General features: G+C 53.2%; 1 protein-coding gene and 3 long non-coding RNA genes across 16 annotated transcripts in view; 2 read left to right on the top strand and 2 right to left on the bottom strand.

The window, feature by feature from the left end:
- The window catches only part of LOC127487854 (uncharacterized), a 10,415-nt gene extending 9,907 nt beyond the window's left edge, over window positions 1-508 (bottom strand). Inside the window, exon 1 of the long non-coding RNA XR_007915107.3 lies at window positions 1-508. This exon is cut by the window's left edge and continues 899 nt beyond it. This is a non-coding gene — a long non-coding RNA (uncharacterized LOC127487854).
- A 12,923-nt stretch (window positions 509-13,431) lies between these two features.
- Window positions 13,432-32,439, top strand: LOC127487853 (uncharacterized). Of its 6 annotated transcripts, none has more exons than XR_016228273.1 (3): window positions 13,448-18,747; window positions 31,302-31,480; window positions 31,655-32,439. It is a non-coding gene; the product is annotated as an uncharacterized LOC127487853 (long non-coding RNA). The 6 variants fall into 6 exon arrangements; XR_016228274.1 differs by lacking the exons at window positions 31,302-31,480; window positions 31,655-32,439 and adding an exon at window positions 26,509-29,828 and having other exon boundaries at window positions 14,542-18,063; window positions 18,505-18,747; XR_016228275.1 differs by lacking the exons at window positions 31,302-31,480; window positions 31,655-32,439 and adding an exon at window positions 29,061-29,828 and having other exon boundaries at window positions 14,548-18,063; window positions 18,505-18,747.
- Window positions 31,465-51,961, bottom strand: LOC100338355 (protein FAM156A/FAM156B). Of its 8 annotated transcripts, XM_051834722.3 has the most exons (4): window positions 51,289-51,503; window positions 46,785-47,380; window positions 40,576-40,875; window positions 38,926-40,373 (listed from the first exon to the last, which is right to left on the bottom strand). In XM_051834722.3, exon 4 carries the CDS (start codon window positions 40,252-40,254, stop codon window positions 39,598-39,600), a length of 657 nt encoding a protein of 218 aa, XP_051690682.2. In that variant the 5' UTR covers window positions 40,255-40,373; window positions 40,576-40,875; window positions 46,785-47,380; window positions 51,289-51,503; the 3' UTR covers window positions 38,926-39,597. The 8 variants fall into 8 exon arrangements, 6 of the variants coding, with proteins under 6 accessions (XP_051690682.2, XP_089180859.1, XP_089180858.1 ...); XR_016228271.1 differs by lacking the exons at window positions 38,926-40,373; window positions 40,576-40,875; window positions 46,785-47,380 and adding exons at window positions 31,465-35,086; window positions 38,332-38,483; XM_089324733.1 differs by lacking the exons at window positions 40,576-40,875; window positions 46,785-47,380 and adding an exon at window positions 47,866-47,964.
- LOC149119606 (uncharacterized) lies at window positions 51,635-57,690 on the top strand. The gene is made up of 2 exons (XR_016228276.1): window positions 51,635-51,772; window positions 51,954-57,690. It is a non-coding gene; the product is annotated as an uncharacterized LOC149119606 (long non-coding RNA).
- Window positions 57,691-69,530: the final 11,840 nt, after the last annotated feature.

The raw sequence follows: 69,530 nt of genomic DNA, 5'->3' as shown, positions 1-69,530 counted from the left end.
CGGACCCAAAGCCGTCTTTGCTAATGCAAATCCGAGAACCTCTCCTGCCGCCCAACGCCCAGTCTCGAGTGCAAGATCACAGAAAACGCTTGAGACCCCTCTTTAAGTCCCGGAGATCCTGCCCACCAAAGAAGCCGTTAGTCCCGCCCTGGAATCCTAGCAACCGCCGCGGGAAGTCCCGGTGCCGCGGACGGAGGCTTCCAGGGGGCGGGGCCTCACCACGCGCGCATGCGTGGGGGTGGCTGCGCGTGGGCGCCCGGTGCATTCTGGGCCAGGTGACCCGGGGCCCGGCGTGCGTGTCCGCCCGAGTGGGCGGTGGGTGAGGCGCGAGCAGGGCCGATGGGGCAGCTGATGTCCAGGGTGTCCTGCCGGCGGCCCCCGACTTGTGGGAGGCCTACACGTTAATGGTTCAGTCTTGTCCGTGACCATTGGAGGATCGCTTCCCGCTTTTCGGTCCTCTCCTCTTTCTGTGCTGTGATACCGGGTGGTTCTCTGCGGGCGCGAAATCGTCCGACGTCTAAAGAGCGGCAAGGACTCCCGTTTCTCTTGCTGACCTAGAATGATAAGGTCGGCAGAGGCCGCAGATTCACTGTGGCCCGTCAGCCCCGCAGCGTGCTGGTTCATTACTCTGCCGCATGAGGTCTTAGCGAGGGTCCATCCTCTGCACCGGACAGTCGGGGGGAAACCCTGGGTGCGTGTCTAATCGGGAGTCACGGGTGAATGGTGCCTTTGAGTAACTGAGCCATGGGTGTTGTCTCTGGGGTCAGGGAAGGGCGAGCATGCCTGACACGTCTCCAAGTGATGGAGGCAGGCGTCCGCACCCCTGGGTGATGGCACTGTCCTGAGTGCTCTCTACTGGACCGGCAGTCTTGTCCCCCGCGTCCTGCTGGAGACACCTGCCACCTTGCGCAGTCTGCGGCTGCTTTGTGTCTCCCTCACCCTGGTCAGTTCTGCTGGCCCCTGGCTGACTCAGCCTCAGCCCAGCTGCGCTGACAGCAGCAGAGCCCCCTGGATGCGGGTCTCACCCTCATCCTCCCCCTGTGCAGGGCTTGCCCCTCTGCAGCCCAGCTGCGGGTCACCTACCCCTAAGCAGTATGGCTCCCTTCAGGTGAGCACTTGGGCACCTTTTAAGAAAAAGAGACTTGATTATTTGAAGGCAGAAGGACAGAGAAAGAGGGACAGACAGAGGGAGTGGGCCACCTTCCAGTCACTGTTCACTTCCCAAATGGCCACAGATGCCTGGGCTGGGCCAAGCCAAATCAGGAGTCTGCAACTCCATCCGGGTCTCCATGTAGGTTGCAGGGGCCCAGCACTCAGACCCTCATCAGCTCCTTTCCAAGGTGCATGACCTGATGAGCTGCGCCAGAAGTGGGGCAGGTAGGACTCCAACCAGCCCTCACATGGGAAGCAGGTATCCCAGGCAGCAGCTTAACCCACCGTGCCACAGTGCCAGCCCTGCACCCTGGTCTTGAATCAGCCACTGTCCAGACTCTCCTTCAGGGAATCGTGCCCCTGGCGTGTCCCCTGCCACACAGCAGCAGCCTCCATCAGCTCCTGAAAAGTGCCAGGGGCTTCCGAAGGTTCACGGGCAAGTGGAGGTGAATGCTAGGTTTACTATGGAGCATGCAATGCTGCAGTCACTGTGATGTTTGTTCAGTGTGCTCGGATCTTGTGCACTTTTTGAAGACCCACCATACAGTCGTGCGAAATGAACGTTCTTATTCCCAAACATGTGTTGGGTAAAATCCTACTTGAAGCCTCTGCACTTCCTTTCTTCTTCTGTTTTTTTTTTTTCTTTTTCTTTTTCTTTTTTGGACATCATATTTAGTGATAAAGACAGACAGAAAGGTCTTCCTTCCCTTGGTTCACCCTCCCAAATGGCTGCCACGGCCGGCGTGCAGCGCTGATTAGAAGCCAGGAGCCAGGTGCCTCCCCCTGGTCTCCCACGCGGGCGCAGACCTCAAGGACCTGGGTCATCCTCCACTGCCCTCCCGGGGCACAGCAGAGAGCTGTACCGGAGGAGGAGCAACCAGGACAGAACCCGGGGTGCACAGGCGGAGGACCAGCCCAGTGAGCCAAGGCGCCGGCCCAGCCTCTGCACTTCTCTGAAGAACCTTTCTTCGCTGAGAGTTTCCTCTGGGCTTGTCACTGCTCCGTGCACTGCTAACCCTGTGACTGCAACAGATCCCATTCCGGCCTTGTCTTTCAGGTCGACCAAAGAGTTTTTATATTATGTCCAACTCCAGAATGTTGCCAGACTACCTCACTTCCGCGCGCGTGTGTTAACTGCCAAATATGCCCAAGGCGCCTCCGCGGTAGACCCAGCCGTGCACATGGAGCTTCTGCACTGTGAGGCCACAAGGCGAGGCCTGGTGCCCTGTGACAGCACATTCCCTGCAGTGCTGGGCACGAGGCTCTGTTATGGGCTGGGGAGCAGGGCGTTGTCTCACAGGCTGAAGCACTTTGCGTTCCTGAAACACATCATGAGCCCTGAGCTGCCGCAGGACGTGCGTGAAGAGCGTGGGATTGCCCGCTCCCTTTGCGGGATGCCCCAGTACAGGGTGCTCATGGGGTTTGGGGACGCTGAGTATCCCACCGGTCTGACTCCTCCTTCTCCATGAACCCTCAGGGGAGGCGGCTGGAGGGGAGCAGGGGAGCTGGCAGGTGTGCACTCTGACAGCCAGGGAGTGGAGAGTGTGCTGGCCGCAGTTGGGGTGCAGGAGACGGAAAGAAACGAGCCACCTTCTGCTGGTCAGGGACGGACACCGAATAAATCAGGCTTGCAGGGACAGGGCTGCGATTCTCTGTGGCCGGTGCGGTCTAAGGGCAGGTGCAGACAGCACTGGTCCCACCCCCTAGCCCACAAGAGACAGAAGGAAACAGCCAGGGGCTTTTCTGGAGGAAGATGGGCACTGACCTCATTCCGCTCCGATGCGCATGCTCCGTCCCCGCCAATCCTCGCGTAGTTGGAGTCCGTAGCCAGGCTTCGTTTTCCCTTCTGTTTGGACTGCCTGCTGCTGTTGCTATGGTTCCGGAGGCGGGACTACGGTGGGCGTCCTTGCCTGGGACGGCTTTCGGGGGTCGTTTCGGAAGGTCCCAGTGCATTGTGTTCTTGTTCTTTATTCCACAAGGCTACTCCCGGCCAGGCCTGCCCTTGGAGTATTGGAGAAAAAAAAAAGAAAGAAAAAAAAAAGGTCAGCGTGAATTTTCGCCTGGTTTGGGCGTCCCTCCGTTTCTCTGGCCACAAGATGGCAGTGTTGCGCCGCAGCGCGAGGCTGCGCGTGCCTTCCCCCTCCTTTCGTGCTGACAAAAAACGCGCCACGTGTTTTCCCGCTGGAAAGCTGGTTCGTCTTGCAGTTCCAGATTTGGGGACCTCAAATGCCACTGTTCCTGGGGTCCCACGCAGAAACTCACTCTCGGCGCACAATGCGTTTTGCTGTTTTCGGTGTGTTGGCTTTCAACTTTAGTTTGTTTCTTGAACGTGTTTCGTTAATATATAGACCGTTTGCACTTCGAGCGGACCCGGGAACTCTTTCTTCCCACCCTGTGTGTGCCTCCAGGTTCCCCTTGAACCTGGGCCCTGCTTCTCTGAAACGTGCTGTTGCTGCATCCTTGGGGTTGTGTGCGTGGGTGTAGGTGTGCGTGGCCCTCAGGGGACTGCCCTTGGTGCAGCCGCAGTCTCGGGCTGTGCATTCCTTTTGTGGGTCTTCCCTTAGGGGTGTTCTCATCCATGCAGGTGCTTTTGACACATCTGAGGCCCAGGCTGTCAGGACCGCTTGCTTCTCTCTATAAAGCTCAGTTGGACACTTGTGCATTGCGTTCTTTTGTCTCATCTCCTGGAAGCTGCTTTCGAAAATGTTGAAATGTGTCAGGCAAATTCAAACACACTTCCTCCTGATCGCACATGGCCACCACCGTGCTCTCTGAGGAGCCTGGAGCTGTGACCCTTGTCATTTCCTTATTGATCCCGGGCCCCTGGAAGAGGACCTCGCACTGCCTGGGTGCCTGGTGAACACCGCGAAGTAAAGGGACGCTCGTGGTTCCACGCATGCTGCCTCGTGTACTACGTAAAATCAGTCTTTCCATGGCCTGGATCTAAGACAGTTATGGCAGGTAATGGGCAATGGCTCCTTGGTTGAGTCCCTGCCTCCCTCATGGCAGACCCAGATGGAATTCTGGGCTTCTGGTTTGGAACCGTACCATCCCTGACTGTTGTGGGCATTTGCAGAGTGAACCAGTGGATGGAAATAAACCATTAAAAAAATAAAATGTTGGAGCTGGTGCAGTGGTGTAATGGTTTTGCCATTTCTGATCTAGCTCTGTGGTATGTCCTGAGAAGGCAGTGGAGTATGGCCCAAGTGTTTGGGCTCTTGTACCCTTATGGGAGACCCTGCAGAAGCTGCTGGCTCCTGGCTTCAGATTGGGCCAGCTGTGGCTGTTGGGGCCATCTAGGGAGTGAACCAGTGGATGGAAGACCTCTGTCTTTCAATTTTCTTTCTCTCCCTCTCTAATTCTACCTCTCAAATAAATAAATAAATATCTTTAAAAATGAAATCAGAAAATCATTAGAGGATTGCTTCTTGCTTTTTGCTCCTCTTCTCTTTCTGTCTGTGCTGTGATATGAGGGTACATTCATGTGGGAATAAAATAGTCCTGATTTATAAAAAGAGCCATTGGCCGCCATTTCTCTTGCTGACCTACAATGATAAGAAGGTGGAGCTTGGCCAATCCACAGCCAGGGTCCAGGAGCTTCTTCCGGGTCTGCCACGTGTGTGCAGGAGCCCAACAATTTGGGCCATCTCCCACTGCTTTCCCAAGCCATAGCAGAGACCTGGATCAGAAGTGGAGCAGTCAGGACTTAAACTGGTGCCTATATGGGATGCTGGCACTGCAGGCAGTGGCTTTTTCCACTGCGTCACTGCACCGGCCCTAGCCAAGTAGTTTTAAGTAGCTTTAAGCATTAATGAATGATGGTAAAATTTATAATACCTTTAAAAAGCCATCAAAAATTAAGCATTGGCTCTCATCAATAGCCATACTATTGAGTGGAGATGTTCACAAGCATTTACTATTTAAAAATATTGATGTGTGCAATGGCAACCAATAGGGGAGCGATGGAAAATGAGTACAAGGTTTCTTTGGGAGCTGGTGGAAATATTCAAACATTAGGTTGGGCCTCGGCGTTGTGATGCAACAGGTTAAGTGACAGCTTGAGATATCCATAAGGTACCTGATTGAGTCCCAACTCTGCTTCCAATCCAGTTTTCTGCTAATGTATGTGGAAGGCAGTGGATGGTGACTTAAGTGCTTGGGCTCCTGCCATTCATGTGGCAGACCCAGATGGAGTTCCTGACTGTTGGCTTTAGTCTGGCCCAGCCCTGGCTGTTGCAGGCCTTTGGGGAAAATGAATCCTTTCTCTGTGTTAGTCTCCCTTTCAAATAAATTAAGTAATTTATTTAGATTTGGTTGAGCTTAAATAATAGTGTTCTATATACACAACATGTAATTGATTTGTATACTTAAAACAGGTACATGGGGGTGGTGCTGTGGTGTAGCAGGTGAAGCCGCAGCCTGCAGTGCCTACATCCCATATGGATGCCAGTTCGAGTCCCGGCCGCTGCACTTCCGATCCAGCTCTGTACTGTGGCCTGGTATAGCAGTAGAAGATGGCCCAAGTCCTTGGGTCCCTGCAACCGCGTGGGAGACCCAGAGGAAGCTCCTGGCTCCTGGCTTCAGCCAATTTGGCTGATGAAGCCATTTGGAGAGTGAACCAGCAGATAGATGTTTCTCTCTGTCTCTGCCTCTCTGTAATCCTGCCTTTCAAATAAATAGGTAGATCTTTTCTTAAAAAAGAAAAAGGTAAATATATTACATCCCCAATAACCCTGTTAAGAAAATTTAAAAAACAAAAAAAGTGGGCAGAAGGGGAGCCAGTGTTGATGGACGGCAGAGACCACGAATTCACTCAAGACTTTCCGCCCTGCAGGCTCGCTAGTTTATTTATTCTCTTTCACTCATCAGGTCTTCAAGAACCTCTATCTTCTGGACTCAATAGGAGTCTTTGTGAAGAAAATGGCGGTAGATCACTTTTTGTGGTTCTTGATGCCGCTCAGTTTCTCTATCCGCTAGATGGCAGTGTTGTATCATGTACTTTTCCTGCGTCTGTCTGTCCCCCGCCCTTCCTCCCTCAAAAAAATTTCTATGGAGGAGCGGCGGCGTATTGCAGCCTGCAAACTACAGTGTGCACTGGTTCGAGTCCTTTATTAGTCGCAAGAGTCAGCAGAAGACAACTCTAGGATTCGGGAGCCTCCCGCACACCTAGGAAGCCAGGTTAGCGTTCTTTGCTCCTGGCTTGGACCTGGACAGACCCCGGCTTTTGATGCCATTTGGAGAGTGATCCAGCAGATGAAAGATCTCCTTCACTCTCTGCCACTGTGTCGTTTCACTAAATCAAAGAAATCTTTCTAGGGAGGAAAGGAAAGGCATAGCGACCCAGTAGATACATAGCCAGCCAGAAAACCCCCACGTTGTCTTTTGCCTCAGCAAATTTGCCATTGGCTGGTGTCAGGCCTGGCTGAAGTCAGCACCAGGAGATTTCTGCAGGTATCTGAGGTCTTAGGCAGGATCCCACGTGCTTGGACCATCACCTGCCACCTCCCTCAGTGTGGATCGGCAGGAAGCTGCAGTGGGGAAGGGAGCCTGCACTGGATTCCAGGCTTACCAACCTGGTTTGTGGGCATCCCAACAAATATCTTCCCCTAGCTGCAGCAGGTGCACATCCCACAGCTTTATCCTTTTGAAAGAACTTTTAAAATTATATTTTAAAGGCAGAGATCAAGGGGCAGGTGCTGTGGCTTAGCAGATAAAGCCGCTGCCTGCAGTGCTGGCATCACATATGGGTGATGGTTCCAGTCCCAGCTGCTCCACTTCCAATGCAGCTCTCTGCTATGGCCTGGGAAAGCAGTAGAAGATGGCCCAAGTCCTTGGGCTCCTGCACCCATGTGGGAGACCTTGGAAGAAGCTCCTGGCTCCTGACTTTGGATTAGTGCAGCTCTGGCCGTTGCAGCCAATTGGGAGTGAACCATTGGATGGAAGATCTCTCTCTCCCTCTCCCTTTCTCTCTCTCTCTGTGCCTCTGTCTCTTTGCAACTCTGCGTTTCAAATAATTTTTTTTTTCAAAAAAGGCAGAGAGCGAGAGAGAAACTGACATATATAAATCCCCCACAAGCTAGTTCAGTCCCCAAATGCCTGCAGTATCCTCAGTTGCTTTTATCCTTTTAAAGCTTAACTTTAAAACATTGTTAGTTAATTAATTAATTGAAAGAAGGGGCTAGGATTGTAGCTGCAGCTTGCTACTTCAGCATCCCATATCAGTGCTAGGGTTTGATTCCTGATGCTCAAGTTCTGATTCAGCTTCCTGCTCAGGTGCCTGGCAAGGCAGTGGAAGATAGCCCAAATACCTGGGCTTCTCCCAAGGTATTAGGAGATCTAGATGGGATTCCAGGCCCCTGACTTCTGCCTGCCCAAGCTCTGGTTGGCCATTGTAGCCATCTGGGGAGTAAACCAGTAGATGGAAGATCTCTTTCTCACTGTCTCTCTCTCTCTCCCTGTGTCACTCTGCTTTTCAAATAAATCATTTTTTAAAAGATTTACTTTATTTTATTTGGTTTGAAAGTCATAGTGATGTAGGGAAGCAGATAGGATAAAATTCATTTAGGTTTGTGAGCTGGAAGACCACGCCTTCACCACAGCCCCTGTGTGATCTCATGCCCCTACCTTACCACACCTGTATGCCCACCTGCCCATCAGGCTACATAACCACTCCCCTTTGGAAGTGGATTAAAGGCCTGGAGCATGGTGGGCCCGGTCCTTTTGACATGTTTTGCTGTTATGGACCTTTGTTGCCTTTGTTGCCTGGCGCCTTCGGGGCACTTGGCCTTCGGGCCATCCCTGCTCTCTGTCTTGGCTTCGCTGCCCACTGGTTCACTCTCCAGTTGGCCGCAATGGGCAGAGCTGCGCTGATCTGAAGCCAGGAGCCTGGAGCTTCCTCCGGCTCTCTCACATGGGTGCAGGGGCCCAAGGACTTGGGCCATCTTCTATTGTTTTCCCAGGCCACAGCAGAGAGCTGGATCAGAAGTGGAGCATCTGGGACTAGAACCGGTGCCCATATGGGATGCCGGCACTTCAGGCCAGGGCTTTAACCTGCTGCGACACAGTGCCGGCTCCTGGCCTGCTTTCTACTTGGTATGGATTCCAACTTAATTTCTGGGCTTTCCTTTCTCCCTTAGATTAACGCCCTCACTCTCCTATGCATTTGTCTCACTAAATAAAAAGCTTAAAACTTATCAATCTGCCTGGTTTATTCATGCCAGTATTCAGAATTCTCTGAATTCATGGCAAGAACATTAATAGGCAAATAGGTATCAATAGTTACAGATAGAGTTGGACATACAGGCAGCTGGATTGGAAATGGAGGCGCTGAGATTCAAACCAGTGCCCATATAGGAGGAGGGCAGTGCAGGAGGTGACTTTACCTGCTACGCTACAACATGAGCCCTAAAAATAAATTTATAAAACCAATAAATAAATGGCAGAGAGACAGTGAGACAAACACACAGATACTGCCCATCTACTGCTTCCCTCCCCCAATTTTTTTAAAAAAGATTTATTTTATTTATTTATTTGAGAGGCAGAGTAACAGACAGCTATCTTCTGTGTTCTCGTTCACTCCCCAAATGGCTGCTATGGCCAGGGCTGGGTCAATCCGAAGCCAGGAGCCAGGAGTTTCTTCTGGGTCTCTCATGTGGATACAGGCGCCCAAGGACTTGGGCCATCTTCCACTGCTTTCCTAGGCCATAAGCAGGGCACTGGCTCAGACGTGGAGCAGCCGGGATTTGAACTGGCACCCAGAGAGGAAAATTCTCAGTCTGATAGAAAAGGAAAGGACACAGATTACTGACAGGGATGCAGGAAAGTGCCTCACACTGTTTATGGTGTTTGCAGTATTCTGAGTGGTCTCTATGGAACCATCACTCTCTCCCAGGGTCTGAGGACAAAGGTACTCATGTCTGTGGCCGGGTAACCTTGCAGTTTTTAATCTCTCATCGTCGTCGTGATGTTCTGATTCTGGTACCCCCAGGCTGACTGGGCCTCAGCCCACCTGTGCTGACATCTGCAGGACCCTGTGGATCCGGGTCTCATCCTCCATGCTTCCCTTCCGGGGCTGTCCACTGCGCAGGCTCAACTGCTGCTCACCTACCCCTCCCCAGTTAGGCGGCTTTCCTGAGAGCGCCCTGCCTCCCAGAGTCTGCCCCCTCCACTGTCTGTATCCCTCCCGCAGGGAAGGCAGCCCCCTGAGTCTAGGAACTCAGGTCACCTGCAGGAAGCTAGGATCCCTCTTCCCCAGTTGCCTACTGGTGTGTTTTGCAAAATGAACGCTGAGCCCATCACGCCAAAGGATAAAGTATTCTGTTCCAATCACAGGGATTTTTTTTTTCTTTTTCTGAAGATATGCCATACTATGTTCAAGTGAAAAAGAACATACTCTTAAACATGTACTTTGTCAGAAAGAATAGAATATGTTGTCAGTGCGTGTGTGTATGCAAAATGAGAATGGCTTGAAGGGGCAGATGCACAAGGCGCCTATGAGGTAGAGCAAGCCGTGCACACGTGTCATATGGCGAGGCCTGGTGGCCCTGTGACAGCGGTTTTCCTGCAGTGCTGGGCACTGAAGCTCTGTTACTGGGAGGGGAGCAGCGAGCAGTCTCCCAGGCTGAAGCACCTTTGCGTTCTTGACAACACAGCATGGGCCAGACGTTGCCGAGTTGCCGAAGGACGCGCGGCAAGAGGGTGGGATTTCCCACTCCGTTTGCGGGATCTCCAGGACAGTGGGAGCAGTTGATGGTTCCGAAGAAAGGAGTGAACATGGCAGGAGCAAAGTTCCTGAGAAGGTGGATGTCTGGGGCTCCTGAGCAGAAGTGAGGGCCAGGCTGCAGTTAGGAGCGTTGGAGAAAAAGCACGCCAGGGCAAACAGAGGAAGGTTGAGTTTGGGATCGTGTGACCATTCCCGTCGCCTTGGGGCCATCTTCTCCAAGAATCATCAGGGGATGTCACTGGATGGAGCAGGGTTGCTAGCCAGTGTGCACTGTTAGCAGTGCAAGTTGGAAAGCAAGAAGCAATCTTCTAATAGTCACGGATACGGACTAAATAATTCAGTTAGGCTTTCAGGTACCGAGTGCAACAGTTTTCTGGGAGCGAAACTTGCACATCCTCGGTCGCGGTCGCGGCCCCTAGCCTACAGCTGCCCACACAGTTGAAAGGAAAAATCAGAAGCACTTCGGGATCAAGACTGGCGCCGACCTCTTATGGCTCCTGTGCGCAGGTCCGGAAGCCGCCAATCCTCCAATAGCTTGGCTCCTCCACGGGTCACGTTCTTCCGGGGGTGCAGGTCTGTGCTGTTGGTGTTGCAGTTGCTGCTGCTGCTGCTGCTGCTGCTGCGGTTAGGAGGGCGGGGATGGGAAAGGCGTCCTCGCCGGGGTGGGTCCGGTGCAGCGCTTTGGCCATTACCAGTGAATTTTGTTTTTCTCCTTTATACGGATCGGCTTTCTCCGGCAAGATCTCTAGCGGTTTAGTTGGAAGAACAGGGTTTAACGTAGGTTTTGCTGCGATGTGGGTGACTGTCAGTTTCTCTGGACGCTAGATGACAGTGTTGATCCGGAAAGCTGCCCAGCTCGCCTCTATCCGCCCCCGCCCGTCGGCTTTTAAAAAAATGCAGTAGACTTTCGATTTAAGAAAAAAAAGAATTTTCTTTTCTTCCGAAGCTTCTGAGAACCCGCCGCCTGGAATCTGAAGAAGCTTTCTCTCCCGTCCCTGACAAAAACTCAGCGAGGGGCAAAAAGACCTTTGCTTTTCTAATCCCAATTTCTCCCCCGTGAATGCCTAGGTAGTTAGAATTTTCTGCCATCAGAAACATTGTGAGGTCCCCCCCCCCCCCCCCCCCACTGTGGCGCAGCATCGGCATCCCATAGGGACGCCGGTTCTAGCCCGGCTGCTCCACTTCCGATCCAGCACTCTGCTATGGCCTGGGAAAGCAGTGGAAGATGGCCCAAGTCCTTGGGCCCCTGCACCCATGTGGGAGACCTAGAAGAAGCTCCTGGCTCCTGGCTTTGGATCAGTGCAGCTCCAGCTGTTGCGGCCATCTGGGAAGTGAACCAGCAGATGGAAGACCTTTCTGTGTAACTCTTTCAAGTAAATAAAATAAATCTTAAAAAAAAAAAAAAAGAAACATTGTGACATTTCCTTTCCCAGAGCTATCCTTCGTTTTAGGGACCTTCACCAATATATGCATCCTTTATGCTAATAACTGAATCTGCTCGAAAACATTTGGAGAGAGAACGTTTAATAAAGAAAGCCAATCTTATCCATAACCCTTTCAGACAATGGTGAACTGTTAATTATATTTGAGGATTGTTTCCGGAGAGGTTTTTCAGCTATAACGCTGCATTTTGCAGGTACAGAGATTTCCTGTTTGCATCACTGCTTAAGCATCTGTTTAAAAACGTAGCTATTTTGCGTGAGTTATTGTGTTCTAAAAATTATTTGAATAAGGCTTGAAGTTTAAAAATTCATCTTCTGGAAGCAGTATGTATTCTCCAAGAGTTAAGTATGATTAAAAACTGAGGTGAATGGAGAGAAACAACCTCTAACCCCCATCTCAAAGGTCAACATCATAAAAAGCCATTTCTCTCCCTAAGGGCTCCTGTTGTGACACTTTTCACTGAACACCACCTAGCAGGGTGTGGTCAGTGGGGCTGTCTGTGGAAGAAATGAACAAGGCCTTGTTCACTTCCAGGGATTTTCTTTGTAAACATCATAGCTGGGATCTTGAAGCAGGAGAGCTTTCAGCAAACCAGGGTGTGACCCAGAGAGTGACAGACCAGGGACAGTGGACAATACTGTTGTCTCCTCTGAGAAGCCCGGAGAATCTTGAGTGCCTGTTTCCACAGGTGTAAATGAAGATCGGTGACAATATGCACCCTAGGGGGTGAGGGCAGTGCAGGTAGCTCAACAGGTGCTGAGCCTGTGTCCTGGCAGCCTGGTAAATCACATTACTGATGTCAGTATATAGCAGGTACAATTTTTTTTTTTTTTACAGGCAGAATTAGAAAGTGAGAAAGAGACAGACAGAGAAAGGTCTTCCTTCTGTTGGTTCACCCCCCAAGTCGCCGCTACAGCCGGTGCTGCGCCAATCCGAAGCCAGGAGCCAGGTGCCTCCTCCTGGTCTCCCATGTGGGTGCAGAGCCCAAGGACTTGGGCTATCCTCCACTGCCTTCCCGGGCCACAGCAGAGAGCTGGACTGGAAGAGGAGCAACTGGGACAGAATCCGGCGCCCCTACCAGGACTAGAACCGGTGTGCCGGCGCCACAGGCGGAGGATTAGCCAAGTGAGCCATGGCACCAGCCCAGTTTGTTTGTTTGTTTATTTATTTTATTTGAAAGAGAGACAGAGGTAGAGACAGAGAGAGAGAGGTCTTCCATCCACTGGTTCACTCCCCAGATGGCCTGCAATGACCAGAGCTGCGCTGATCTGAAGCCAGGAGCTAGGAGCTTCCTCTGGGTCTCCCATGCAGGTGCAGGGACCTAAGAACTTGGGCCATCTTCTACTGCTTTCCCAGGTCATAGCAGAGAGCAGGATAGGAAGTATAGCAGCCAGGACTCGAACCAGCGTCCATATGGGATGCCGGCACTGCAGGCCAGAGCTTTAACCCGCTGTGCCACAGTGTCGGGCCCAGCTTTTATTTTTTTTAAGGCAGGTTTTTTGAGACTGTGATAAAAAGTATCCTTTACATTTTGATGCAGTTAATACATATTCTTCTATTTCCTATTTCTATCTAGGGATTTCTAGGGAAATGCGGGGAGAGAAAGGTGTAGGAGGAAAGCATATTGATATAGGGTTTGTCCCTTTAAAACAGGGGTGACAAACAGTTTTTTTCTGCCAAGGTCCATTCAACTTGAAAAGTAGCCTGGTACAGATTTATTGAATTTCCAGTTCCATTTGTGCTTGCCTTGGCAGGGCCAGACCAAATGATTTCATGGGCCTTAGAGAGCTCCTGGGCCGGGCATGCCCCAGCCCTGCACAGGAAGATGAAAGAATGTTTTGCCCATACGTATTTTTCACCCTCTGCTTATTCGTGCTGGATTTCCAATGTTGAAACCTAGCTACAAAGGCCCCAATGCTTCACAGGCAAAGCACAGGGAGCAAACTCCACACTGGGTTGCAAACCCCTGTAGCCCCTGGGATCTCTTGCATTTTCAGACTCTCTCCTCTAATTTTGAAAAATAATATTATGTTAAGAGTTGTATGCGTAGAAATTAACCCCCAAGTGTCATATACTCTGCAAGTCCTTCCGTGTCTTTTGTATTTAATTATCTTTCTGCTTTTCTGATTTGATTTTTAAAATAAGACTTATTTATTTGAAAGGCAGAGTGACAGACAGAAAGGAAGAGACGGGGGGAGAGAGCAAGGGAGCACTTCCAACCACTGGTTCACTCTCCAAATGCTCACAACAGCCAGGGAAGCAGGGGTTCCACACAGCATCATAACCCTCGTCCAAATACCCCGCAGCCTCAGTTCTAGACGTTGATTGATCTAGGGCGGTGTCCTACGACAACTCAGCCAGCACTACACCCGCAGCTGATCAAACACGGAGCAACAAGAAAGGTTTCCCACAGCTACCTCGGCAGTCCGTGCTGCATGGCACCAGTGGAAGCACAGTGAGGTCTTTCTGGATGAGAACAAAGCAATGCTGAGCCTGCAAAGATCTGCGCAGTGTCTGAGTCTGTGACTGAGACAGCTGATGCAAGAAACTGGCTGCTAAGAAACGGCCATGACACAGGCAAAGGCTGAACACCTCACAGCAAAGGATAACCGACCCTGTAACACCATTGAGGTCAAGATCCAGGCCATGGAAAGACTGATTTTACGTAGTACATGAGGAGGCATGGGTGAAATCATGAGCGTCCCACGATGAGAGAAAAGGATGCAATGTAAAAGTGTCCAACTGAGCTTTATAGAGAGAAGCAAGCGGCCCTGACAGCCTGGGCCTCAGATGTGTCAAAAGCACCTGCATGGATGAGAACACCCCTAAGGGAAGGCCCACAAAAGGAATCCACAGTGCAGGCCAGGGCATGGGTCAGGAACCCCCACGCACACCTACACCCACGCACACAACCCCGAGGATGCAGCAACAGCACGTTTCAGAGAAGCAGGGCCCAGGTTCAAGGGGAACCTGGAGGCACACACAGGGTGGGAAGAAAGAGTTCCCGGGTCCGCTCGAAGTGCAAACGGTCTATATATTAACGAAACACGTTCAAGAAACAAACTAAAGTTGAAAGCCAACACACCGAAAACAGCAAAACGCGTTGTGCCCCGAGAGTGAGTTTCTGCGTGGGACCCCAGGAACAGTGACATTTGAGGTCCCCAAATCTGGAACTGCAAGACGAACCAGCTTTCCAGCGGGAAAATACGTGGCGCGTTTTTTGTCAGCACGAAAGGAGGGGGAAGGCACGCGCAGCGTCGCGCTGCGGCGCAACACTGCCATCTTGTGGCCAGAGAAACGGAGGGACGCCCAAACCAGGCGAAAATTCACGCTGCCCTTTTTTTTTTTTTTTTTTTTCCTAATACTCCAAGGGCAGGCCTGGCCGGGAGTAGCCTTGTGGAATAAAGAACAAGAACACAATGCACTGGGACCTTCCGAAACGACCCCCGAAAGCCGTCCCAGGCAAGGACGCCCACCGCAGTCCCGCCTCCGGAACCATAGCAACAGCAGCAGGCAGTCCAAACAGAAGGGAAAACGAAGCCTGGCTACGGACTCCAACTACGCGAGGATTGGCGGGGACGGAGCATGCGCATCGGAGCGGAATGAGGTCAGTGCCCATCTTCCTCCAAAAAAGCCCTTGGCTGTTTCCTTCTGTCTGTTGTGGGCTAGGGGGTGGGACCAGTGCTGTCTGCACCTGCCCTTAGGCCGCCCGGGCCACAGAGAATCGCAGCCCTGTCCCTGCAAGCCCGATTTATTGGGTGTCCGTCCCTGACCAGCAGAAGGTGGCTCGTTTCTTTCCGTCTCCTGCACCCCACACTGCGTCCAGCACACTCTCCACTCCGCGGCTGTCATAGTGCACACCTGCCAGCTCCCCTGCTCCCCTCCAGCCGCCTCCCCTGAGGGTTCATGGAGAAGGAGGAGTCAGACCGGTGGGATACTCAGCGTCCCAAACCCCATGGGCACCCTGTACTGGGGCATCCCGCAAATGGAGCGGGCAATCCCACGCTCTTCACGCACGCCCTGCGGCAGCTCAGGGCTCATGATGTGTTTCAGGAACGCAAAGTGCTTCAGCCTGTGAGACAACGCCCTGCTCCCCAGCCCATAACAGAGCCTCGTGCCCAGCACTGCAGGGAATGTGCTGTCACAGGGCACCAGGCCTCGCCTTGTGGCCTCACAGTACAGAAGCTCCATGTGCACGGCTGGGTCTACCGCGGAGGCGCCTTGGGCATATTTGGCAGTTCCAGCCTTTTACACACACGCGCGCGGAAGTGAGGTAGTCTGGCAGCATTCTGGAGTTGGACATAATATAAAAACTCTTTGGTCGACCTGAAAGACAAGGCCGGAATGGGATCTGTTGCAGTCACAGGGTTAGCAGTGCACGGAGCAGTGACAAGCCCAGAGGAAACTCTCAGCGAAGAAAGGTTCTTCAGAGAAGTGCAGAGGCTGGGCCGGCGCCTTGGCTCACTGGGCTGGTCCTCCGCCTGTGGCGCCGGCACCCCGGGTTCTGTCCTGGTTGCTCCTCTTCCGGTACAGCTCTCTGCTGTGCCCCGGGAGGGCAGTGGAGGATGACTCAGGTCCTTGAGGTCTGCGCCCGCATGGGAGACCAGGGGGAGGCACCTGGCTCCTGGCTTCTGATCAGCGCTGCACGCCGGCCGTGGCAACCATTTGGGAGGGTGAAGCAACGGAAGGAAGACCTTACTGTCTGTCTTTATCACTAACTCTGATGTCCAAAAAAAAAAAAAAAGAAGAAAAAGAAAGGAAGTGCAGAGGCTCCAAGTAGGATTTTACCCAACACATGTTTGGGAATAAGAACGTTCATTTCGCGCGACTGTATGGTGGGTCTTCAAAAAGTGCACAAGATCCGAGCACACTGAACAAACATCACAGTGACTGCAGGATTGCATGCTCCATAGTAAACCTAGCATTCACCTCCACTTGCCCGTGAACCTTCGGAAGCCCCTGGCACTTTTCAGGAGCTGATGGAGGCTGCTGCTGTGTGGCAGGGGACACGCCAGGGGCACGATTCCCTGAAGGAGAATCTGGACAGTGGCTGATTCAAGACCAGGGTGCAGGGCTGGCATTGTGGCACGGTGGGTTAAGCTGCTGCCTGGGATACCTGCTTCCCATGTGAGGGCTGGTTGGAGTCCTACCTGCCCCACTTCTGGCGCAGCTCATCAGGTCATGCACCTTGGAAAGGAGCTGATGAGGGTCTGAGTGCTGGGCCCCTGCAACCTACATGGAGACCCGGATGGAGTTGCAGACTCCTGATTTGGCTTGGCCCAGCCCAGGCATCTGTGGCCATTTGGGAAGTGAACAGTGACTGGAAGGTGGCCCACTCCCTCTGTCTGTCCCTCTTTCTCTGTCCTTCTGCCTTCATATAATCAAGTAAGTCTCTTTTTCTTAAAAGGTGCCCAAGTGCTCACCTGAAGGGAGCCATATTGCTTAGGGGTAGGTGACCCGCAGCTGGGCTGCAGAGGGGCAAGCCCTGCACAGGGGGAGGATGAGGGTGAGACCCGCATCCAGGGGGCTTTGCTGCTGTCAGCGCAGCTGGGCTGAGGCTGAGTCAGCCAGGGGTCAGCAGAACTGACCAGGGTGAGGGAGACACAAAGCAGCCGCAGACTGCGCAGGGTGGCAGGTGTCTCCAGCAGGACGCGGGGGACAAGACTGCCGGTCCTGTAGAAAGCACTCAGGACAGGGCCATCACCCAGGGGTGCGGACGCCTGCCTCCATCACTTGGAGACGTGTCAGGCATGCTCGCCCTTCCCTGACCCCAGAGACAACACCCATGGCTCAGTTACTCAAAGGCACCATTCACCCGTGACTCCCGATTAGACACGCACCCAGGGTTTCCCCCCGACTGTCCGGTGCAGAGGATGGACCCTCGCTAAGACCTCATGCGGCAGAGTAATGAAGCAGCGCGCTGCGGGGCTGACAGGCCACAGTGAATCTGCGGCCTCTGCCGACCTTATCATTCTAGGTCAGCAAGAGAAACGGGAGTCCTTGCCGCTCTTTAGACGTCGGACGATTTCGCGCCCGCAGAGAACCACCCGGTATCACAGCACAGAAAGAGGAGAGGACCGAAAAGCGGGAAGCGATCCTCCAATGGTCACGGACAAGACTGAACCATTAACGTGTAGGCCTCCCACATGTCGGGGGCCGCCGGCAGGACACCCTGGACATCAGCTGCCCCATCGGCCCTGCTCGCGCCTCACCCACCGCCCACTCGGGCGGACACGCACGCCGGGCCCCGGGTCACCTGGCCCAGAATGCACCGGGCGCCCACGCGCAGCCACCCCCACGCATGCGCGCGTGGTGAGGCCCCGCCCCCTGGCGGCGTCCGTCCGCGGCACCGGGACTTCCCGCGGCGGTTGCTAGGATTCCAGGGCGGGACTAACGGCTTCTTTGGTGGGCAGGATCTCCGGGACTTAAAGAGGGGTCTCAAGCGTTTTCTGTGATCTTGCACTCGAGACTGGGCGTTGGGGGGCAGGAGAGGTTCTCGGATTTGCATTAGCAAAGACGGCTTTGGGTCCGTCGCGGTGGTACCGGGTACAACTACCTTCCATGGTGCCGACAAGCCCTCGGCTCCGGTCGTCCTGGCTGCCACAGTTCCGATCCAGATTCCGATCCGAATGCGCCGGAGAAGTAGCGGAGGATGGTTCAGTGCTTGGGGCCCTGCACATACGTCAAAGACCTGGACAAAGGCCCTGGTTCCTGGCTTCGGATCGGCGCAGCTCCGGCCACTGCAGGTGGGAGGGAACCGGCGGATGGAAGACGGACCTCTCTCTCTCTCTCTCTCTATGTAGCTCTCTTAGGCCCTGTGCCTTCAAACAGATAAGTAAACCTTAGAAAAGGTTTCTCTGTGCAGTGCGCGTCCTGTTTCTGGCGCCGCTAGATGGCAGCAACGGATCACGGCGAACTGCGCCCCTCATCTCCCCCGCCCTTCCCGCTTGAAAAAAATAAGCTGAGCAGTTTCAACCCAGAAAAGAGGCTGCTTAGGTTACACTGGGTCTGGGCGGGGGAGCAGGCCAGCCTGGAGGAGAGGCAGCCTCCCACAGGATTCCAGATGCAAACTCACCTGCAGACGAAGCCCTCTGCTTTCCTGCTGGGCCCGCTCAGAGGGTGGTGCCTGGGCACCGCTGCAGCTGGCACTTCTCCCCTCAGTAGGCTCCTGTCATTTGCCTTCCCAGTTTATCTGGAGTTTCAAGGACCTGCACCGCCGGAGTACTCCTTGAAGCTACCCGCATTCCACTGTCAAGCAAGGGGCCAGATGTGGCTGAACCCAGGAAGCCAGTCTTCGCTGCACTGCTTTCTCCCAGCGGTAACTACGAACTAGATCGTGTGATTATTTCGTGAGGTTTTGCTGGGTCAAGGTGCATTGGAAAGATACTGCTCCATTTGGCCTAGGTGCTTGAACATCTGTTTAAACTCAGGTATGTCGCATGGGGGTTTGTTCTGGAAGTCATTTCCAAGCACTGGAAGTAAGCCTTGGGTCTCTTACTGAATCAGATAGCATGTCCTCCACCAGAGACAAACTTGGCAACTGAGATGGGAAACGGATAAAGCATGAGCCAGGACTCAGAGGTCCACCTCATTTACAAAAATCGGTGGGGGCCTGGTTTGTGGCATGGCAGGTTAAGCTGTTGCCTGGGACACCAGCAGCCCAGATGGCTGCCCACTGCAGTCCTGACTGCTGTATTGCTGACCAATTCCATGCTGCTGAGCCCGGTAGATCAGCAGCAGATGCCCCAAGTGCTGGGGCCCCTGCTACCCACAAGGGGAGCTCCTGGGTCTTGGCTTTGGCCTGGCCTAGGCCTGGCTATTGAGGCCACTGGGGCTGTGAAACAGAGGATGGAAAGTATCTCTCTCTGCCTTTCATTTAATAAATATTTAAACACACACACGCACATCCTTGGGCCAGGAGCTGTGTTCCTTCACTTCTTGCTCCCTGCCCTGTGGTCACCCCAGCCACAGAACAGGGCCAGGCGGGGTGTGGGCAGTGAGCTCTGTGTGGAAGAAGTGAACGAGGACCTGATTGCTTCCAGGGATTTTCTTTGTGAAAATTTCACAGCTGGCATCGGGGGGGCAGGAAAGCTCTCTGCAAACCAGGGTGTGACCCAGAGAGTGACAGAGCGGGGGCAGTGGGCAGTCCTGGTGTCTCTTCCGATGACTCTTGGTAGCCAAGTGCACCTCTGTGTACCTCACTTGCACAAGTGGCAATGAAGGGGGTGACAGCACGTGTTTCAGGGGTGACCACAGTCCAGGAAGTAGCTCAGGCCGAGCTTAGCTTGTGTCCTGGCAGCCGGGGCCATCACACGGTAGTTACTTCCAGTAGCTCCTAGAACGTTTGTAGAGGCACCGGATACTGGGCGGCTTTTCTGAGACTGAGTGTGATCAGAGGGCTCCTGCAGTGCAGGTGCAGCTGCTCTTTGCCACTTCCCCTTTCTGCCCCTGGGAGAAAAGGCCCCTACTGATTGCTCAGGAGATGCAGCCCAGGAAACGCAGGGGAAGGGGGCAAGAGGCCAGAGTCGCCCACAGTGTCCCTGTGGAAGACGAAAGCATGGTTTGCTCTTCTGTCCTTTTGCCCTCTCTGCTTGCTCCCTGTGGATGGATTTCCAGAGGGCCCTGTTCTGGTGGCAAAGCCCCCGGCTTCTCGGGCTCCCTGCAAAGCCCAGGGAACACCGCAGGGGGCGGCACATCCTCTGCTGCTCACCTGGGAGTTGTTGCTTTTCTGACCCTCTCTGTGGTCTAATTTGTTGTCAGAATGACATTAAATTATGCTAACAGCTGTATGGGTAGAAAGAACCGCCTTCTGTCCTGTCTGTTGCAAATACTTCCCTGTTCTTTGCCTTTTAATTATGTTTGTGTGTGTGTGTGTGTATGTGTGTGTGTGTTTTCAGATTTATTTCTATGGTAGCAAATCTGTCTTGTGAGGGAGGCCTCCCTCAACTCCCTGGTACAGAGCTGAAAGGTGCCTGCTCACCCACCTGTCCTGTCACCTGTTTCCCTGCCCCCTCCTTCTTGGGGTCCCAGTGTCCTGACCAAACTCCCCCCTTAAATGCCTGCAAGATCAAGCCAGCAAACCTAAGAGGAAACTTTCCCAGTGGCCACAGGGTTCAGATTGCACCCTGCTGCTCAGCCAGATGGGAGTCAGAGCCTCCCCTTGCCCCACGCACTACCCTTCACCCCTCCATGCCACATTGCCCAGGAGGCTGACCCAGCAAGGCTGCCAGGGCCACCAGTGTTTGGGGGCTGGGCGTGTGATCCCATATGGGAGCACTGGCTGCCCTGCTTCCAATCCAGCTCCATGTGAACAGGCCTGCACAGGCAGCTGAGAAGGCCCAGTGCTCAGGCTACCACCACCCCTGTGGGAGACAAGTCTGGACTCTCTAGCTTCTGGCTGTGGCCGGGCCACATCTGAGTGCTGAAGCCATTTGAGTGTAAAACAGTGGATGAAGATGGATCTCTCTCCCCCACACGCACCCCCCCCAACACTGTGCTCTTCAAAGAAATGAAGCTTAAAAATAGAAAGAAGAGGAGTACTTGAGGACAATCCTAAGGAGGAGAAATGAGGATCAAAGAGAAAATGAAGCTGGGTGAAGGGTCAGTGTACTCAATCCAGGCCTTCTTTCTCTTCTCTTCTCTCCTGTCTCCGTTTTTCGCCAGTTGGAATCCCGGCTGCTCCACTGCAAACCGGCTCACTAATAATGTGCCTGGGAAAGCAGCCCAAGTGCTTGGGCCCCTGCACCCACATGGGAGACAGGGAAAAAGCTCTGGGTCCTGGTTTCAGCCTGGCCCAGCGCCAGCCATTGTGGCCATGTTGGGGAGTGAGCCATTGGAGAGAAGGTCTTTGTCTGTAGCTCTGCCTTTCAAATAAATAAATCTTTTTAAACAAATATACCACAAAACCAAAAAGCACATGCTTGGGATGCGTGTACCCCAAATAGCATGCCTGGGTCGATTCTTTTCTGAGCTCTGGATCCGAGCTGCCTCCTAGTGCACATACCCCAGGAAGGCCGCAGGTGATGGCTGGAGAGTTTGGGTCCCTGCCAGCCACCTGGGAGTCCTGGACTGAATGCTTGGTTGCCAGCTGTCACCTTGCCAAGTCTTGCCTGTTGGTGGCACGTGGGCATTGAAACACTGCCTGGGTGGGTTCTCCCCCCCCCCCCCTCTGACTTAAGTGAAGAATCTTTTTCTAAGGATCTGTCATTGAACACTCACTCACCTGGCGATGAAGCCACTGAGATGTCTGCAGGTTTGTGTTCACGGGGACAGCAGTGCATACTCTACCAAGCCCCTGTTTAGCCCGGACAACGCCAGTCCTCTTTAGGGAGGCAGCCATACACAGGCCCTTCCTGCTCAGTCCTTGAGCCGCCTCCGTTCCTCTTCTGACTCAGGGCTGGGCTGCTGATGGAGCCTGCTAGGGCAGGTGCCTATGCTCAGAGATGCTGGTGTGGCCTGCGCTACCCGCAGAGGGGCCGCGTGCCCACATTTTCATCTTTCCATTTCTCTCCCATCGTCCTTCCATGCCGTGGCCTCTGGTCAAACAGGAGAGCTGCCAGATCACTCATCCAGGAGCTTCAAACTCCTCAGGAAGGGAAAGAACTTCTGGGAAAGATCCTGAGTGTTCAGAATGGGTCGGAGGCTGGGCCTAGGGGCCCAGGTCGTCACAGCTCCCACCCTGGATGGCTCCTATCTTGGCCCAGGGACCAACAGCAGGCACACGGGGCCCAGAGACTGGGGACGAGCGGCCAGGCTGCCAGAGCTGCAACAGGGAGGGACTTTCTCTGGAGCCCTGGTCCCGGGCCCTCCAGGAGAGCCTGCAGGCAGGACAGCCCCCTGGACACCTGCTCCCCACCCAAACATCTTTCCAGTAGGGAAGCTATGGAAGCAGCTCCTCAGGTCAGGAGGCAGGGGGATGGTGATGTCATAGAACTCCTCAGGGCAGGGGCATGGTGATGTCACAGCTCCTCAGGGCAGGGGAATGGTGATGTCCCAGCTCCTCAGGGCAGGGGGATGGTGATGTCCCAGCTCCTCAGGGCAGGGGAATGGTGATGTCCCAGCTCCTCAGGGCAGGGCAGGGGGATGGTGATGTCACAGCTCCTCAGGGCAGGGGGATGGTGATGTCACAGCAGCTCCTCAGGGCAGGGGTGTCCCAGCAGCTCTTCAGGGCAGGGGGATGGTGATGTCACAGCTCCTCAGGGCAGGGGGCAGGGGTGTCTCAGCAGCTGCTCAGGGCAGGGGGATGGTGATGTCACAGCAGCTCCTCAGGGCAGGGGGATGGGGATGTCCCAGCTCCTCAGGGCAGGGGGATGGTGATGTCACAGCAGTTCCTCAGGGCAGGGGGATGGTGATGTCACAGCAGCTCCTCATGGCAGCGGGATGGTGATGTCACAGCTCCTCAGGCAGGGGGATGGTGATGTCACAGCTCCTCAGGGCAGGGGGATGGTGATGTCCCAGCTCCTCAGGGCAGGGGGATGGTGATGTCACAGCAGCTCCTCATGGCAGCGGGATGGTGATGTCACAGCTCCTCAGGCAGGGGGATGGTGATGTCACAGCTCCTCAGGGCAGGGGAATGGTGATGTCCCAGTTCCTCAGGGCAGGGGATGGTGATGTCACAGCTCCTCAGGGCAGGGGTGTCCCAGCAGCTCCTCAGGGCAGGGGGATGGTGATGTCACAGCTCCTCAGGGCGGGGGCAGGGGTGTCCCAGCAGCTCCTCAGGGCAGGGGGATTGTGATGTCCCAGCAGCTCGTCAGGGCAGGGGGATGTTGATGTCACAGCTCCTCAGGGCAGGGGGATGGTGATGTCACAGCTCCTCAGGGCAGGGGTGTCCCAGCAGCTCCTCAGGGCAGGGGGATGGTGATGTCCCAGCTCCTCAGGGCAGGGGGATGGTGATGTCACAGCTCCTCAGGGCAGGGGTGTCCCAGCGGCTCCTCAGGGCAGGGGGATGGTGATGTCCCAGCTCCTCAGGGCAGGGGGATGGTGATGTCCCAGCTCCTCAGGGCAGGGGGATGGTGATGTCCCAGCTCCTCAGGGCAGGGGGATGGTGATGTCCCAGCTCCTCAGGGCAGGGGGATGGTGATGTCACAGCAGCTCCTCAGGGCAGGGGTGTCCCAGCAGCTCCTCAGGGCAGGGGGATGGTGATGTCACAGCTCCTCAGGGCAGGGGGATGGTGATGTCACAGCTCCTCAGGGCAGGGGGATGGTGATGTCACAGCTCCTCAGGGCAGGGGGATGGTGATGTCACAGCTCCTCAGGGCAGGGGGATGGTAGATGTCACAGCTCCTCAGGGCAGGGGGATGGTGATGTCACAGCTCCTCAGGGCAGGGGGATGGTGATGTCACAGCTCCTCAGGGCAGGGGATGGTGATGTCACAGCTCCTCAGGGCAGGGGATGGTGATGTCACAGCTCCTCAGGGCAGGGGGCAGGGGTGTCCCAGCAGCTCCTCAGGGCAGGGGCGGCGCTGCTGGAATAAAGCCCTGTGGTCTGAGGAGCCCTGTGAGCCCCTCAGTAGCTGGGGTTTGCCCAGCGCAGATGCAGACGTGGTAGCAGACCTGGGCGGAGAAGAGCATTGCAGCCCCGTGGCTCTCTGCAGAGACCCTCAGCACTGTACAAGGATGCCGTCCCTAATTCTGCTGCCTTGCATAAGGGTCTGTAACGTGGCATCCAGTGTGATGCTTTTCTTGCCGCTCTGCACATCTCAACACCGGCTCCAGTCAAGGCAGGAGCCAGGCAAAAGATAGCTTTTTGGCGCTGGACCAGAAAATCCCCGAATGCCTTGCAAAATCTTATCTTCCTTAGAAGATGTCTGCATTCTGCTTGTTTGCATGGCAGAGACAGACAGACAGAGTGCGCCATCTGCGGCTTCACTCTCCACCCCAGGAGAAATGTGTCCGCGTTGGCAGTGTGAGGGGAAGCAGATGGGGCATCAGGCGGGGACTGAAACAGGCAGTGTGTACACAGCACAAGGGGTCCCTGTGGCTTGAGCCAAGAGGAATTTGTACAAAGGCAGAATGCATGTGAGTGAATGGTGGGTAACTGCAATGGGAACCGGCAGGTGCACAGAACAGGCCGGGCACACGTAGGTACGTGCAGCAGGCTGCGCTGCTTAAGGTTGCAGGGACTTGGGGGACCGCTGAACTGACCCCACGTGGGGTCACTCACTGCCACAGACATCTCACCTGGCAGTCAGTTCCAAGGCGGGGCGCCAGGGTGCCCTGCGGGACATAGCTCAGCAGTGCTGAAGGGCCGGGCAAGCGCTGAGGGCACCCCGGGGCAGGAACGTGGCTGGTGGCTCGAATGATCTCTGTGGTCTCGCGTGCTGGAACATGATGGCAGGGGCCGTGGGAAATGCATTGCTGCCATTCCCTTGTGTAGCCATCTGCCTATAGGGGATGCTTACAGTCCCAAGCATATGAGGGGCGAGGGCCTTTTCAGTCATCTTCAGTGGGTGGGCTCTTCAGTTCCGGAGAATTCCAGAGAGACACCTGGGCAGGTGGCCTTGTGAGCTTAGCGTGAGCCAGGGGCCTGTGGTTGCTGCCCTTGGGCTGCCCAACCCATTTGGAGGGAACCACAGGGAGATCACCCTGATTAGGGTGGGCTCGGGCCAGGCCACAGGTCTTCTGGGTCAAGACTTCATAGAGGACCTAGGTATCCAGCCAGGGCCCCCGGCTGAGCCAAGGCCCTGGAACGTTAACAGCAGACACAGCTGCCAGGTTGTAACCCCACCCACTAGTTTTCTTTCCCTTTCCCGTTCTCAAGTGGATGGAGCCTCTGAGCCTCTAGGCTGGCTGTTCAAACAGCCCAGCCCCTTTGCTGGGTTCCAGAAACTGGCCTTGGCAAAGCAGGCACAGCTGCCTTGCCAACTGGCCCTGCTGGGTAGCACACACGAGGTGTAACTCTACTGTGATGGAACACCAAGGGGTATGAATGACGGATTAAACTAGTCTTACTGATGATACATAAACCTTGGTGCTAGGCTGAGTGCACCTCATTCTGATTAAGAAACACTGCAGGGGGCTGGCACTGTGTTGTAGTGGGTTAAGCTTCTGCTTGTGGCGCCAGCATCCCGCATGGGCGCTGGTTCGAGTCCCAGCTGCTCCATTTCTGATCCAGCTCTCTGCTATGGCTTGGGAAAGCAGTAGAAGATGGCCTAAGTGCTTGAGCTCCTGCACCCGCATGGGAGTCCTGGAGGAAGCTCCTGGCTCCTGGCTGTGGATCAGGTCAGCTGGGGCTGTTGCAGCCATTGTGGAGTGAATGGGCAGATGGAAGGTCTCTCTCCTCTCTTTTTCCCTCTAATTCTGTGGCAAATGATAAGAGCTAAATAAAGGAAAAGAGAAGAAAAGCTCAGCGTGTCCTCACTGAGCAGGACAGTGGTTCTGCAGGCCCAAGTCTGCCCTTGTCCTTACCCCGGTAGAGGAAACTGTCTTTGCTGCACCCCAGCCTTGTCCTGCTTTTGTGATGGCCACTGCTCACAAGGACTGCACTTTCAGTCCAGTCTGAGAACCTGTGGCCACAGGAAGGATCCTCTTAGCAAAGAAGGGCCCTCCCTGCTGGATGTTACAGGAAAGTGCTGACTAAAATCCCCTGCTTTCTGCCTGGCCTGTAGCCCTGCTCCTCACCTGTGTCCCTCTGTCTCGCCTGAACTTGCAACCCTCCAATGTCAGCTCCCTACCCTTCCCTGGCTTCAAGTGTATGGCTGTATTCTTCCCTGTCTGCTGTTTGGGGTTGCATAGAGGACTCACAAAAATTCCACAAAGATTCAGTGGGTGGGGCTGACACTGTGGCATAGTGGGTAAAGCTGCCAACTGCAGTGCCAACATCCCACATAGACAGTGGTTCTAGTCCTGGCTGCTCCACTTCTGATCCTGCTCTGTGCTATGGCCTGCGAATGCAGAAGATGGCACAAGTCCTTGGGCCCCTGCACCCACGTGGGAGACCTGGAAGAAGCTCCTGGCTCCTGCTTCGGATCAGTGCAGCTCCAGCCCTTGGGGCCAATTGGGGAGTGAACCAGGGGATGAAAGATTCTCTCTCTCTGCCTCTCCTCTCTCTGTGTAACTCTGACTTTCAAATATATCAATAAATATTTAAAAATTGAAAAAAATAAAAAGATTTAGTTGGTTCCAAGGAGAAAGAAAATGAAAAAAAAATGATGTTTTAAACAAAGGGAAAAAACGTTTTTTTTTTTTTTTACAGGTAATGAAGTTATTTCCCCCAGATGATGCGGCTTTTCAATTGTGGATTGAGAATTTCACTTTCTTCAGAAAGTACAAAATTCCCCACTTCCTGAATGTGTGCTAAAATGGAGCTTACTGCATTTTTTTCAAGCACGAAGGGCGGGGGATATGAGTGCCAAGGACCTGCCTGAAGCCACACTGCCATCTAGCGGTCAGAGAAACGGAGAGCCTCCACCTTCAGAACAAAACTACCAGTGAGACCAGGGGTTTCCCTTCCCTGTAATAGAGTCAGCCCAGCAGGGCAGGGAACCCGCGATCACAGGGCCACTAGGCCTGGCCCACGGCCTGTCACGACGGGTAGTTCCCTTGCACGGCTGAGTCTACGTCGTGGGCACCTTGTGCATCTGCGCATTCCAGCTTTTCTCATTTCTCTTTCACACATTCACACACAGAATACTCTGCACGTCCCGACAAACTGCACATTCCAGCGTGTGTCTTTGCAGGGGACCTAGTATGGCTCATCTTCGTCCATATGAAAGACCAGGCCAAGAGGCTCTGCTGCAGCCTCACAGCAGAGGGGAGGAGCGCAGGCCAGGCAGGGATGGACGCGCTCCGTGGGACAGCTCAGGGAAGGAAGCTGTGGCAGGGAAGCAGAGAGGGGCTCCCAGGAGGGCTGGAGCAGCCTCTAAGGGCCAGGGACAGAGAGCAAAGGCTCCCGGAAGACTTCCGGGTACGGGGCTGCAGCGTGGTGCGGCTGGGGCGGTGCAGCAGCCGGTCCCGGGCATCCTCCTCCCTTCCCCGGGCGCCCAGCTCGCAGTAGCCGGCCCAGGGAGCCTGCAGGGCCCCTTGGGGAGGAAGACGGACCCTGGGCGCCCTGGCTGGCCACGCACAGACGCGGAACCCCACAGTGTGGTGGTGGTCTGCTCCCAGGGGCCGGGACCTCCCGCGAGGCAGCCCCTTTCAACTGCCTTTTGCTACGGAGGCAGGCTCGGGTCTACTTCCGCGTCGGGGACGGGTTTTCGGGGCCTTTTGTTGTCCTTCGTCCCTGCTCAGCGTCCCTGTCCAGAACCCCTTAGCCTCGGTTAGAAAATGGCGGCGAAGGTGGCTGTGGCCGTGCATCCGCAGGCCGCAGTTTCTCTGGCCGCTAGATGGCAGTGTGGCGCCGCAGCAGCGATCCAGCCCCCTCCTACCCCGCCCTTCGTGGTTCAAAAAAGTGCGCAGCAGCCGTGCCGCGCAGCAGTTCAGGGCGTCCTCCTTCCAGTCCGCCAGTGACTGGGTGAGGGTAGACAGCCTCCTGGGGCATCCCAGCAAGACTGCACCAGTGCGAGCACACGTGCGGGTTCTCCGCTCTGTAACCCGCGTTTTCCTGTGGCGAGGCCCGGGCACCTGAGCAGCGCGCACTCTCGGCTCCCCCACAGCTCCGGTCTTTCCGTGCTGCAGGTCATCCTGGGGTTCAGGGACCCATTTGCATCTATTCAGCCTTGGTGCTGCTCCCTGACCCGCCCCGTCAGACAGCCAGAGAGCCAGGTTCTGTGCAGAAAGCCATTTCTGCCTGGCCCGTGCCCCCAGCGGCACTGTTACATTTTGCGTTTATTTCCTGCGAGGTTTCTCCAGCCTAAAGCAGCGGGTACTGAGTCACCTGTGCGGTGTCTGCTTTAACTCCTTTTAAAAACACCCAGGGGTATTCAGCCTTTCCTACAAACCATTTGAAAAAGATGCAAACCGTTCGTTTTCACTTCTCTTCCTAAAGCAGTGCGGAGTGTATTCGGGTCGAAAATGATTCAGCAAGCTGCTGGAATCTTTGCCTAGTGTAGAGTTGGTCTTCTGTGTACAAAGTTAATAGAGAATGAATCTTAATGGAGAATGGGCCTGGGAAGGGGAGAGGGAAGAGGAGCAGGGGTGGGAGGGCAGGTCTGGTGGGAATAATAACTGTTCCTAAAGCCCTACTTAGGAAATTGGTAGTCCCTAAAAAGTAAATTTTTTTTTTTTTGACAGGCAGAGTGGACAGTGAGAGAGAGAGACAGAGAGAAAGGTCTTCCTTTGCCATTGGTTCACCCTCCAATGGCCGCCGCGGCCGGCGCGCTGCGGCCGGCGCACCGCGCTGATCCGATGGCAGGAGCCAGGAGCCAGGTGCTTTTCCTGGTCTCCCATGGGGTGCAGGGCCCAAGCACCTGGGCCTTCCTCCACTGCACTCCCTGGCCACAGCAGAGAGCTGGCCTGGAAGAGGGGCAACCGGGACAGAATCCGGCGCCCCGACTGGGACTAGAACCCGGTGTGCCGGCGCCGCTAGGCGGAGGATTAGCCTAGTGAGCCGCGGCGCCGGCCCTAAATTTTTACAAAAGTGATTCAGTAGGGAACTTGGGGAACAGAGATAACCCGTGGCCCGCATCTCAAAGAGAACTTCTTTAAAAAGAAAACGCTCCTGTGGCCAAGAGCTCTGTCCCTTTCACTTTCCTGATGTTCCCTGCTGTGGTGTAACTGCTTAGGGATGGGCCTGCAGATGCAAAGTCTCTCAGTACATCAGCTTTCAAATACCAATAAACACACTTTTGTTTTTTAATTTCTGCACAGCTCTTCTTCCTGCTAAGGCACCTGGGAAGCAGGTGCAACATCTCACCAAGACTTGGACCCTGCCACCCAGCTGGGACACCTGGTGGGAGCTGCAGGCTCCTGGCATTGTCCTGGCTCAACCTGGGCTGTTGCAGCGTTTAAAATGAAAATAAATAAATAAATAAATAAAAGGAAAATCTCAGTTTCTCAGAAAAGGAGGCTGCATCTGCAGCCTGGTTCCCAGGGCTGTCACAGCCCACTGCCCTGCATGCTGCTATCCTGCCCCAGGACCAATGGCAGGTGCGCGGGCCCACAGCAACTGGGGACCAGGAGCAAGGCTGGCAGAGCTGCAACTGGGAGGGACTGTCTCTGGAGCCCTGGTCCCAGTGAGGTAGCAGGCATACAGGATAAAATTGATCAGGTTTGTGAGCTGGAAGACTATGCCTTACCACGCCCTGTGTGACCTCATGCCTCTACCTGACCACACCTGGGCACCCACCGGCCAATCAGGTTAATTAACCACTCTGCTTTGAAAGTGGATTAAAGGCCTGGGACATGGTGGGCTCCTCATTTTCTGGCACTTTCCTTTTCAGCATTTTGCCCGTGGGGCCCGTGCTCCCTGGGCCTCCAGGACGCATGGCCTTGGGGCCACCTGCCCCATGCTTCCTGGCCTAGATGCTCCTCCACGTGGTTGGCCCTTGGTGCTTGGTATGAACCCAGACTTCTCTTTTACATAGGGCCCTCGCTCTCCTCTGCATCTTTCTCACTGAATAAAAGCTTAAAAACGTATCATGCTGCCTCGTTCATTTGTGCCAGTATTCAGAATTCTTCTCTGATTATTAGGCAAGAACCCACACAGACGTACTAATACTGGGAATTTGTTAATAAGCACAGGGTGCTATGGTATGGCACCCCATATTCTGATATCACCAGGCCTCCAGGAGAGCCTGCGGCAGGAGCCCCCTGAACACCTGCTCCCCCACCCAGACGCCTTTCCAGTAAGGAAGCTGTTTCAGCAGCTCCTCAGGTCATTTTTCCTCACACTCCCCACACATCATTACATGACCTGAATCACCTCAGGGAACTAAGGTTCACTGCAGCTTTCACCCCTGCACCCAATAACCATCACATGCCTTGCACAGTCTCTGTTTGTTAACTGAGTTACCGGGGAGGCAGAAGGACAGCTCCCATCCTCGGCAGCACTCCCCAGATGCCCACAATAGACAGCATAGGACCAGGCCGATGCCATGCGCCCCACACTCCATACGGGTTTCCCACAGGGATGGCAGGGAACCGACCACTTGAGCCTTCACCTGCCTCTTCGGGAGGACGTGGCAGGAAGCTGGAATCAGGAGCAGAGCCAGGGTCCAAGCCAGGCGCTCTGACATGGGACACACGGGTACTCAGCTGAGTGTAACCACTAATCCCAAAGCCCCGCCCAGCATCTCAGCTCCGTGCACTGAGTTCAGTGAGGGCAGTGTCCTATCAGCCAATGATACGCTGACGGTCCTTTGGGACACAAAGGAGATCCACACCAGCTACCAAGGAAATGTTCGCTTCATTTCATCCCCTAAACCTCGGTGAGGTTTTATGGATGAAAACCAAAAGGTGTTGAACCTGCAGACTCTGGGCTCTGGCCTGAGTCTGGAAGCCACGGCCCAAGGAGCTTCAGTGAGTGAGCTGATCTGCTGCCCGCAATGGATTTCACAGAACACTTAGTGACACAGGCAAAGGCTGAGCCCCTCACGCCCAAGGATAAAGGACCCTCTGAACACCCTGGCTACCCTGTAATCCAGGGCCGTGGAAAGACTGACCTTACATATTTTAGGCAGCACAGGCGGAAATGGGAGCTCAACCTTGTTTCAGGGCGTCTACCCGGCCCCCACTGCGTCCTAGGTCCCCTGGGCGCTGGGTGCTCGGGATTAGGCTGGGAAAGGAACACGGGTCACAGCTCCCGCGCTCCAAAGACAGCACAGTGGTCTCAGATAAGGAGGAAGTGTATTTCGGATTCGTTACAGAAACTCTCGACGTCGTGGAAATCATTTTCGACGAAAAGGACTGAATAGAAGGAGCATTTTTCTGGCAGGGAAGCCCAGCTTTAAACAGAGGGGTCAAGAGGAGAACAGGAGCCTACTAGGTTTCAAATGCTCCCTCAGGGATGAAAGACCTGTGAGGGAAGTGCCACAAATGCAGAATCAAAGGCGATGGCAGCGTGGGTGGGACGGGCTTTCCTAACTCTCAGTGGTCTCTGCGTTGCTACAGGGAGCCCAGGGACTGCACGAAGGACAGACGCGCTCGCCGAGGCGCCGCCCCCAATCAATCTGAGAAGGAGGAAGACGACTTTGCAGGAAAGCCAAGTTCAAAGGGAACCCAGGCCCACTCACCCGCTGGAAGTTGGAAACAAAGGAGAAGTTAATCAACACCATTTTAAGGAAGAGAGCGTAAGTAATTTTTCAAAGTCCAGAAACAAAGCGAGTGGCTTTGTTGCCAGAGAGGGAGTCTGCGGTGCGGACGTGGCACACCGGGGCGCGTGAATTCTGCACCCCGTCTCCCGCGGAGAAAACCCACAGAAAATCCCGCGGCCTAAAAACCACCTCGGCCGCGTTTTTTTCCAGCACGAAGGGCGGGGAGACCGGGACCGAGGCGCTGCGCGAGCCCACACTGCCATCTGCCGTCCACGGAGACTGAGAGCCGCCAACAGCACAGAAACCCGTCTCTTCCACAGCCGCTCTCCTAGAGGCCTGGAGGTCCTGCACGGTGCAGCCGATCGCGACGAAATCGAAAAGAAGACGAGGCACTGGCACGGACCAAAAGGCATCGGCCCCAAAGCCCTGGGTCTCCGCGGAGACCTCCGGGCTACCGCCCTGGGAACCATGGCAACGGCCGCCGGAAGCCGCAGCGCCACAGCGAAGCCCCGCCCCGGGGCGACCGGACTACACGCGGATTGGCGGGTTCCGGGCCTGCGCGTAGGCAGCCGCTGAGGTCCATTCCATTCCATCTCCCTGAAGGGGGATTTGCAGCGGGGTTGCGAGTTGCTAACCGAAGGGCCTGAGGGGGCAAGTTCCGCACCCGCTGCCAGCCCGCCCGAACCTCCCAGACCGATACCTGAGAGCCTGACTGAATAGTCTAGTCTCTGTCCGTGACCATGAGCGGTTGGCTTGTGGCTTCCCGCACCACGGCCACAGTGCACAGCCAGTCGCCCTGCACCCCTCCACCACCTCCCTGATGATTCCTGGAGAGGGAGGCATCTGGCGGGAATTCCCTGAGCTGCTCACACCCAGAGGCCCCAGTGCATCTGTGGTCTCTGCGCTCCCTCAACAGCGGCTCCTCCTCTGCCCCCCTTTTCTCAGTCTCTGCCCCCGGGGAGGAATGAAGCCTCCTTGCCTCTTGTTCTCTTTAACCAGGCGCTGTTTCATTCCCTCGGGATGGGGCTTTGAAGACACAGCACAGACTGGCAGACAGGCCGAGGGGAGGCAGGGATGAGGGTTTCCACTGAGGTGGACACAGCCTGCTGGGGCCAGTCACCGCCTCCCCAGGCGATGCTTAACCACACAGACCGCACTGCCAGGGTCTCAGCCGCCAGGCCACCGCAGGCGGTGTTTCCAGAGCAGAAGAGGGCACCTGGAGAAAACGCAGAAAGCCCAAGTTTCCTTGGACCTCCAGATGTGCCTAGGTCTCTGGCCTCCCTAGGCCCACCTGCGCCTGCGGTCCTGGTCCCCTTCTGGCCCGCTGAGGGTCTGATATAGGAGCTCAGCAGAGTCCACATTCACAAGGGAGTTCTGATCGCTGGTTTATGGCTCAGCCTCTCCGTGCCTGCCCTGAGGGCTTAATAGCTGGGCCTCCTTGCCACCAGGCAGGACACGTGCAGGCCCAGCTCATGGCCCAGGCTTCCTTTTCCTGAGACTTGCAACTCGGACTGGCCAGGGCCACAGAAGAGGAAACCGACTTCCAGCTTCTGATCCCTCCCTCTGCTCTATCCTCCTGGACAGAGAATCCTCAGGGCCAGACATTCCATCTGGAGAGGAGCCCAGAGCAGCAGGCGTCAGGACCCAGCCTCACGCTGGAGCACCAGCCCCCACATGCACTGTGCTCATCACGAGCTTGTGCGTGCTCCCCAACAGGATGCTACACCCCACTACCACACCTTCCCACCTCTCCTGCAGCTTTGCACTCTGTTCTGAGGTAGGTGGGCCCTGGGATCTCCTGACACTGCTCATGTAGCTCTTTTCTGTGGGAGATGTGGCGTCCCCAAACCCACACCACTGCGTGTCAGAGACAGGAATGAGGACCCCAGAGATGCCACAAGCCTTCCTGCCACTCCATCGCGGCCTAAAGTCTCCACTATGCCTACCTCCCCTTGGGAGAAACACAGTGAGGGTCCTCCCAGCTCCCCGTCTGCTCTGCATCAATTCGGAATGCTGGCACGTGCATCCGTTACTTAGCAGAACAGGAGATGGCACAGCGTGGAGAGTCCACGCCCTCTGCTTCTACCACACTGTCTGTGTGACACCTGTCCAGCCAGGGTTCCTGCCAGTGCAGCGTGCGAGACCAAACTGCTGTGCTACCCTCCCCTGCCTGCTCAAAGTCGCCAGCCCATCCCGCCTGCATGGAGCATTCCCCAGCTCAAATGTCCAAGCAGATTCACGTTGCCGAAGCCACGTGCCCTTTGCTGCCCGGGACGTGGACAACACCCCGTTCCAAGGCCTTTACCTTTCTCGGAGTCTGTGGCAGCCAGTCCCTGGCCCCACTTCTACCCCTCTGAGCGATGCCTCTGCAGTCTCCACGTTGGTCACTTTCCTTTGCTCCCGTCTACAATCTCGGTTCCTTCTTGCTTCCAACCTTGCCCTGGGCTAACCTCACCCTGTTCCCGATCCTGGGTGGTCACTGCACCACGCAGGCCTTTTACCAAGAGGACCTGATTTCACCCTTCTGCCTTGTATGCCGATGGGTTCTCTGACCACCCACTCTCCGGGGGTAATCTCAGCTGAGCCCCACGCCCCAACGGGCTAGGTATCTTATGTGCATCTGCACACACATATTCCACAGGCCTTCAAGTAACCAGGTGACCCTAAAGCGGAGTCCCTTCTGACATGGGTGGTGCTGACACCCACACAATTCCTAAAACTCCTACGGTTGCCCTTAGCACTCCATGAATGCCCTGGAATTCTCTGGAAGAGGCCAGCGCGCTATGTTTCATCAGCAAGTACGAGCTTCTACCATCAACACTTTATCTGCAGGATCTAAAGCACACCAGCACAATGACAAAGCCCTGCTTTTATGTTCCAGGAGCAGCGTCCTAACAGGGCAGGTCCATGTCCACAGCCGAGGCCTAGGCATGGCCTGGCGGAGTTGCCAAGTCCTGGCCCCCAATCTGTGGGGAGGGCACCCCTGTATCTGTCCTTTAGAATCACCCCAGGGCAGATGTGCACACAGGCTGGTTCAGACACATACGCACAGGAGCACGGTACCTGTGTTGCTTTAAAATATCATCTTGCAGTTTTAGCTGTCTGCTGTTTAGCATTTTGGAAGTTTTGTATGAGGTACCTCTCTTTCGCGAGCTGCCTTTGCCTTGCTTATCTCCTGCAGTCGTATTTGAATCATTTCCAGGACTCGGCAGTGTTCAGGCCACGACTGCCCCTTTCCTACTGGATACCCAGGTAGGCCCCATGGGAGAGAGAAGGCCTCCTGGGGTGGAAGGATCTGGAACCCCGTTGTCTTGGTAACCACTCTGCTGTTCCTTGCTGCTAGCTGGCTGAGCTCAGGCCAGGGTCCTCTGGGGTGAGAAGACAGCCCTCCCCATTCTGATGAAGCTCAGGGCTGAGGCTGGTTTCCAGGGAAACTGAAACCTGGCCCCTGAGACTCATGAACAGCCAAGCATGCACTGGGATAGAGCATGCAGGATGGAGTCCCGGAGCCTGCCCGTGGAGCAGATTGGTGAGCCAATACTGATGGGTGGAGACTCACGACTGGGCATGCATACAGACACACATGGAGACTGCACTCACCAGCACGCCTTCTGCCCAGAGGTGCACAGTGGCCGTGTCTGGCTGGAGTTTCAAACACATGGACGATGCAGGACCCAGAACCCGCAAAGAGAGGGGGAGATTCCTTACTGTCGTACAAAACTATCCCGTAGCCTCCAACCCTGACTTATGTGCACATAGGCATTACATTATAAAAAGAGCTCTATGGAAGTACAATCACCACACGATAGTATTCATGCAACTAAGGATACAGCGCAGTGACTGAGACAATCTGCAGTGATGCAGCCACCAGCACAGAGCAGTGTAACACCAGTTCCATCACCCGCCTGAGGACCCCTTGCTCCTGCCAGTGCTCCCTCCCCACGACACCTGGAAGCCCAGGCAACTACTGAGGTCTTCCCCGTCTCTGTAGATTTGCCCTCCTGTACTTTTCCTCCAAAGTGCCTCCTGCAATATGTGCCTCCTGTGTCTGGTTCTGTCCCTTCTGTGGCAGGTATGAGTAGGAAGGCTCTGTTTAGCGTTCTGGAATATTCTGCCTATGGAGATAACACCTTTAGTTCACTCCTGTGCTGACTGGCAGACGTGTAGTTTCTAGTCTGCGCCCGCCATGAACATGGCAAGGAACATCTGAGCATGTGACTAGTGTGGACATACGCCTTCCTTCAATTTCTCCACGTTTCCATTAGTTTCTGTTACAGGACTGCACTGGCTAGAGACGGCAGTGGGACATAGGGTAGATGTGGTACGAGGAGATGCCGTTCCCCTGCTCAGGATCTGAAGTGGAAAGCTTTCATTCTTTCACTAGCAAATAGGATATGATCTGGGGGTTTCTCATAAATGCCTGTTACAGAGAGGGAGTGGGAGTGGGAGAGAGAGAGAGAGAGATGGAATTTTCCAAGTGGTTCAGTCCTCAAATAGCCTGACAGCTGGCCTGGGTAAGCCCAAGGCCAGAAACCAGAAACTTCATCATCCTGGTCTCCCACATGGGAGGCAGGGACCCACACACTTGGGCCATTATGCGCTGCATTCCCAGGCATCTTAGCAGGAGGCTGTGTTGCAAATGGTGTAGCCAGAACTTGATCCGGTGTTCAATATGGGATGGCTACATTGCAAGCAGCCTCTTAGCCTACTGCAGCACAAACTTAAGAAACTAGGTTCTGTTTCATCATGAATGGGTCTTGCATTTGTGTAATGCTTTTTCTTTGCCTATTAATATGGTGCTGTGATTCCACTCTCTGTTTTATTAACATGTTGAATTACTGCCATTGAATTTTGAAGGTGAAATTAACCTTGCAGTCCTAGGATCAGTCTCACTTGGTCACATTGGATGGTCATATGTGTACGATGCTGGATCTGGTTTGCCAATACATTGTGGATGGTGTTGGCATCGGTATTCATCATCTGCTTTGGCTTACACTATTACTGTGACGTGTCTATCTGGCTTTAGTGGTCGTGTAGCACTGTTATCACCCTACACGTTGGCACGTGTTCCCTTTCTTGCACATCCCAAAATAGTTGGGGAAGGTCTAGTATTATTTCTTCTACGAACGTGGACTGACTTTACCCACAAAGGAAACTGGGTCTGGGCTGTCACCCGAGGGAAGATTTTAAAATAGATGTTCTCAATTTCCTTCCTTGCTCTAGGTCTGCTCAAATGACCCCACACTGTCCCAACACTTCCTTGTCTGCTGCTGCATTTGGTTTGAGGTCATGACTAGAAAGGACCTGCTGGGCATCTGTGGACATGATGGGATTACAGCTCCGCGTCTGAAACTCAGGACACTATGATGTTTCAGGCATCACTGCCAGGTTCCCTGCAGCCCTTCACACACACACACACACACACACCCCATGCATGGGCACGGTAGTAGAAACTTGGAGGTGGGGATACAGAGGGGATTCTGTCCCCATCCACGACTCCTGTCCAGACTTTCTCCATGCATTTGCTGGCAGACCTCGGTTCTAAGTGCAGCTCTGGCCTCTCTGGGCAAGACCCCTCTCCCCAGGTATACTTCCTCTAACCCTGCTACTTTTCACTCCTGGGCAATACATGCCATGCCGGGGATCCCTTGTAGGTTTTCTAACCAAAGCATGAGTGTCTGCTATGGTCTCAGCATCTTGCTCCCATCCAACTCAAACAGAAACTTAACCTGCAGGGCAGCAGCACTGGGAGGTGTAGCCTCATGGGAAGTGCATATTTAATGGGGGTTCTGCACTCGTGGATGAATTAACACCCCTAACCAAAGGGCCTGCAGCAGTGCGTTGGCACTCTCCTTCCATCTTCTGCCACGAGAGGACAAAACATGCATCCTTGCTTTGCTTTCTGCCATCCAACACGAGTGGACACAGCAAGAGGGCCCTCAACAGACACCACATATGGGTGCCTTCATTTCACACAGCCCAGGATGCAGCCGAGTGAGACATAGATTTCCTTCTTTGTAAATCACCCAGTCAGTGGTAGCTTGCCAGAGCAGCACACAACAGTCTAAGATAGGGGCCTCACCTCTCTCCCTGGTTAAAGGAGCCATCATGAGGGTAGGGACCAGCTCTGCAAGGCCTCTGCACTTTCCCACCTAAAGGCAGCAGAGCAGCGAATGGGGGACGCCAGGGGAGAAAATGGGTACCTCGGGGCCTGGCTCAATAACAGACTGCAGCCAGCACCGTGGACCTGCTGTGGACGCTGCCCTGAGCTGCTGGGTGCAGAGAGCAGGGAGGTGTCTGGTCTCAGACAAAGGCCCGTGTCTGTGGCCTCCACGTCCGACCTGCACACAGAGTGACATGGGAACCAGTATCCCTGCCCCTCTCCCCTTGGGTTGTGGCATCCTCCCAAGACCTGGTGCTTCCAGCCACGACACGTGCTCTGAAGTGACTGGCTCTCCGCCCTTCACCGCCAGCCCTTGCAGAGCGAGCTGCTGCACAGAGCCGGCTCTGAAGCTGGCCTGCCCCAGCTGGCGTGCCACTTCCGCCTCTCTGGACCTGCTCCGCCCGTGAAACCAGGGGCAAATTCCCTCACTGCTCTGTCCCCTGCTTTCCAAATTCATGCACAGGGACTGAAATGAGCCTAAGTGGTGCATGCATGAGAGAGGATGAAAGGAGCTCACGGGAGGAACTGCAGAGCCCAGGAGGATCGGCAGGTCCAGGGAAAAGGCAGAGAAGGCAGAAGCCATGGCAGCCCTGCTGAGCACTGCCAGGTAGCCAGCTTGCATTGAACCTTGGAGGTTTAGGAGGGAAAACCCTGATGCAGTGCCCTTGTGCCAGGACAGGGGAATTTAACACTCAAGCCCAAGGTCAGCATCTCAGGAACTCACCTGTTCTCCAGCCCCTTGTGTTGGCTTGAGGCGTAAACGTCTGCAGCCATGCAGCTCGGGGCCTACCTAAAAACACAGACTGACACCAAGTGGAATTGGTTTTCAGTTCGGAGGAATCCCGTGTTCATTCGGTGGGGACACGTGACAGGACTCTGTGAGGGAAGAAAAGGGAGAGGTCATCCCACCTCCTGCAATACAAACACCCGAGTCCAAAGCCCAACAGGACCCTGAAATGACACGAGGATGCTCTGCTGCTCCAGTAGCAGGCAGGACACCCACCGTGCTCACCTTCACCATGGAGATGCCCGTGGGCCTCAGCCAGACCAGCAGCCCCAGCCCGCAGACCCTCCTCCTGGGGGCGTGCTCTCTGCGTGCAACTCCCCTGCAGCAGGAGCACTCACTGCCAGTGGCACTGCCTCGCTGCCGTGGCCGCTGGTCTCATCTCGTGGCCGCAGACCGGGACTTGAGGGGTTTGCTGGCGCCTGCCCTCCTCCCAGTTCCACAACCCACCATGCGGAGCTCCTCCTGACACACTCTGATGTACAGGTGGGAATGAAAGGTGGTGAGCTCAGATCTAAGAAGACACAGCCGGGGTTGACAAAGAAGCCTGCGTTCTATTTATTCAGTATTGACAGTGAGATACCCAGAAAGGAACTGCAGTGAGGGAGAATGCTATTGGATGGTTAAGGAGCAGGAAATGGTTTGGATACATTTAGCATGCCGTCATCATAAAAGTGCACACGCAGAAATACAACAGGGAACCACCAAGTTCCAATTTCACGCCCCTTCCCCACTCCTTGTTTAGTGTCAGATTCCTGATCCCGGATCCCAGTGCAGCATGGTGCACGTCAACACACCTAGTGCTGCTTCTCGGGGAAGTGGATAACACGGCACAGGGCACAAGGACATCAACGAGGGGTTCACTCTACACGCACAGCTTCTATCTGACAAGGTGGGGAGGGATGACGGAGATCCGGAGTGGGAAAGGGACACACACATCACGGGGGCCGCAGCGGATGAGGTCAGACCACTGGCATGCAGGGCCTCTTGCACGGAATGCCTCCACCTGCTCCACACGTGACAGGCAGGGCAGAGTAGGCCCTTCCCGGGACTGGATCTCTCAGGGTTTCCACACACAACACAGGTCTTGGTCCCCTCCCACTGTGGCCCCTTGCTTGGTCCCCAAGGAGGACCCATACCCAGGACTGGCAGGACAGCTTCTATGTCTGGACCCTTTCAGGTTCCCGTCCCGTGAGGATGAGCGGCTCATTTCTCATCTAGCCACTGTTTCAGCAGCCTCTGGAACATCCTCTTGCTTTCCTGCTGCCTCTCGGCCTGGCACTTCTCCTCTCGCTCCTCCTCCTCCTGCTGCCGCTGCTGCTGCTGCTGCTGCTGCAGGGACCCCTCAGGCAGAAAGCCAGGCTGGCTGGTCCCCAGGCTGAGGCTCAAGCCACTGAGGCCCTGCACTAGGGTCTCCCACGAGGCCCCACCCCTCTCCCCAGATAACCCGGACGTATTCGGCCCATTGCTCTGGCAGTAGCGACATTCACAGTGGAACCGATTCTGAGGTCTGTCACCCGAGGGAGAGAGTTTGGCTTCCTGTGAGGCTGGATAAGGTGCCCTGTGGTCGCGGTGCCTCCGTCTCATGTGCCCCAGGAGCTCCTTCTTGCCCTGTGGGGGCGGCAGCCTTTCGTACCACCTCTGCTGGGTTTTCGCTTCCCTGTACTGCTGCTGCGGCAGCCCCGCCGGCGGCGGCACAGGCAGATCAGGGCCGGCACCGGGGTTCATGTTCCCCAGGCCCCACACGAGCTGCTCTGCGGAGAGAGGCTGAGAGGCGGCCCTGCTGTCCGCGGAAGTCTCTGCCATGGCCATCGGGGAGGCGTCAGCAGCAAACCCTGGACTCCAATTCTGGAGTGGATCCATGGAGGTTGAGTCCAAGCTGGAGCTCCACCCAGCCCGCGAGTGTAGACAGGGAGGTCAGGCTGTAGGTTCTCAAACAGCTGGAAGGTAGCAGGGCAGATGTGTGGCCAGAAGAGGCAGGGCTGCAGCAAAGGGTAGCAAAAGGAGAAAGAAAACCACCATTACACATCTCATGGGAGGCTGCTGCCCGTGCACTTCCTGTGCGGAAAGTGGGCATAACGACACCCACTCCCTGGCTGCTTCTGAGCACGACAGGAATCCTGCTCCTCGGGAGCTTAGAGTGCTACGGCACCCAATAAAGGTTTTCGAAGTGACAGCAATTACCGTATCCACGTGTCCAGCCGCACAAAATGACGCAGTCATTGACGTTAATTCCTTGCTGATTTTCCCCACCCATTCTGCAGCGTAATCTTAAGATTACTGGGTGAGGAATGTGTTCTTGTCGTCCACACTCACACACTTACAGAAAGCCGACTTTCACTACGCACTCAGCATTTGTGTCCAGGACACAAGCAGCCTTGAACATTTCCACCCTCAGCGCTCTTGGCTTTGCATCTCGTCAAAAAGGTTGGTGTGCCTGGGCGAATGACCTCCAAACTGCCATAGTGTATAAGTGAGCATTTTCTTTAATGGAAACAGGAGTAAAAATGAAGAGATTACAATGAGAAAAAATAGAGAATCCCAATCAAGCTAAAAGCTGGTTCTTTAAATGATCAACATAACTGATACAGCTGTTCACGACTAGCAGGGAAAACAACAGAGAAGGACCAGGTTCCCAGTGACTTGAGACGTGTCAGCTACCCAAACTGACCCAAGACGAGACAGTGTTCACAGGCCCATGTCTTTTTTTCTAAATACTGATATTTTTTTAGTATTTTTTTATTTATTTGAGAGGAAGATTTACAGAGAGGACAGGGAGATATGGAGGGCGAGAGGCAGAGAGAGGTAGAGAGAGAGAGAGGTCTTCCACCTGCTGGTTCACTCTTCAAGTGGCTGCAACTACAGGAGCTGGGCCTATCTGAAGGCAGGAGCCAGGAGCTTCTTCTGGGTCTCCCATGAGGGTGCAGAGGCCCATGGACTTGGGCCACCTTCCATTGCTTTCCTAGGCTATGGCAGGGAGCTGGATAGGAAATGGAGTAGCCAGGACTCGAACTGGCGCCCATATCAGAAGCCGGCATTGAAGGCAGCGGCTTTACCCACTATGCCACAGTGCCAGACCCAGGCCCATGAGTTTTACAAAAAGTGACTTGGGAGTGAGTTAAAAGCCTTTGCTAAAAGATCTGAGAGCCTAGACCCCCCTCCTGGAATTTCTGCCAGACAGCATATGAAGAAAGAACACCAATTCCATACATGATTTCTGCACCAAGACAAAGCAGAGGGAGCACTCCCTAATGATTCCGTATGGGTACCATTACCCTGATACCAAGAAAAGTGGAACTTAGTATTTCCACCGACCTTAGCACAGGATTCTTCAAAAAGAGACTAGTAGTTTGTTCCATCAGTATAGGAAAAGGCCCAGAAAGAAGTGGGTGTCACTCCTGGAATGCAAGGGCTGCTCTTTCAACAACGGAAGATCAATCAACAGAATGCACAGACTGAGAGATGAAGAAGAGGACAGGACGGTTCAAGATCCACAGAAAATCCACTTGATAAGACTCAAAATGCACGGATGAACAAAAGCTCTATCACTGTGGGGTTAGAAGACAACTTCAGAACCTCTTTAAGCGTGTGTACAGAAAAACAGACAGATAACATCCCGGAAGTGGGCAAAGAGTGAGTGCTTTCTCCCTAAGGCTGAGGACGGGCAAGGATGTCCACTCTCACCGTGGCTATTCCACTGCAAGCGGGAGGTCCTGGATGGTGCCATCACGCATACGAGTGAGACGGTAAGAAAGCAAAGTGCCCCTGCTCATAGATCTCACGATTGCTGCCAACGAGCCCCCAGCCATCACCCTCAAATCCCCTGGAACAAAGAGACCCGTTTAGGACGGATACAGGAGACAAGTCAGCACATGGAAAACCAGACAAGGACCTGGAAATGTAAAGCTAAAAAAGCCCTATATATCACAGCCCTCCCACACAATGAAACAGTTACAGATAAAATGAACATACTGGACCTGTATGCTACCAAGTATAAAAGGCTAATGAAAGAAGACCCCCCAGGGGCTGGTGCTGTGGCCCAGAGAGTTAAAGCCCTAGCCTGCAGCACTGGCATCCCATATGGGCGCCGGCTCGAGCCCTGGGTGCTCCACTTCCAATCAAGCTCTCTGTTATGGTCTGGGAAAGCAGTACAGTCCTTGGGCCTGTGCACCCGCATGGGCAACCCGGGGAAGGCTCCTGGCTTCGGATCAACTCAGCTCCAGTTGTTGCCGCCATTTGGGGAATGAACCAGCGGATGGAAGACCTCTCTCTCTCTGTAACTGTGTCTTTCAAATAAATAAAATAAATCCTTAAAAGAAAAAAGAAAGAAGATCCTCTACTGGAGAGAAACAATGTGCTCCTTCCCTGGAACAATCAACAGGGGGGACATAGTCAGTGACCTCCAAGCTGATCTGTAGAATCAAGGTGCGCTTACTTTGCTACTCCCCCACCTGCAGCCCCGGCACCCCTGGTTCTAGTCCCACTTTGGGCGCCGGATTCTGTCCTGGTTGCTCCTCTTCCAGTGCAGCTCTCTTCTGTGGCCCGGGAAGGTGGTGGAGGATGGCCCAGGTGCTTGGGGCCCTGCACCCGCATGGGAGACCAGGAGGAAGCACCTGGCTCCTGGCTTCGGATTGGCGCAGTGCCGGCCATAGTGGCCATTTGGGGGTGAACCAATGGAAAAGGAAGACCTTTCTCTTGTCTCTCTCTCTCTCACTGTCTAACTCTGCCTGTCCAAAAAGAAAAAAGAAAAGAAAGAATCAAGGTGATGCCAATCAAAGTCTCTTAAGGGAGTTTGTATAGAGATAGCAACCAATTCCACAATTCATATGGACTTACAAATTAGAAACAGAAAAGTGTGCTAGTAGACATCATGTCGTGGGCTGGCCATGAGGTTGCAGTAATCAAAAAGCTGTCTTGGCGTGTTGGCGCGGCAGAGCAAATAAAGCTGCCACCTGGGGTGCTGGCATCCCGTGCTGTGTGTGTGCAGAATCATGTCCCAGCTGCTGCACTTCCTATTGAGCTCCCTGCTAATGGCTTTGGAAAAGCAGCGGAAAACAGAAAACGGCACCCATGTTGGAGACACAGAGGAAGCTCCTGGTTAAGGCTCTGGCCTGGCCCCGCCCTGCTTGTTGCAGCCATCTGGAGAGTGAACCAGCAGATGCATGTTCTCTCTGTCTCTCCTCTCTCTGTAACTCTGACCTTGAAATGAATAAATAAATCTTTTCTTAAGACAATTTGACTTGATATGGCGTAGCTGTAAGTTTCAGTGGCCAAACAGAGAGTGTATGAATACACACACCCACACACAAATAAAATCATGGGAGTTTGGGACAAGAAGGGTGCTGGGAGAAAAAGAAAGGGAAGTCTTCACCAAATGGTGTTGTATAACCAACCATATGCAAGAGACTGAACCAGAACCACATAATTAATATGCAGTTGACTAAAATGAGTTCCAGATCTCAATGTCAAAGGTATGATAATGAGGTTTTAGAAGAAACCATAGGAGGGGCCAGCTTTGTGGTATAATGCATAAATGCGTTGCCTGCAATGCTGGCATCCCAAACGTGCAGCCCACAGCATAAAGCTGTTGCCTGCAATGCTCCCTTCCCAGATGGGAGCCAAGTGCATAAAGCAGTGGCCTGCAATGCTGGAATCCCAAATAGGTGCCAGAGTCCATAAAGCTGTTGCCTGCAATGCTGGCATCCAAATGGGTGCCACAGTCCATAAAGCTGTTGCTTGCAATGTTGGCAACCTAGATGGGTGCCACAGTGCATAAAGCTGTTGCTTGCAATGCTGGCATCCCAGATGGGCGCCATCTGCTCACCTCAGGATCCTAAGCCTTGTTAATGCACCTGGGAGAAAGCAAGGGAAGATGGCCCAAGTGCTATCCACTTAGGAAACCCGGATGAAGCTCCTGGCTTTGGCCTAGCCTAGCCCTGGGCATTACAGCCATTTGGGGTATGAACCACTGGAAGGAAGATCTCTCTCTGTCTCCCTCTCTCTGACTGTAGCTCTTTAAAACAAATAAACAAGGAGTAAGAGAGGGTAGAGATGTGCAATTTGGGACATGCTCAAGCTGACTTACCTCAAACGGTAGAGTTAGAAACATACTTGGGGATTCCAATTCAATCCCATCAAGGTGGCATATACCAATGCCATCAAAGTGATCCATCCAAGTGATCAATTTCTGTTCACAACTGATCATAATGATAGGACTAAGAGTCAGAAGGATCACATAAACAAGATTAGTGTCTGCAAATACTAACTGATAGAATAAAAAAGGGAGAGAACGATCCAACATGGGAAGTGAGATACACAGCAGACCCATAGAATGGCAGATGTCCTAAACAGCACTCTGGCCTCAGAATCAGCCCTTAAGGCATGCGGATCTGGCTGAAAAGCCCATGAGAGTATTTCAGGCATGGAAAGCCAAGACACTGTGGAAAAAAAAAAAGAAACCTAAATGAAAGATCTCCACGAGTGAGATCCCAGTGGAAAGAACGGGTCATCAAAGAAGGAGGTACCTTTCTCTGAAGGGAGGAGAGAACTTCCACTTTGACCATGGCCTTGTCTAAATATGATCAGAGTCGGTGAACTCAGGGGGCTTTCATAGCCTTGGCAGCTCATGACAAGAGCCTAGGGTGATTACTGATGCCATAAACAAGAGTGTCAATTTGTTAAGTCAACAACAGGAGTCACTGTGCACTTACTCCTCATGTAGGATCTCTGTCCTTAGTGTGCTGTACATTGAGATTTAATGCTATAACTAGTACTCAAACAGTATTTTTCACTTCATGTTTCTGTGTGGGAGGAAACTGTTGAAATCTTTACTTAATGTATGCTAAACTGATATTCTGTATATAAAGAGAATCGAAAATGAATCTTGATGTGAATGGAAGGGGAGAGGGAGTGGGAAAGGGGAGGGTTGCGGGTGGGAGGGACGTTATGGGGGGAAGCCATTGTAATCCATAAGCTGTATTTTGGAAATTTATATTCATTAAATAAAAGTTAGAAAAATAAAATAAAACGAATAAACAAATATTTAACAAAAGAAAAAACCTTAGGAGAATGTCTTTGAGGCTTGAGGAATGGCCAGCCTTGGACATGATGCCTATAGCAATGTCCATAATAGAAAAAAAAGGATAAATTGGAATTTATCACTAAACCTTTACAAGGTTGCTGTGAATGTGACAGAGTGTTAGGAGAACCAGAGGGGAAGCTACACATTAGGAGAAAATGTTTGTGAATCACAGATTCCTAAAGGCCTGTTATCTAGAACACATTTAGAAGGCATTTTCCAACTCAACGGTAAGGAAACAGAGAAGCCCGTGAGAAATGGGGAAGAAACAGACCTGGAGCACATGAAGCGACGCTCCGTGTGACTGAGCGTCAGGAAAAGGCAAACTCTACCCATGATCAGACAGCCCCTGGCTGCCCCCAGAATGGCTGAAATGGCAAGAACTCCCAGGAGCAAGGGCTGGCCAACAGGCTGAGCCACAGGAATGCTCCCCCTGCTGGTGGGCAAGTGAAACAGCACAGCCACAAGGAGATCCTGTTTGACACTTTGTTTCCAGCTAACCAGACCTTCTGGGCAGCAATCCCACTCTAGGGTGTGTACCCTAGAGAAAGGAACACGTGGGTTCACACGAAAGCCTGTGGGTGAACGCTCCAAGCAGCCCTATTCATAATCACCCCAATCGGAGCAAAGGCCAACGTCCTGCCCAGTCCCCAAACCAAGGCTACAGTGAAGAGGGAGAGATCGCGTTTCCCGAGCTAAATTAAGGGGAAGTGGCTGTCACTGCTCAGGGTAGCTCCAGGGAGTGCTCGGGCTGAAGGGACGGTTTGGGATCCAGATTCTGGTGGTGCCTATACAAACCTCCGCATGTCTAAATCTCAATGCACCGTACCACAACAGCAAACAACTCAATCTCACTGCATGTTAAGAGCAAAAACCCACCAGTGGATTCTGCAGGAAGGACCTCTCTCGGTGTGCTTCCTGGGAACACACTGTGCATGACTGAATAAAAAGCAAGATACAAAAGCTCCACTGAAAGTTTAGATCAGCAGCCCAGACTCTCTTCTTTCAGCAAACCTGGGAACCATGAACGCACTGCTTTTCCTGAGGGGGTCCTGGAACTCAGAAATGTTTTTTCATCAAACTGTGGTGATCAACAGGTGCCGGGGCAGGAAACAGCAATATTGGAACCATGGAGTCCTGTGACCTGGCTATGCGTGCACACAAACTCATACATCCCCAAAGAGGGTCTCTTACTATCTCTGTCATTGCCATGTAGGTTTCCAAATACTCGGCCCAGTTACATCCCATGGGCCATCCTTGTCGTAAACCAACACTTTCAGGTAAAACCTTTGGAACGTGATCTTAGCCCAGTTACCTCCCAAGCAGTCTCCACTTGTCACACGGACTCTCGGGATGATCCTTATTCCTGCTGCGGCCACTCAGCGAAAGCCAAGGATTCTACCCACGCTGTTTCGCTGAGAAACGCTTGAGACCTGAGACACCTCACTCCCGCCTGACTGACCCCGTTTTAATGCCTCGTTTCCCTCCGTCCATCAGTCGTGGGAAGTGAACCATTTCCCCGTCCTATCTCTATGCCCAGCACGACCGTCTCCACCCACTCTCACCACCCTTCCAGAGGCATCGAGGCCGACGAGGCCTAGCCATGTACCCCATTGGCAGGGAGGGGTACCGCGTGCAGTCAGTCTGACTTCCCTGCCCTCGTCATGTGCCGCTCCTTCTGAAGTGGGGAACAGCGCAAGTGGACATGACTGAACCCAGACGGTTATTGGCCAAAGCTTCGGTTTGGGAGATGACTTCGTCCCTGGCCGTACTGCTGCCCTGCTATGATGGTTCATGTTGAAGGGCACCTCAGCTAGGCCAGGAGGCCCGGCATCCAGCCCGGTCCAGACTCTGCGGTGGAGGATCTGATGAGCATTGACAAGGCGCTGATTTTCAGGAAAGGACGGTACCCTGCATAACACGGATGGGCTTCTGGTCAGGTGAGGGCTCCCAGAACAAGACAGGCTCTGAAGGGGGAAGCAATTTGGCCCGAGGCTGCCAGACAGACCCCTGCTGTGCTCCCACCTGCCGGCCTGCCTGCAGACCTGGCACTGAAGACATGGGGGCAGGCGCAATGCTGCGGTAGGCTTAGCCTCTTCCTGCAGTGCTGGGATCCCATATGGGTGCCGGTCGGAGTCCCAGCTGCTCCACTTGCAATCCAGCTCCCTGCTGGTGGCCTGGGTGAGTAGTAGAAGATGGTCCAAGTGCTTGGGGCTCCACACATGATTGGGAGACCCAGAAGAAGCTCCTGGCCCCTGGGTTTGGATCTGCCCAGCGGTGGCCATTTTGGCCATCTGGGGAGTGAACCAGTGGATGGGATTCCTCTCCCTCTCTCTCTAACTTTGTCTCTCAAACATAAATAAATCTTAACAAAAAAGACTGCAACATTAACTCACCTGAATTTCCAGCCGTTCCACTGGCGCTCTGCATTTGGGCTTTGTCAGTAGCCATAATCACATGAGCCAAGTCCTTACACTAACTCAATCTCTGAGTAGCTAGAGAGGGAAGGATATGTAGAGGCACATAGCTCTCCTATTGGTCTGTCTCTCTGGCGACCCCCATGAACATGCCCACAGTATGCACCTTTCTGCAGTGCAATCTAAATACACTTACACGTTGTCATAAACCATGTGGCTCACCTGGCTGTGGGGACTGAAAGAGGCATCCCAGAAAATGACTTCTGGTCACTTAGTTTCTGCCACAAGCAAGGTAATGTGACCTATGTGTTTCATTTTATTTATTTGAAAGGCAGAGTGACAGAGGGGGAGGGTGAGATAAAGAAAGCTTCCAACCGCTGGTTCACTCCCCAGATGCGGTCTGGACTGGGCCAGGAGCCAGGAACTCCATCTGGGTCTCCCACGTGGGTACCAGGGATCCAAGATCTTGGGCCACCTTCTGCTGCCTTCCCAGGTGCATTAGCAGGAAGTATGATCAGAAACAGAGTAGCCAAGTGTCTAACTGGCTCTCTGATAAGGGATGTTGATGTTGCGGGCTTTGGGTTCATCTGCTGCACCACACGGCAGTACCCTGAGCTAAGTGTTTCAATCGACTATCTCAGCGAGGTTCCCCAACAAACAACAAAGGTGACTAACATTTTGCAAGTGAAGAATCTGGGGCACAAGTCATTGGCCTGGCCCACGATGGAACTGGGTATGACTGAACGCTTTGACATCTGCAGCAGAGGGAGAGAGGTTTGGGGAGAAAGCTGGGGCCAGAAATGGAGGACTTCCGTGCCACACAAGAGCAACAGCAAACTACACGCTCTGTGTAGCTGTCCTGGGCCACGTGCCAAGCCAGAGGCTGCCCCACACGATGTGCACAGACGTGGAGCCAAGTGGGATGGAGCCATCCAGTGTGAGATGCTGGTCTTTATGCTGCCATCCACTGAAGGAAGCATCTGGGCCTTAGATGCAATCACTCAGCGCGTTGGCCCTGCAGAATCTGTGCTTTCCCACACTGCATGGAGGAGATGACTGTATCGAGAGGCCACATGCTGGCCCTAGGGACACACAAGCAGTACGAGGAAGATTCCATGCCAGGACGGCCATTGCCCCGGTGCACACCCTTGGTGGGAGACGCTTCTGCTCTGGACGCTCAGCCTGCCAAGGGGCCTGAGCTGGGATGCTGAGGGACACAGTTCAGTTATGATGCCTGTCACTGGGAGCCGACCAGGGCTGGTGCAGGGAGCAGGAGACTGACACAGCAGGCACCTACTCTCCCCCAGGTGCTGGTCTCAGTGCCAGCAGTGCTGCACAAAGGACTCGGAAAGTCCCGAGCCCTCATCAGCTTGCGTTCTATTGTGGGCGTGGAGAATGTCAACAGCTAAGCCAGTGAGTGCCAGCTATGCCTGGGTGATGAGCACTAGAGGCATTTGGATGCATTTGGATAACTAACCAGGGACACAGGACACTTTCTACAACTTTTCCTAACGGTGTGAAATACCTACCCCTCCCCCCCCCCCCCCCCCACGAAGTGAGCTTATTGTAGTTCAGAGAAAGAGACTTCCTTCAATCATATTAATCCCACAGCAGAGTGAGTGTTTCCCAGAAATGGCACAGTGGTAAAAGGAAGGGAGGGCTCTGCAGTTGGCTGCATGCCAAAAACTGTGCCCCCAGCCTTGTGCAATTGCTAGGGAGCAAGGAGGCCCTGTCTTTGCCACGCAAAGCCATGCAGGTTAGCCAAAGAGCTGGATCTGCACCTGGCTCTCATGTATGCTGTGTTTCAGAGGCCTCCCCAGACACCCCCGTCCTATGGGTGCGGAACAGAGGGCAGAGTCTTCCTGACGGCTTCACCACAAAACATGGAAGTCGGTGAACACCCGGGGATGCCCACTTTCGTGTGGAAGAACAGGAAGAGGAGAAGGAAGCCTGCCGCATGCATTAGAGGCGACAGGCAGGTGCGCAGGAGAGAAGCAGTGGGAGGGAGTAAGGAGGGGGCAGTGGGGGGAGGAGAGAAAGAGGAGGAGAAGCCTAAGCAGCAAGAGGAGGGACAAGGAGAAAGCCTCCAGCTGGGAGTGCAGAGTTCAGGTGGACTCAGCCCAGGTCATGGATCACTGTGTTGACACCTTGTGTGATACTGATGTCGGCCTGAGGGACATCAACACCTGTCACCTAGGAGCAAAACAACCTGACTGGGTGGCTCTATTTAGCCACTGAGCGTTCCTGAGCATCCACTGCTCGGCGCTGAGAGATCTGGGGAAGTAACAGGTGGTCCCAGGAATGGGATAAAGCGGGGTGAGTGGGACTACACGGGTGTAGACAGGTGCTAATAGAATGGGGGATAGAAGACACCACGTTCTGCAGCTCTTGATGGGACAGAATTTGAGCAGAGCACCTGCCGCATTCCCTCCTTCCCCTTGCGTCATTGCCAGCTGAGACACAGCTGGTGTGATGACAGCTAGACACCATGAAGGGCCGAATTTGGGCGCTGCCTTCATTGATACTGTGCTGCACAGGGTGGGGAGCAGAGACTTGGAAAGATTCTGTGGATTAAGAGAAACCTACGTGGAGCTCTCCACTGTATCAGCTCACCCACTGAGAATTATTCCTACCACAGGGACAGGAGAACAACTGCTACACTGAACCGCACGGGTAGCACCACTCCTAGGAGGCGCCTGTCTGGGCACCTGCCGAGTTCAGCAATCCGGACAGGCCTGGGTGCCTACTTCCCCGCATAGGCTACCCTGAGCGACCCAGACAACGTCAGCTATTGCAGTGCAACGCAGGAATCACACGGTCTACGTAAAGCATTTGTGTTGTCATATCGCGACCCACCTCTCTCACTCCAGCCCTAGAGTGTCTCTCATTTTCCTAGAAACCAAGCCAGTGGTTTTGTATTAGACCACGGGGAGGGAGACTTGCTGGGGGGATGGGGAGCCAAGGAAGCACGATTTCTGAACCTGTTGCACACTGGCTCAGCCAGCTACATCCCGGGTGCTCAGCACTGCCCACTGCTCGTCTGCTCAACCCCGCCAAGCCCCAGCTAGCGAGAGACAAATACGCCACAAGCAGATAGGACAACCGCCATTCCGCCGCGCACAAGTGGTGGGCGCACAGGAAAACCTCCGTACGCTAGGAGAGCTCCCTCCCGGGTGTCCCAGAGGCTGTGGGCCCACGACACCAACGCACACCTGGCCTGTTCTACAAGATCCTTGCTGCCCCTGTGTCTCGGGCACTCTGTCTCTGGGCCTCCGAGCGACTGTCCCACCCGCTCCAGTCTCTGCCCCCAGTCTCTCCCCACCCCCCGCCCGAGCGTCGGTCTCTGGGGCGCTCGGGCTCCCTCGGTCTCTCTCTGAATCTCTCTCCCTCCCCCTTTCTCACTCCGTCTCTCTGTCTCCATGTCTCTGTCGCTCTCGGGTCCATGCTCTCTCTGTCTCTGTCTCGGGCTCTCTCACGCGCGTTCTTTCTCCGGAGCAGCTCCCGCCATGCAGACACCAGCGCGCCGGCGCCTCCAGTGCGCGGCGAACGCAGTGCGGCGCGGGACAAGGGAGGGTTAAGACCACCGAGACGAGCCCTCCGCCACCCGCCTAGAGAGGCCGCACCGTGCAGAGGCGTCTGCGGGTCTTTCCTGCGTCAGAGGGGTGCGACGCCCGAGAGAAGCCGGACGTTCGGCTGGAAGCAGGAGGGCGGGGACGGTGGGCTCCTGTGCGGGACCCGTAGGTGCGTTGCTGCGGCCCGCGGCGTCCGCCCGGGCTGCACGGAGGGCAGGCGGTGAGATCGCCGCTCTCGGTAGCGCAGGGCACGCGGCAGCAGCCCGGCGGCTGTCCCGGGAGCCTGGTGTGTGGACGCGCGGATGCTTCCTGAGGTCGTGGGAAGAGATTCCGGGCAGGGGAGGTGACTTCGGGGGGGAGGGGGCCCGTGGGAGCTGGGCTGAGATTGGAGGAGGCCGCCTTCTGCGCGACGGGCTGGATAGGTCCGGTCTAGACCGTGCACGGGAGGGCCCATGCCTGCTCCTTGCTTATTTATAACTAATTGCTTGTGCACAGGTGCCATTAGCATAACGGGAAGGATGAAAACCCAGCGATGAAGCAATTGAATTTATCCAGGCTGCAGGAATAGGGACAGCGCTTCCGATCTGGAGAGCAGTGTCTGGGAGGGTGGCTTTGCCTTTTTAATTTCCAGAGGTAGGAAAAGGTACGATGCACACAGTTATTGGGGCGGGGGGCGGGTCGGTAATCGGCAGTGGTCTCAGCTGAACTTCGTAGTTACCCGAGGATACACTTCCAGCGCAAGTGAATCGGTGGTGAGACAGAGCAGGGTGGGAGGCTCCTTCGTCCCCGAGGTTTGTGGAGTGGTGAGGTGGGTGGACAGCCAGGCTTGTCTGAATTCCCGTGAGGGAGCTGGTCCTTTGTGCTCGGCCATTTCCAACCGCAGGAGAGGGTGCAGAGACGTTTCCACCGTGGCTCGTTTCAGCTGTCAGGTACTCAGTTCAACATCGTCGACAAGATTCCATTGAGCAAGACGTCTCTGACGCCTGTCCATGCAGCGCCATGGGTCGGAGAGCACTTTGCTCTCTCCGTGGAGGGAAGTGAGGCCGGAACAGCGCTTTGCAGATTTCAGGAGGCAGCGTTCTCAGAGCTACACGAAGGAGGCGCAGCTGATTTAATTATCCCAGGGAGCGAGTCTTCCTCCTCTTTGACAGATGAGATAAGGGAGCCGCAGGGAGGTCAGGTGGTCTGCCTAAGGGAGTAAGTGGTGGAGCCTTGATTCCAATCCCCGCGTGGGAGGCTTCCTCTCTCTGTTGCACAGGCTTCGCGGCCCATTTCCCGATCCACGAGGCTGGCTCCATCCTGTCTGCTCTCCTGCAGGCCTCTTGAGCCAACTGACAAGGCCACAGGCAGATTGCTCTCAAGGAGTCCTAGACAACTTTGGGGCACTGGTGATGCCCTCCAAGAAGACAGCGTTACAGACCCTGGGTGCCCAAGGCCTACCCCATACCCTGAGCGGAGGGTGGAGCTCCAGGAGGAAGATGGGTGTAAAGCAGGAGAGGTTTCCCTGAGACCACCTGAAGGGCCATCCTACTACACCTGTGTGTTTTGAGAAGGGTGACTGATTTATTGATTCCGTCATTTATTGGAAAGTTAGGGGAGAGCGCGGGAGAGATCTTCCATCCACCATTTCACTCTCCAAATGGCTACAAATATCAGGGCTGGGCCAGGGCAGAGCTAGGACCCAGGACTTCATCCTGGTGTCCCACGTTAGTCACCGGGGCCCAAGCCCTAGCGCCATCCTCTGCTGTTCTCCCAGGTGGGTTTAGCAGGAAGCTGGATTGCATGTGGAGCAGTGGGACCCCTGAACTGGCTGCTGGCTTCCCCACGCAAAGCTTAACCCCTGCATCACAACGCAGGCCCATTGCATTTCAGGAATCATGGATTATTTTGCATTTGCTTATTTGTCACTTCCCTGTTTAGCAGTGGCAATGCATATCCTCTGGTAACAATACTCAAAGCAAATATGTTGTAAAAGCAAGGCAGTATATGGAAAAGTAGATTCCCATATTACCTGGGGTGTACCTGATCAAAAGCGGCACCATTCTCCTTTGTAAAAAGAGAACATTCTCCTGGACTAAACGAGTGAAACAGATTAGTCATGTTTCCCTGTCATCCTCAGTCTCTTATTACAGGTGAGGATTCTGGGACAGAGAGGTGTGTCTCCCCAGCGTCACTGCGGGAAGACGTGTTTGTCTCACAGCCGTTAACGCTCATCCTGTCACAGTCTGAATCCATCCAGCCTCCCTCTGCACAGCGGCCCCTCGTCCATGTGGGCTGCCTGCATGAAGGCACCACCTTCTACCTAGCTGCTTAGGCCAGCGATGTGTAGCCATCCAGGGTTGCTGCCTCTCTCCCCTTTCCCACCCCCAGTTGGAGGCCTGGTCAGTCCACCTCTGAAGTTTTTTTAAGCAAGGTATCTACATGCTTTCCATCACCACAGGGAGCCCCCAGATTCTGTCCCCCTCATCTCTCCTTCACTACCACCACCGTTTGCTTCTTGGCTGATCTTCCTGCTGGCCATCTTGAGTGCTTCCCACACATTCATTCATTCTCTCTCTCTCTCAAAGATTTATTTGAAAGTCAGAGTTACACACAGAGAGAAGGAGAGGCAGAGAGAGAACTTCCACCTGCTGGTTTACTCCCCAATTGGCTGCAACGGCTGGAGCTGTGCCAATCCCAAGCCAGGAACCTGGAGCTTCTTTTGGGTCTCCCATGCGGGTGCAGGGGCCCAAGCACTTGGGTCATCTGCTGCTGCTTTCCCAGGCCATAGCAGAGAGTTGAATCTGAAGTGGAGCATCCAGGGCTGGAACCGGTGCCCATATGGTATTCCAGCACTGCAGGGGGCAGGTTTCCCTTCTTCGCTACTGTGCACCCCATCTGGCCCCATTCTCTGGCGTTGTCTGAGGAATGTTTCCAGACTCTGGGTGTTGTCACCCCTGCTGAGACTCTGCAGGTTCTGCTCACACCAAAGAGTGCAGCCCCCTAGACTGGGTACACCTGGCCCTGAGTACCCCAGCCTGCTCAGTTGTAGCAGAGCTGGCTTCCTTTTGCACCCTCACTCTGTCTTCTGGGCAAACCAAACAAATTACTTCCTGTTCATCCAACAACCTCCGCTCTGATTTCTGCAACCTGCCACGTGCTGTTCTGTTTATCTGCAATGCTCTTCTTCTGCCTGTCTCATCTGCCAGATCCCTGTGTACCTTCAACTTCACACTATGTTTAGAACAGTGTCCATTTTACCTGGGGAGTACTTTGATCAAAGGCACACTTGACAGGTTTGATATTTCTTACTGAGTAACACATGATGGACATTAAATACAGAGTCTCCAGTACATTGTGCAGTTTAATTTGACAGGGTTTCCTTTTTTTTTTTTTAATGAATTAGTTTGTTTGAACGAGTTATATAGAGGGAGGGACAGGATGGGAGAGATCTTCCATCCACTGGTTGATTCCCCAGGTGGCCGGAATGAATGGCAGGGGATGAGCCAGGCTGAAGCCAGGAGATAGGAGCTTCATCCGGGTCTCCCACATGGGTAGCAGGGAGACATGGAGATATCCAAACACTTGGGGGCATCCTCTGCTGCTTTTCCCAGGGCATCAGGGGGCTGAATCAGAAGTCAACAGCCAGGACACCATCCGGCACCCATATGGGATGCAGGCATCAGGTGGCAGCTTTGCCTGGCTATGCCACAGTGCTGGCCCCTTGCCAAGGATTTCTGGTGAAGGCTTACTTTGAGAGAATAGGATGCATGACAGTACCTGGGAAGTGACAGATCAGGTTGCTTGACTGGAATAAACATTTCACTGTGTGTGTAGATAATGAAATGTATTATATACCTTGTGTTGGTACAGTAAAATTAATAAATAACAAAAGCACCAGTCTAAATGACAAGAGTAATAGGGTAGGCACAGTGTAGATCTCCCCTTAATTCTTTGGGAACCTCATTCTACCTGAATATGGAGTTTGAAATGGTTCCACAGGTTTGGTTTCTTTTTTTCATTTAAATTTGTTTTTATTGTTTTTGAATATATTTATTTTTTAAATTAATTTTTAAGGAATACAAATTTCATAAGTACAACTTCAGGAATATAGTGATTCTTCCCAGCATACCCACCCTGCCACCCCTCCTCCTCTTCCCTCTCTCCTTTTCAGTCCCATTCTCCATTAAGATTCATTTTCAATTATGAATCTTGATGTGAATGGAAGGGGAGAGGGAGTGGGAAAGGGGAGGGTTGTGGGTGGGAGGGACGGTATGGGGGGGAAGCCATTGTAATCCATAAGTCGTACTTTGGAAATTCATATTCATTAAATAAAAGTTAAAAACAAAACAAAACAAAAAAAATTCATTTTCAATTAACTTTGTACGCAGAAGACCAACTCTATACTAGTAAAGATTTCAACAGTTTGTGCACACACAGTTTGAGAACTAGTTTTACAATTAACTCTCAATACAGCTCATTGGTGACAGAGGTCCTCCGTGGGAAGCTACTGCACAGTAACTTTTTTTTTTTTAAGATTTTATTTATTTGAAAGAGTTACACAGAGAGAGAAGGAGAGGCGTAGAGAGACAGAGAGAGAGGTCTTCCATGTAAAGAGAATGAAAAAGTTCTGTTAAAATAGAAGGAAAAAGTTTAACTCAAGGACAAGAAGTAAACAAGATAAGGAGGTAAGTCTGTACAACCTTAGGTGAACACAGAGGCTGTTTGGGGAATAGAGGGTGCCCTCTGTTCTTCCAAACAATGTTCTAATCAAATTTGTGGGAATATGGCCCTGGCTAGGCCAATTCACAGACAACTTTAAAAACATTTGCCTCTGGCCGATTGGCAAGCACTGCTAAGGTTAAGGTCAGGTAAGGAATTACTTAAGGAAAGGATATAAAAGGAGAAAAACCAATGAAGGTGGTACCGATTGCTTCCTGAATGCTGCATGCGTTGCCTGTGATGCTTTATTCCGGTGCTGTGGATGTAAGTTTCTACCAGACAGGAGTCTTTGTAAATAAATCTGATCTTCCTACTTTCATGGGTATGTGGATGTTTATTTGTGAATCGAGCCTCTAATATTGAAGTCTGTGCACAGCTCTTGGCCCTATCACTATCTGGTCAAAACATTCCATCTGCTGGTTCACTGCCCCAGTGGCTGCAATGGCCAGAGCTATGGCGACCTGGAGCCAGGAACCAGGAGCTTCCTCAGGGTCTCCCATGTGGGCTGCAGGAGCCCAAGGACTTGGGCCATCTTCTGCTTTCCCAGGCCATAGCAGACACGTCAATTGGAAGTGGGGCCGCTGGCACTAGAAGCGGCAACCATATGGGATGCTGGCACTGCACGTGTCAGCTTTACCTGCTATGCCACAGCACTGGCCTCTCCTGTTGTTAATTTAACAAGTAACACTCTTATGTATGATGTCAGTGATCACCCAAGGCTTTTGACATGAGCTGCCAAGGCTATGGAAGCCTTTTGAGTCCTCAAGCTTCGTCAGTATTCAGACAAGGCCATAAGCAAAGTGGAAGTTCTCTCCTCCCTTCAGAGAAAAGTACCTCCTTCTTTGATGGTGGCCGCAGTTTTGATACCGTGGCAGGATGCAGGCTGAGTACCTCGGTGAGGAGGGCTCCGTAGAAGCATGGCAAGATATCATTCTGTGCCATCAGTGACCCTGTAAATGAAAGATGGGAAGGACACCAGTCCCACCAGCACAACCCCAACCTCCAGCCTGGTTCAAGGGTACACAGTAGACACCCAGGGGCCCTGCCTTGCTTCCCACCATGCTGAAGTGTCTCCTAACATGCAGCATGGTGTGAATATCCCCTAAGGGAGCCTGACCATGGAGGTTGTAGTGCGTACCACACGTGGAAGACCTGGAAAGGCAAATATCTAGCCTGTTTCTACAGACGAGGAAGCAGCCAGAAAAGCAGTTAGGTCATTAGCGTGATCAGTTTAAGTTAATAACTGATCATAAAATAGGATTAAGTGTCAACGGGATCACAGAAATAAGACCAAGTGTCTGCTAATAATAATTGTTAGAATTAAAAAAGAGAGAACAATCCAACATAGGGGTTGGATACACAGCAGAGTCAGAATGGCAGATGTCCTAAATAGCATTCTTGCCTCAGAATCAGTCCTAAAGGCATTGGGATCTGGCTAAAATGTCCATGAGAGCTTTTCAGGCATGGAAAGCCAAGACACTGTGGCAAAGAAATGACCTAAATGGAAGATCTCTGTGAGTGAGATCCTGGCGGAAAGAAGGGGCTATCAAAGAAGGAGGTACCTTTCTCTGAAGGGAGGTGAGAACTTCCACTTTAATTATGACCTGTTCTAAATAATGTTGGAGTTTGTGGACTCAAGAGGCTTCCATAGCCTTGGCAGCTCATGACAAGAGCCTCGGGTGATCACTCTCATCATAAATAAGAGTGTCAATTGTTAAATCAACAAGAGGACTCACTGTGCACTTACTCCCCATGTGGGACATCTTTGCTTAATGAGAATTATCGGTAAAACTTGACTTCAAACAGTACTTTATATTTTGTGTGTCTGTGTGGGTACAAATTGTTGAAATCTTAATATAGAGTTGATCTGCATATAACGATAATTAAAAATGAATCTTAAGACTGGGATGGGAGAGGGAGTAGGAGGTGGTGTGGTTTGGGGGTGGGAGGGCGGGTATGGGGGGAAGAACCGCTATAATCCAAAAGTTGTACTTATGAAATTTATATTTATTAAATAAAAGCTTTGTATAGAAAAAGCCATGAAGGTTGTAGTGTGTACCACACGTGGACAGTTATTTCCAAAAGACCCGGAGAGGCAAGCATCTAGCCTGCTTCTACAGACGAGGAAATGGCCAGAAAAGCAGTTAGTTCACTGCTGCAGATGCCGACACGTGTGGATCTGGAATCACCCCAGGCTGTGCCTCCTTCCAGCAGGCCATGTTCCACTCACGGCGGGACACTTTGCTTAAGTGACCCTTGTGGAGATGCAGATACTGTCCCATGATTGCAGCACCATGTCCACCTGTGAACGTCTGGCTCCTAGTGGACAAGGCTGCCCTGGGGAGTTCTGAGGCACTCTGTGAAGGCTCGCCTCGCCTCAGGGCTCACGGCTGAGCAGGATTTCAGTGTCTAGGGCTGCCCTGTGGGAGACACTTTGCCCTGGTAGGGACCTTGGAATCCAGCCCAGTCCCAGGGCACATCTCCTTTGTCCTTCTAAGAGGTGGTAGGATTTGGAGGCCATCAGACGCAGAAGGTGTTTTAGGGGCTGCACAGTGACCAGACCCCCAGGCTGGTTTGGTGGCCAGTGGACTGAGAAAAGGAGATGTGGCTGGTGCATATTGACCCCACTGTTCTGCAACTCTCTTGCAGTACACTGTGGGTAAGAAAGTGCCAGTTTCCTACGCCTCCCTGCCCTGGGAAGTCTGTCTCACTGCGCCCACCCCTCAGGTGAGGAGGGGTCAGGCGCCCTCCTCTGTTCCCAGGCACCTAGATTAAACCCTGCCATTGCTCTCCCCACACCAAGTCTGTGTGGGGCTCACCTGCCCACAGCGGTAACCCCTAAGCAATCCCGGCGTCTGAAGGTGGCCCCTAGGTAGAGACTTGTTTCCTGTGAGCGAGGGACTTTGAGCTTGGAGCCTTGGCCAGCAGCCTGCATCTCTTTGTGTAGCCCTTATCTCTGCAGTAGGATGACACAGGAGGATCCGTTTAACAAGGACATCAGTATATTCAGAATGTCTCCCTCGGATGTGGGAGGTGGACTCTGTTTCATCCCATCTCTGATTCCAGGACTCGTCATCAGTGAGGCTACCGAATTCTTCAAATGCACATTGGGCAATGCACTTGGCTGAGGCCTGGCCTCGCAGTGCAGCTGCTCTGGTCAGTTACAGAGAGTTTCCCAGGAGGTCAGCATGCAGGGCAGTGGTAGGCCCCATGAGACCTTCCGTGGGGCCGGCTGGGTGAATCCAGGGTGCTGTCTGAGCAGGGTGTGTGTGGTGTGGCTACAGCACAGATGTCCACTGAGACAAGGGGCATGATCCCACAGATGGGCGCTTGTGTCCAGTCCCGCTGAGCTTGGCCAGCCTTGTCCGTTGTCCTCCTTGCTCTCTGAGCAAACTCTGCTGTTTTCTGACTGCTCTTGCTGCTGCCTCCCTCCCAGGAGGTCTGAGCCCCTCCTAGCTGTGCGTGTGGCTACTCTGAGGCAACAGGCGGCCCCTTCCGTGCAGCACACGGTCCTGGGCCCCTGGCTGCCCAGGTGAGCCATCTATAGGTTGTCAACGTGTGTCCGTCTGGCAGGCTCTGCCTCGCTGTTTCCCAGCTGCTCCCTGGGTCCTGGAATGTGCTGAAATATGCTGACCCCGGATATCTGCTCAGCTCCCTCCTCTGCAAAGTGTGCCTTTCCCTGTGCTTCCTAGGCTGGTCACTTCACTTCACTTTTTACCCTGCAGCTCATGTGGTTCCTCCCAGGTTGCTGATCTGTGACTGTGACCCCTGCATCTTTTGTTTCCAGCAGATGCCCTCAGGGTCCAGCCCAGGAGGCAGTTTCTGTGTTACGGAGATGGTTTGGGGAGCCCACCTGCCCTTCCCCTCAGTGCCTGCAAGACCCCGGGCAGGGAATCTGTGCATTTGGCATTGATGAGCCTGGGTGCCTGCAGACAGACGATCAAGGAGGAGAGGGGTCTGTTGCCGGAGGGCAGGGGTCTCTTCCCCACTAGGTCCACACCCTGGCCTGGGGCTTTGCTCTCCCACAAGACGGAGCCCTCAGTGCTGGCTGCACTGATTGCCAAGCACAGGGAGTTTCCAGGAATTTGGATGTATTCTGTTTCGTCTCTTCTTTGGCCCTCAGCTCCCTTCTCAGCATGTGCAATAGAAGCCAGGTTGTGGCGGTTCCTGAATAAGAGAAGACTAGTGGGTGATGAATTGGCTCGGGCCAGTGTCAGCATGTGCAGCCTCGTATTCCTCGTTTCTTACTCTCCTTTTCAGCCTTTTCTTGGTGTCGTGAACAGGGGGAAGGTTTCACTCCAGCGTCAGCTGACAGCTCCTGACGTGCTCAGTGTCCCCTGCCTGACCCTCCGCTGTGGGTGACCCCGTATGTGCTGCTCAGGAGAGACTCTGTGTGCTATATTGTGCGGGCTGCCGGGACTCAGCATTGAAACACCTCCATGCCCTCTGAGAGGTCCTCTGTGGCCTTACAGAATTAGAGGGAGTGTCAGGAGGTGAAAGCAGCACCCTCACGTTTGCCCCTTGCCTTGAGACTCCCTGTGCCCTGGCCTGTGAGGTGAGAGTCCTCCCAGTCCTCAGCACGCCCGGGAACTGAGTGTGGGGCATCCCCAGCGAGCAGGGCTCAGAGGGGAAGGGGAGTATGGGCACAGATGACTTGTCCACGAGAAGGGCATTTGTCCAGCGCTGGTCAGCATCACAGAGCACTGGACACAGACTCCCAGACCCTCGGGGACCTCACACTGTGGGCCTCCAAACCCCAACTCCCCCAGCATCTCTCCCAACCCAGATACCACCTAGGAGAGAGCAGGTGAGATCTCAACAAGGGATGGAACGGAGACAACTCAGAGAGCTCCGCGGTGAGGTAGAGACAGGAAGCATCCCAGATCCTACGGCGCAGCCCACATGCGTTTTAGGGACTTCAGTCCCTGTGGTGGAGAAACTCAGTAGCTCACCCACATCACACCTTGGGTGCAGCAATGTGCAAAATCCTGGAGCGCCAGCCTGGGATGCAGACACGTGAACAGCTGAGAGGCCTGGCCTGGGACAGTGAGACCTCGTCCATGACCTTGTGTGCAAGGGACTTGGAAGAGATTGGCCCGTGTGGTAGCCAGTTCCACACAGCCCAAATCTTCCAGCCCGCGATGGTGTCAACCCTTCCGTTCCTGTCACGCACACTTAAAAGCAAGTCAGAGAAGTCACAGGTGCCAGCACTCCCGCCGGTCAGCCACCTCCCATCCTGTGTTCCAGAAACCTCTGTGACCTCCAGGTGTGGGACAACAGAAGCCCTAGGGGCTCCAGTATGGTCACATTGTCCATGCTGCCCCTCAGCAGAGCTCAAAGCCAATTCCTGAGGTGCAGAGGGAGATCCGCCCAGATCTCTTCCACCCGAGACTCGGCACCCAGCGCAGATCAGAAAGCTACAGACTCTTGGAGAGAGACCCCTCATCTGCCCAGAGCCCTCTCACCCACGGCCACAAGCTCCCCACAGATGAGACCGCATGTCCTGGATGCAGATCCTGCAAGAGCTTAGGGACCTTGCAGCCTGACATTGCTTGGAGCTCCAAGGTCAGTGTTGTAGGCCCCATGAAGTCCTCATGACCTGAGCACATGTCAGGTGGAGCCATGCTGACAGAGTCCCCTGCCTGGTGAGCCACCCGAGGAAGCAGGCATCTGAGGAGTCAGGATGAGAGCGAGAGATGGGGACAGGGGGAGGGGCTTGAGAATCGGAGAGCCCATTCTGGTCATTTTCTTTATCCCTTGTGCCCGGCCCCCGTCAGAACCCTCCTCCTGGACCTGAGCAGCTTCTGCCCTCCCCAGGGGCAGGCAGCCCCCGCATCTGCCATCTGAGCCCATTTCTGGGGAGTGACTGCTGCGCTGGGCCTGGGAGGAAAGCTTCTGGTCCCGAACCCGTGCCAGGCTCTGCCCACCAAAGTGGGGACCCCTTTAGGTTTGGAGGGTTTGTGGGACCCCCACCTGAGGCCCGTGCTGCTGTTGTACTGAATTCCTGCTCCATGGGGAGGTAGATTCTGTGCTGCTCAGTCCGGGAGCCACTGGGACCAGGCCTCCTGCAGCTCCCGGGACCGCGGGACCCACTTCTGCTTGCCCTGGACGACACTGCTTTGCCTCCTGAGCATGTGGAATTTGGAGGCGTGCAGCCAGCTGGTTTCCTTCTGTCCTCCTCCACCCTGAACACTGGGACCCCCGCAGATGCTTTGTCAGAGGCAGGGAGAGGGAGAGGCGGGGCAGCTGTTGGCACGGCGGTGATGGGCACCATGACAAGGCACAGACCTCACTGAAGATGCCACATTGCCGTTGCCCCACTCACCCCTGACCCTCAGCCTCCCTGTGTCCAGGCAGCAGGCCCTGCCCCTTTCTCTCAATGCCAAATTCTGTTGTAAAAGGAATGGCGATGTCAGGTTTCTATACTTGCTGGAGGGCTTTGTCCAAACGGTGGAGCACAGATCTCTGTTTCCCTGTGTTGCCCACCAGGAGGCCAGCACTGCATCATGGCTATTTTCTGTTGGGCACCACAGCTGCAAGGCATGGCCTCTGGGCACAGAGGTGAATGTGTGCCTACCTGGTGGCCTCTTCCTGCTGGGGAGCACACACACTGGCCCATCTCTGATCCCCTGCATCTGCAGTCCCCCAGGACTATGGGAATCCAGTCTCACCTCTCAAGCACCTGCTCAGCTCTGAACACAGGTTTTTTTCTTTTTAAAAAAGATTTTATTTATTAGAGAGAGAGTGTTACAGAAAGAGGGAGAGACAGAAAGGGCTTTTATACGCTGGTTCACTCCCCAAATGGCCCCAGTGGCTGGAGCTTGGCTGATCCAAAGCCAGGAGCCAGGAGTTTCTTCTGGGGCTTGCACACAGGTGACCGGGCCAAATCACTTGGGCCATGTTCTCCTGCTTTCCCAGGCCATAGAAGAGAGGTGGATCGGAAGAGGAGCAGCTGGGACTTGAACTGGTGCTCATATGGGATGCCTGTGCCGCAGGCGGAGGCTTCGCCCTCTTCACCACATTGCCGGCCCCGTCAGGGTTTACTGACTTGGGAAACCCCTTCCCTCGACTTGCCTACCCCATCCAAACATCTGCCCCTGCCCATTGCCTTAGTCCCATGATGGAAGTGCTTGCTTGTTTGTTGAGGGACTTGCTGCCTCCCTTTTGGAACCTGGGCTGCACAAGGGTCTTGAGGCCTCTGACTGCCCATCTTGGACCCGCAGTTCTGCTGGTGGACAGATGCCAGAAACTAAACGGTTTTCTCAGTGTGGCTATGAAATGTTACATTTATTTGAAAGGGAAAGTTACAAAGAGTGAGACACAAACAGATGTCTTCACTCCCCAAATGCCTGCAACGGCCTGGGCTGGGCCAAGGTGAAGCCAGGAGCCTTGAACTCCATCCGGGTCTCCCACGTGGGTGCAGGGGTCCAAGTACTTGGGCCATCTTCTGCTGCCTTCCCAGGTACCGTTAGCAGGGAGCTGGATCAGAGGTGGAGCCACCGGGACTTGAACTGGCAATCATATGGGATGGCAGCACTGTAGGCAGAGGCTTAGCTGGCCCCTCCCATGAGCATTTTACTCAATGAGAACTGATGGAGAGGCCTGAAGACAATATAGAGCAAACCTGTGATCCCAGTCACTAGGCGGTATTTTGGCTGCTTGTACCTATAAGCTGGCTGAGGTTCCAGGGCAGAGGTTCCTGGCCTTTAGTCCCCCAGGGAACATGTGTGACTCACAATTCTGACCCTCCACTTTCCTCTCCACCTCCACCACTTTATGCTCCAAATGTGCAACTATGAACTCCCAAAGCAGGACAACCTCCATGCCAGCGAACATTCTCTTCCGTGGGAGAGAACGGAGCAGCAATCCTGCCTGTATCCAGATGATGCTAGGATCATTCCTAGCCTCTGCCCAGCTCATCCACCTGAGAGCCATTCACTTGCTTTGTTGTCCTAGACCGCGGCTCCTGCTTGATTTGCATCTGTACAAATCTGGGCTGGAGCCAGAACTGAGATCATGGTGACCTTTGGGGAGGTGAAAGTGGAGGCGTGGAGCTCTGTGTGTGGTGGGCAGCCCGCTGCACCTGGCACACAGTGCTTTATCTGAACTACGGGTAGGAGCTCCCCTTCCCAGTCTATCTCCCAGGCAGACTGCTTCATCTGAGCCTCTCATGGTACGTTCTGTCCAGGACATCCCCTCCCGCCACTCCTCCACGTCCCTGCCGTCTCTGGTGATTCACCTAGATCTGGCAGTTTGATGGTCATTTCCAGCGGGTCATTTCATCCTCAGCTTATCCCTCCTCCCCCTCCCAGAACATCACACTGGATCTCCCGCTGCATTGTGGATGCTCTTAGGGGACCATTCCACCATGGTCTCATTTCTGCTGTAGCATCCTATTGGGTTGCAGACTCTGAGGATCTGTGGAGGCTGGGATAGGGCATAGCCTGCGGTGGCAGGTCCTTGCCCCAGAAGTGGTGCCGAGTGTGCTGGCCCAGGGCCAGCGTCTCCCTGCCTCAGTGGTGGACATGCAGATCGGTGGCACAACTGTGCAGGGAGAGGTAACGGCCTCTTTGGGCATTCGTGTTCTGCCTCTTCCGTTCATTGGAAAGAGCGATATTTGTTGGTCTTATTCTGTGCTTTTTCTCCAGCATTTGGAGCAGTGTCAGGCACACAGGAGGCGCTCCACTGATGTTTGTTTAAGGAATGAATTGTTGACTTTGAAATCACTGTGCTAAGAAGTATCCTAAAGAATTGTTTTTTAAAGATTTATTTTATTTACTTGAAAGGCAGTTACAGAGAGAGGTAGACACAGAGAGAGGTCTTCCATCTGCTGGTTCACTCCCCCAGGTGACTGCAACAACCAGTTCTGGTGCGTCCCCGGCAGGCTGAATCTGGGATCCAGGGGCCTCCCCCCTGTCTTCCATGTGGGTGCAGGAGTTCAAGCATTTGAGCCATCTTCCACTGCTTTCCCAGGCTGCAACAGAGAGTTGGATGGGAAGTGGAGCATCCGGGATTTGAACCGGTACCCATATAGGATGCTGATGCCACAGCCTGTGGCTTCAGCCCACTGCACCACAGCAGGAGCCTGCTAGAAATGTTTACGTTTGCAAGGAGCTATGTTACAGCAACAGCAGGAAGAACCTACTTTGGAGTGTGGGTAAATGCACATTAATTCCCAGGGGGTGCTGGAGGACAAAATGAGAGGTTATGTGTTATTATTATTATGCTTTTGAACATCCTCTGCCCTTGAAACAGAGTGGAGGTACCCAGCCTTAGCCTCACAGAGCTTTCCTCCATGACATGCTCTTACTGGGAAGTACTGTGTCTCCCCTCATCTCTTGGTAATCATTGACCTGATTTCTAGCTCTATGGATTTGTTCATTCTGTTCATTTTATATAAATAACAGTCATACAGTATGTTCTTTTTGTCTGGCTCTTTTCATTTAACATAATATATTCAGGATTCCTCCATGTTGCAGCATCTGTCGGTGCTTTATCATTATGGTTTATGATATTCTATTATACGGAATTTGGTTTATATAATATTGTTGTAAGCCATGTTTCATTTATGTATTATTGATTAATGGACTTTTTTTTTTTGACTGGCAGAGTTAGACAGATAGAGACAGAGAGAAAGGTCTTCCTTTTTCCATTGGTTCACCTCCAAGTGGCCGCTACGGCCAGTGCGTTGCAGCTGGTGCGCTGTGCTGATCCAAAGCCAGGAGCCAGGTGCTTCCTCCTGGTCTCCCATGCGGGTGCAGGGCTTAAGCACTTGGGCCATCCTCCACTGCCTTCCCAGGCCACAGCAGAGAGCTGGACTGGAAGAGGAGCAACCAGGACAGAATCCAGCGCCCTGACTGGGACTAGAACCTGCGGTGCTGGCGCTGCAGGTGGAGGATTAGCCTAGTGAGTTGCGGCGCCAGCCCGGTCAATGGGCATTTACATTGTTTTTGATTTCTTTGAGTATTATGAGTAATGCTGGTATGAACAGGTATGAAATCCTGTACAGGTTTTGATGTGTGCTTATGTTTTCTGTTCTTTTTGATACACAGTATCACCCCCCTTAGCCACAGGTTATATGTTCAAGGATTTCCGGTGGATGTCCGATATTGTTATAACTGATCCATGTATATGTACATACGTACATATTATGCATTTTAACATAAACTTGGCATAGTAAACAACATTAATAACTGAAAATAGAGCAATTCTAATCAAATGCATTGAAAATTTATGAACTATTTACTTCAGAAATTTTTCACTTAGTTTTTTTGGACCACTATTGACCTTGGGTGACTGAAACCACTGTAAGTGACATTGTGTATAAAGGTGGACCAGTCTGTTCCCAGGAGTGGAAATATCTTGGTCTTATTACTTTACTTTTAACTTTTTGAGGAAGTATCAATGTTTTCCATTGTAACTTTACCATTTTGCATTCCTATCAGGATTGCATCAGATTCCAATTACTCCAAATTCTCCTCAACATTTTTCATTTTTAAATCATACCCATTCTAGTGGATGTGAAGTGATGATTTATCATGGTTTCAATTTTAATTTTCCCTATTACTAATACTTGTGTGGCATTCATTCATGTAATTATTGTCATGTGTGATTCTTTTTTATAATTGCTAATACCCTAATATTGATTCTTTTCCTTACTAACAGAAGCCTGATTTTTTCAAAGATTTATTTATTTGAAAGACAGAGTCACAGAAAGAGAGAGGGAGGGAGGGACGGAAGGGGACAGAGAGAGAGAGAGAGAGAGAATCTTGCATCCACTGGTTTACTTTCCAAATGGCTGAAACAGCTGGAGCTGACCTGATCCAAATCCAGGAGCTAGGAGATTCTTTTAGGCCTCCCACATGGGTACAAGCCCCCAAGCACTTGGGCTGTCTTCTGCTGCCTTCCCAGGCACATTAGCAAGGAGCTCGTTTGAAAGAGGAGCAGCCGGGAGTCGAAGCAGTGCACATGTGGAATGCTGGTGTTACAGGTGCCACAGCGCCATCCTCTGTATTTCTTCTTTACAGAAATGTCTACTCAAATGCTTAACCTGTGTGTGTGTGTGTGTGTGTGTGTGTGTCTGTCTGTCTGTGTTTCTATGGTAGCGAGAACACTTACCATAAAATCTACTTTCTTAAGAAATATCAGTCCATTTTTAATTTGTCTTTTTGCTGTGCAATTTTGTGGCTGGCATTGTGGCTCAGCAGGGTAAGCTGCTGCTTGTAACAGTGGTATTCCTGGCCAGCGCCGCGGCTCACTAGGCTAATCCTCCACCTTGCGGCGCCGGCACACCGGGTTCTAGTCCCGGTCGGGGCACCGGTTCTGTCCCGATGCCCCTCTTCCAGGCCAGCTCTCTGCTGTGGCCAGAGAGTACAGTGGAGGATGGCCCAATCCTTGGGCCCTGTACCCCATGGGAGACCATGATAAGCACCTGGCTCCTGCCATCGGATCAGCGCGGTGCGCTGGCTGCGGCGGCCATTGGAGGGTGAACCAACGGCAAAGGAAGACCTTTCTCTCTCTCTCTCTCTCTCACTGTTCACTCTGCCTGTCAAAAAAACAACAACAACAGAAAAAACAGTGGTATTCCCATATGAGCACTGGTTGAACTTCTGGATGCAGTGGAAGATTACTCAAGTCTTTGTGCCCCTGCCACCTACATGGAAGACCCAAATGAAGCTCCTGGCTTCTGGCTTCTGCTTGTTCCAGCCCCAGCCAATGTTGCCATTTGGGGGAGTGAACCAGTGGATGGAAGATTTCTTTCTCTCTCTCTGTCTCCCTCCTCCATCCCTCTCTTTGTAACTCTGCCTTTCAAATAAATAAATAAATAAATAAATCTTTTAAAAAATAAATTAAAAATGCTATTTTAAGACACCAATATAATGAAAAGACACATAATAGAAGAAAATATTTGCAAGTCAGAGGTTTGGAACCATCACACCTTTTTGGTGGGACTGCAAATTTATCATTTGACTTTGGAAAAGAGTTTGGTACCTTTTAAAATAAGCATATATACTTACAAAATGACCAGCAATCCTGCTCCTAGACAATTATCCCCAAGAGAAATGAAAACATGTGTTCCCGTGAAGGTTGTTCTCAAATGGTTCATGGCAGCTTCCTTTTATAACAGCCAAACCTGGAAACAACCCAGATGCCCAACAATTTCTGAAAGGGTAACAAACTGAGGTCCATCATTGCAAAGCAGTTCTACTCAGTGATAAAAAGGAACAAACTGGCTGGCGCCATGGCTCACTTGGCTAATCCTCCACCTGTGGCTCTGGCACCCCAGGTTCTAGTCCTGGTTGGGGCGCCGGATTCTGTCCCGGTTGCTCCTCTGCTAGTCCAGCTCTCTGCTGTGGCCAGGGAAAGCAGTAGAAGATGGCCCAAGTGCTTGGGCCCTGTACCCACATGGGAGACCAGGAGAAGCACCTGGCTTCTGGCTTCGGATTGGCGCAGTGTGCTGGCTGCAACGGCCATTGGGGGGTGAACCAACGGAAAAGGAAGACCTTTCTCTCTGTTTCTCTCGATCACTGTCCACTTGGCCTGTGAAAAAAAATCTTAAAAAAAAAAAAAAGGAAAAAGGAACAAACCACTGACACAAATAACAACATAATTCCATCTCAAAAGCAGTATGCCACGTGCAAGAAGCCAGACAAAATACTACACACTATACCTTTTAAATACAAATGGTATTCTGGAATCTTAAAATTATAGGGTCAGAAAACATATTTTTCAAGGGTGTCAGTTGATTCAAAAGGGCCAGGGCAACATTTTGAAATGACATAAATTTTCCTACCTTTTTTAAAAATCAATTTGTCAAAACTTATCAAAGCATATACTTAGAAAGATTGACTTATTAAAGGATGTACTTTTCTCTGAAGGGAGGAGAGAGCTTCTATTTTACTTATGGCCTTGTCGAGCCAGTGGATCCAGAAGGCATCCATAGCTGAGGCAGCTCATGTCAAGAACCTTAGGTTACCACTGATGTCATACATAAGAGTGTTATTTGTTAAGTACACAACAAGAGTCAGTGTGCACTAACTTCTCATGCTGGACCTCTTTCCCCAGAGAGTTGTATTGTGAGACTTAATAGTAATACTTGTTCTCAAAAATCACCTCCATTTACTATGTCTCATAAGTTAAAGTTATTTCTAAGAGCTCACAAGAGATGCACCATTCTTGGGTTCTTCTTTAAAGACAATTTTCTAAAAGGAAAGAAAGTGGAGGAAGGAAGGGAAAAGAATAAGGGGGAAAAAAGCAAAATCACCTTCAGGAAGTAATAACATAGAACAGCCCTTGTCTAGACTGTTGAAGAACAGTTCTCTTATTTTTTTATTGCGTTCTTTCTTTTTTTGTTGTTTATTTTTCTTCCTT

Source organism: Oryctolagus cuniculus, chromosome X, assembly GCF_051225735.1.
Source record: "Oryctolagus cuniculus isolate XC-2025 breed Fujian yellow rabbit chromosome X, ASM5122573v1, whole genome shotgun sequence".
NCBI lineage: Eukaryota > Metazoa > Chordata > Mammalia > Lagomorpha > Leporidae > Oryctolagus > Oryctolagus cuniculus.
The sequence above is the reverse complement of the archived record's forward strand: the minus strand, read 5'-3'. Positions and strand labels throughout refer to the sequence as shown.

Bases quoted from the DNA above. Each gene is read 5' to 3' on its own strand.
- LOC100338355 (XM_008248510.5), bottom strand. From the start codon at position 40,254: ATGGATCCACTCCAGAATTGGAGTCCAGGGTTTGCTGCTGACGCCTCC.